A 72,089-nucleotide genomic window follows, 5' to 3' on the forward strand; every position below is an offset into this window, starting at 1 on the left:
CTAGGGTGGGACCGGTGACCTTTCATCACTGGCTCTGACATTAACAAGCATTGCTCTAGATTTCCGGACAAATGAAAACCCACCCAATCCCACTTATAGAGTAAACGCCGGACACAGAGGAAGTGACGGATCGTAGTGAGCTGTTGGAATCGAAATCTGCATGGGTGTGCAGGGTCAGAGCACATATCAGTATCAGTCAGTATCAGTTAGGCCCCAATGCAAAATCTGGAAAGGTCTTCCCACCTACCATGTATAAGGGACACCAGGATCAATGTGTGACAGCTAAAGACTAAAGACGTTATGCTAATTTTTCCTGTTCAGGAGTCTTAAAAACAAAATAACTCCAGTGATTATTATGATCCATACTGGTTCTCAAATACTTTTCCCAGAATAGCCCAGTTACCAGATATTCTGGTTGGGCATACCATATGTACCAGAATAAGATCTCTTGTTCTTACAGTATATGTTCACATGTAGCGTTATTGCTGCTTTTTTTACTAAGCGTATTCGGTGTGTAAAATACACTGTGTTTTACAGTTCAATCAGTAATACTGATCACTTTGGTTGGTGGTTATTAGGGTTTCCCAGGGTCAGCCACCATTGTGCAAGGGGGCCATATCCGCTGACAAGTAGGGTGGCAACCTCCGCTGTATAGGCAGGGTTCAGCGTAGGTACAGTTCACAGGAGTCTGTCTATCTTACATTTTTACTTCATCTTCTATAATCAGGCATGGTGAGTCACCTTTTTTCATTGACCTGATATAGACCTGCACTTCCTTTTTTCTGACTGTCACTATTTATTACTGTCTTTACATGGTATGAAAGTTGATAAACCATCACTTATCACTAGGGCATTACTGGACAGTAGTGTCAGTCATCGTTGAGCGGTGGCGCCATTCTCATATAAGTTGTTTATACGGTGCCAACCTCTGCAGGCAGGCAGGTGTCCGGGTCAGGATGTATCTATAGGGTCAACATAGTGTTCACTTTTTAGTATAGCGTTTGTTCATGTTGTTTGTCCCTTTTAAAAGTGAACAATTCAAAGTTATATTTTATATTGGTCTATTCTTGGGGTTCCTTTATGTCAGCCGCCCAATGTAACAGGGCCCATTTTCTACCGTGAACCATTTATAACATGAATGTCTTTCTATGTAGCAATGTGATTTTTGGCCCTTAAGACACAAGGACATTAACATGTCGGCTAAGCCAAATAAACATGTTATAGCTCAGGAGGATAAAGTGAAGCGTCTGTCAGACATCTATAACTCCAAAGAAAACATTTTGGTCTAATTTGTTGGGATTCACCTGCAAAACCAAAAGTCAATGGCAGTTTGGCTGCTGAAGAAACAGGATTATTAGGAGCATGCCTATATAATTATCAACACCTATTACTCTTAAGTGAGGTCCTTACTTGTTCACTCACTTGTACAGTTTCCTGGTGGCCTGTGCACTCCTGTCTTCTGAGTGACAGCATGTAAAGACCTGACCTCTCCATGTAGTCAAGACTTCACCAGTCTGGCCTGGATTTGCTTGGCCGATTCCTTTCTGTCGACATATCGTATTTGCTTCTTTCATCGGTGTTTGCTTTTGGCCCATAACATCGAGAAGCTTTTGACCTCCTTTCCTCTTGTGCAGATGTCATCACAGTTTTTACATCACCTCACCTAACTGGGAACGCAGCAAAGCTTTTTTTATATTAAGTATTTACATATCTGTACACAGAAATTATACTTAGTAGGTCACAAGTAAAAGAGTACTGGATAGAGTCATGCAAAGCAGAGCCATTTATTCCAACTTGCATATTGTATAGGCTCTGGTCCTTGTAGGATAAGGAAGCTGTGGCTCTTCCACATACTTGCAGTTCTCTTGGAATGTCCCAGAGTCTCAAGGAAAAATGTGAAAGCCTCATAGACTCCCAAAAATGTCAGCTAATCTCCTATACCTCCCAAATGGTTTCTTGTGCCCTGAAAAGGGGCAAGAAGTGGGGAATGGGCATGAAGGCAGTGTGACCTCTAAACAAAGTGTCTGTGACCAGGAATTTCTACACTACAAAGTTTGCAGTAAAGTTACAATCGAGGGTAAATACCCAACTCCTGGTCTGACTGTGGACCACAAACTGACATTATAGGGATTTATGATGCTGTCAGTTCAAGTCTTTAGACCTGGGAATTGCAGCCATAACATGGGTGCAGAAATGTGTATGTATTATGCTGGTGTGAAACTGGCCTTAAAATACACAGTCAAGTCCCCAAATCAAGAAGTACAGAATACAGCAAGGGGCTACAATTTCACGTGTATATCTTTTGTGTCATGACTCTGGATGGGCTGGTTCTGGCTCCTTCCTGGTCTGATCTGGGTTAAGTTAGTCCGCCTCTCTTTGGTTCTGGGGCGACTATTTAATGCTGGTAGTTCTTGGGTTCTGAGTTGGTTATACTTCTGTCTTCTCGGTCTGAGATAGCTGACCCAGGTTATTCTTCTGTAATCGTTGTGCCTCTGTGTGTGTGTGCCTTGCTTTGTATGATCCGGTTTGCCCCGTGACTACTGCCCGTTTTCTGCTTGGTACTTTTCTGTCTGTCCTGGCTTTCTAACCACTTGTCTCTGACTAATCTGCTGTTTTGCCCCTTGGTACCTCGCGTCAGTCTGGCTCCCGACCCTCAGCTTGTCCTTTGACTACGTCTCTGTCTTAGTACTCTGTGTCCTTTTTTGGTAGACCCTCCGTTCTCGTATGGTAGCTCTGCTTCCATTGCCCCTGCAGTGATCATGTGACCTGCCTAGTTCAGGTCCTGTGTGCACTGCATGCCTCATTCCTCCCTCTCCCTGCGCTCCCACTAGCGCCCCCTTGGGCTGCCTCTCTGCTACACCAGGCAGCGTCATTACATTTTGTTTTGTGAAAACCTTGTTTTGTTTTAACCTGTTAATAACCTGTGACCAATCTCGGATTGGCACGCAGGGAAACAGGTTGGCCCCTGTGTAGGAGTTGAACCCTAACATGATCAGTCTTTAGCGCAGTAGACTTATTTACAAAGGCAGCATCTCATGATTCATTTAACAAACTATCCATTTTATTACAAGTAACCATAGTCGAATTTGTTAAACAGGGTTAGATAATAAATGGTGGGCCCATGAGGATTGATGAAGGACATAGCTGCCATGTGATCCCTCTGTGAAACGCAACCGCAAGTTGGGCATTCATTAGAGAAAACAACGTTGTTACTTAATACTGAAAAACTATAGTATTGCTGTATATAATATGAGTGATCACACGATTGCAGATTTAAGTCTCCCAGTGTGACAAATAGAGTAAAAAAAAAAAAATATATATATATATATACTGAAAAAAATATAAAAAAAAATTAAATAACATTTTTTAAATCACCCTCATTTTCCCCATTCAAAAATAAAATTGTAAACGTTAGCAAAACAAGCATATTTGGTATCATTGTATCTGTAAAAGTATGATCTATGAAAATACTAAATTATTAAAACAATACATTAACCACCGAGAAAAAAAAAAAATTAAATGTCTGAATTACCATTTGTCGGCCACCCACTTGCCCTCAAAATGTCATGTGTACTCCAAAATGGTATCAATTACACCAACACACCACACACAAAAAAGCAAGCCTTTATGAAGCTCCAAGGAAAAATAAAAAACGAAAGAAATACAAATATATATACTGTGTATATAGAAGCTTGGGGGGGGAGGTACAATCCTACACTACCATCCAGGTAATACTTTTTTTTTTTCTTTTATTTGTAACCCATTAAAAGAAAACCATTTAAAATCAACACCTGACATGGTTCTGGCACACATGGGGCCCTTAGTCATAGACTAAGGATAAACGAGAACAGAAAAGAATCTTACCTGGATAGTAGTACTGGATATACTCCTCCCCCTCCTCCAAACTTCCATTTCGCTGCGATCACCAGCAGGATCGGCATCCTCCAGAGAACTCCAACTGGGATAAATGATCGCAACGGTGTGGTGAGTTAAATCTACTACCCTTTCTCTCTTGTATACTGTCTGTACTGTATACATACATATTTTTTTTTTTGTTCAAAGTTAAAAAAAAAATTGAACCACGAGCTATTAAAAAAATGTACTCACTACCTTCGGTCTAACATAACAGACAGCCGAAACGAAGAGATCCAGGATGAGATTAAAATAAGGCTTTATTACGGAAAGAAATTATATCCAGTGCCATAGTGCACAAGCACCTTAACAAGAAATGGGAGGCCAAGTAATGTATATCGCTAAAAGCATATGAAGAAATGTAGTAAATGCAAAGTCACACATAAATCCGGTATTAATCCACTTCAGCTGCCTAAGCATGCATATAGTATAACCATTACAAATATGTGCAAAAACAGAAACCAGTGCAATATCTACCTGCGGCTGACCCAGCGTCCCACCTCACCCCAATGCGCGTTTCGCAACAGGCTTCTTCCGGGGGCGTGCTGCACGCAGCCCCAGGCCATCAGTCATACGGGTTTGTTCCTATCCATCTGGGGGACAGAGAGAGACATAACATCTAGAACACCAACATCAGTTGTGAGGACCTTACCGAGAAGCTCAGCAGGAAGGTACTACAACATCCAGGCGCTAGAGGAAGGCTACTGATTTCCACCTGGATGAGGGGACTCTGGATTTGCCTTCGGACCGGCCGGACTCTGCCTGCCCTGTGATCTGGTGCTCTGGACTGTGGATGCTGAAGCCTTCAGTAAAGGTAAAGAGACAGCAACCTTGTGTCCTCGTTCTTCACTGCGCCTTTCACCATCCACCATCTACACACTGGGAAGCCCTGGGGACACACTTCACCTGTGGGAAGGTATACCATCTAGCTGCCATAACATCACCCCAGCGGACCCCTAAGCAGCGCCGGTCACCCTGACCGAATACCACAGGTGGCGTCATGAACATTTCCCCCTTAAAGACCTTTCCCCTTTAATACGGACGTCCCTAAGGCCACGGAGCGGGTCAGCCACCGTGACATCTACCTTGAGAACCGAAGGGCCCGGTACCGAGTACCCCACTGCCCTTAGGGGGGCGATGCATTTTACATCCCTTCTTTTTACCAGAGAATCCAGCTATGCAAAATATAATTCAAATCGTGAACAATCAAGCATGACATAGTAATTCTCCTTAGTTTGACGTCCATCACAACAAAAGGAGCGGTGTAGCTTTTGAGGAAGGTACAAGAGCTGCCCACTAGTAATACATTCAACACTTGTAAATTACCTTCATTCTTAATCCTCCTATGACTAAACTAGGAAGCACAATGTAAGTAGGATTAACATATTCAGTGGGTTATGTATTACTAACATGCACAGGCCTACAGATATAGTAAAAAGACAGAACCAAATCCTTACTAGTGAATGATCGACTTTTTGTGAGGACATATGATGTGCTCATCTGTTTACTGTATCCATGGTATTGCATTTTGTTGTCATCCTGTTCGTGCTAAAAGGTTTATTATAAGGGCGGATCAGCCTTAGTTAAAGAATATATAGTAACACTCCAGTTTCTATCTTTAAGTTAACTTGTCTAAGGATGCAACACCATTTAAGCTTGTACAACTGAAAAAGTGTTGTTTTTGATAGGAAGGTTTCTTCCACACGATGAGTTTTTTCATAATCTGGCGCCACTATTATTGTTTGATTGGAGGCAATCTCTCATGTTCTAACTTCGTCCAGTTTAATAGTAGTTTTCACTTTACTCCATTGACAGACATACAGTAGATAATGGTCTAGCAAGAACCCAGAGAATGACAAATAAAGGGGGTGCCTTATACTATACGTATGAAATGCTCATTGGAAAGATGGAATAAGAATTGTGGGTAGCTAGTATGGGTCTCACACCATGTTAGGGTTTGGTGTAACGCACCAAATATATATTTATAGAGTAATAGGTGCGTTCGCAACCCAGGGTCCACCGTGCAAAAGTAAAACCCGCTGCTAGTAACTGATGGTACTATATGGCGGTATAAGTGAACTCTGTTAAGACAAGAGAACGCTGTGCCCTGTTAAGCTCACAGAGGAACACAGGTACCAAATAGAACGAACAGTGGTCATGCAGTCAGAATAGCACACGCAAAACTCCTCACCGGAGGTGCCGGTATTCTAGGGTCTTATTTCAGCTGGGCCCTGAATCCACTCACAAAAAACTCCTCAACGGAGGTGCCGGTATTCTAGGGGCTTATTTCAGCCGTACCCTGAAACCACATACATATGACCACACTGCCGCAGAACACATAAGTTAGTTGATACTGGCACATGGCCGTGCGGCCATGCAAACATTTTATAGCTGCAGCAACTACAGGACCTTCCTAGAAGACCAATGGGAGCTGCTACAGTACCTGAGCCACTTCAGGACCTTCCTAGAGGACCAATGGGAGCTGCTGTAGTACCTGAGCATGTGACCCCCGACCTCCAATGAGAGGACTTACCCTGGGCATGCTCAGAAGGGGAAAAGCAGGACTTAGTCCCAGAGACGTCTGCTCGCTGCTGACCAGTACTGGCTACAATGGCTGAGCCTGGAAAGGCAGCAGTAACCATCCGCACCGTATCAGGCTGAGCCAGACGCTGGGACCGCCGTCTCTGCTGAGCAGGCTCCTCTGCACTGGAGAAGAATGGGAGACCGCAGCGGAGATGGTTCGAGATTTCCCTTGTGCAGAGGCGGGAACTCGACCCCTAGCACACCATGAAATGGACAAAAAGCAGGGACACAATAATCAAGAATGAAGACAGCATGACTATAGAGCAATTGTGATAAGTAACTGTTAGGTATCACCATTATGAGGACCGCCTCTACAAGCATCATATGTACCTTGTCCCTGTTTCTAATTTAAGCTCCAGTAAAGTAGATTCCATGTTGTATAATGTTGGCACTTCTGCCTTACATAATGACAATCATTCCTACATATTTCACTTATTGTTCTGAGTTAGCCATCTTAGCTTAGGGTCTACTTTGCAGATTGGTGTCTGAAACTAGACCTCCAACACTTAAATTCAAATTACCTATTATTTATTGCACACTTTCCATTTTTAATTGCATCACAATGATGTAATTATGTACTAGTATATTTCTAATATCAAAAGGGACAAACTTGCATGTGTAACACAAGCAATTACACAAGAATTTTGTTGAACTTTTTGTCACCCCAGTTTACAATTTCAATTGCTAAAGTTTCTCTTGCTTCTTTTGATTCTTCAGTTTCCTCCATTTTTTTCAGGAGACTGTGCCTGAGGGAATATTTCAATGATACAGAAGATTCAGATCCCACCTGGACTGAAGGAAAAGGGATCCTAACAACAAAGAAGATGTCAGATTGGACACCTCCACCTGGACGCAACCCTCATTTGGATAAATATATAGACTCCTTCAGACATTTGAAAAAATCCACCATCATAGACACTAGCAGGAGACACGCATCTAACATCAGTGCCCAGGAGAGAAAGGCCATACAGTCTCTGAAAACCAACAAAGAAATCATCATTAAACCTGCTGACAAGGGAGGTGCAATAGTCATGATGAACACATCAGACTATATGAAGGAAGCAAACAGACAACCTATGGACACACGCTATTACAAAAAATTGGAGTCGGATCCTACACAGGACTATTATAAGGAACTAAACAAGTTGGTATCTTGTCTGCCTGACAAATCCACAAGAGCCGATGACCTGAAACCAGAAAGTCCAAGAACAGGGATATTCTACATGCTTCCCAAAATCCACAAATCTGGAAACCCAGGAAGACCAATTATTTCATGTGCGGGCACCCTTACTGAGCAGGTATCTGGATGGGTAGAGGGTATTCTTTAACCCCTGGTAAAGGATACACCCAGTTTTATTCAGGACACAACTGACCTATTGAATAAACTTTCAGCAATAGGTCCTCTACCAGAAGGAACCATCCTGGCCACCATGGATGTGGAATCTTTGTACTCCAATATCCCAAACCAGGATGGTTTAAATGCCTGCAAATTCTTCCTGGAAAACAGAGGGACTGATGCGGATTCTGTGGTGAAACTTATAAAATTCATTGTCACCCACAATTACTTTGAATTTGACAACAAGATCTATCTACAGGAGACTGGCACAGCAATGGGAAGTAAAATGGCTCCACAGTATGGAAATCTTTTCATGGCCAAGCTTGAAAGCAACTTTTTGTCCTCATGTCCCTTCAGGCCCCTGGCCTACTACCACTACATTGATGACATTTTAATCATCTGGACAGAGTCTGAGGCACAGCTAAAGACATTCCATGAACAGTTTAATCAATTTCATCCTACCATCAACTTGACACTCCACTACACTGAAATTAACTTTTTGGACACCATCATTAAGCTGCAGAACAATAAAATAGAGACATCCCTGTATCAGAAGCCAATGGACTGTCCAACATAACTTAAATGGGACAGTTTCCATCCAAAACACATAAAAAACTCTATTTTCTACAACCAAGCCATCAGATATAGTCGCATATGTTCCAACCCCATGGATAGGGATGAACACTTTGGTCGCCTCAGAAAGACCTTTTTGAATCAGGGCTACCATCCAAGAACAATTGAAAACCAGATCACAAGAGCCACCAGAATATCAAGAAATCACCTGCTACATTACAAAGCTAAAGAAGAAAATAACCGGGTACCTCTAGTAGTTACCTACAATCCAAATCTGAAGGTGCTGAGGGGAGCTGCATGGAAATTACAACCTTTACTACAATCGTATCACTCCTATAATACTTCTATCATCATTGGGCAGAAAAGTATTCACATCGAACCTTTACTACAAAAAGATGCCCGCTTGCAATCCATTTTTCCAGACCCCCCACTTCTGTGTTTTAGGCAGCCCCCAAATCTAAGAAGCATCTTTGTCAGAAGCTCCCTGTCCTCTCCAACAGCTGCAGGAACCTTTCCTTGCAACCAGGAAAAATGTAAAACCAGTCCATTTATAATGACCACGGACAAGATAAAGATCCCCAATTCACATGAGGACTACAAGATCCCAGGTACCTTCAGCTGCATCACATCTAAAGTTGTGTACTTAATTATTTGCACTAAATGTCCAATTGGGGGTCTGTATGTGGGGGAGACAGGGCAGAAACTGAGAACAAGGATAAATTCTCACCGCCATACAATAAAAGAAAAAACAATGTATCTACCTGTGGCCAAACATTTTTGTATGCCTGATCATAGCACCATGGACCTGAAATTACTTGTATTGAAAAGTAGCTTCAAATCTCAGAGAGACAGGAGAATCTAGGAGTATAAACTTATGACGACCTTTGACACACTAGTTGCAGGAATGAATGTGTCGCATGGATTTATGTCTTTTTACATCAATTAAAAATATTTAGAATTGAGAGTCCTCAGTGGTTGATACCTTTTAATGGCTAACTGAAAAGATGGTAACAAATTGCAAACTTTCGAGACTACACAGTGACATTTTTTTCCTATCTACCTGTGTAGTCTCGAAAGCTTGCAATTTGTTACCATCTTTTCAGTTAGCCATTAAAAGGTATCAACCACTGAGGACTCTCAATTCTAAATATTTTTCTATCCACTGGCTAACACGGTACCAAGATATATTTCTTTCCTACATCAATTAAGGAATTTGCACTTCAGACCATGTGGGGAGATCACAACACAGAACCAGACCCCAATCAGAGGACACTAAAACATTCCTTATCTAAGAACTGGCCCAATATTTATGGACATAACTGTTTATCACTCATGGTATTTCTGCTTCATGTTTTTTTTTTCTTTTTTTTCTTCTGTGCTATGTTGTGCATAAATATGTGATTTTTCAGAATTTCTTTTAGTCTTTGCCTGAAGAAGAGACCTGTGTAGTCTCGAAAGCTTGCAATTTGTTACCATCTTTTCAGTTAGCCATTAAAAGGTATCAACCACTGAGGACTCTCAATTCTAAATATTTTTCTATCTACTGGCTAACACGGTACCAAGATATTTATCTTTCCTGTATCAGTTTCCTTCTTCAGTCCAAGTACAATACAACTATGATAATCCAGAATGCTCGAGACTATAAAATTGATTGTTGGTATTTCCAAACTACTGTAGCTTTTCCCCATCTTATTGCCATGCCTGCTGGTCCATCCATAGAGCAGGTGATACTTCTACTGTGCAGACTTTGCGTCGACATCCATGTACTGAGGTCTATAAGGCCTAGCAGTTAACCTGGAGACCAGTAGTTCTAAGACATTGCTGGAAGTTAGCTTGAAGCTTTAGGCCGGGTTCAGATTGCATTAATAGCAGCCCGTTCAACACATACGTTAAACGGGCTGCTATTAACGCAAGTGCCGGTATGGCAGCACGCTAGCACAGATTGAGCATCTGCTAGCTCTATCTGTGCTAGCGGTGACGGACCCGGAAACGCTGCAGCCCGCGTCTCGGGGTCCGTCACTCAATGACGGCACATCGCTAGCGCACGGCCATTGTGGGCATGTGCTAGCGATGCATCCGACATTGGATTCAATGGTGCTGTTAGATGGACTGCCTTACACCGCGTTATGCCACGGTGTAACGTAGTCCGTCTAACGGAAGGGTTCAACCCAATGTGAACCCAGCCTTAGTGGACCTATACATTTTCTGAGTTCTGTATGGCAGCAGAGCCATGCCTCAGTCAATACTCTGTTTACCAGAGGAGATAACATGCCAAAAGGCCGCCACTTTCACTCATTAGGTTGTCTCTTATCCAGTTTCTAGTGTTTGAAGTGCTGTTTAGAAATGGTCATTACCATTGTGATTGAGTGTCCTGATAACCTCTTGAATTTGTTGTTATCACTTTTTCCATCCAAAAATATACCAAGACCTATGATGTCACCTCACAAGTATTCTAGATATTTGAGACATCAGCAAGGAATTGCGCTATTGGATTGATCACAATTCCAAGCATGAATGGCCAATTCCTTAAGAAATCTGTCTACACTAGAGGTGAAAGGAATGCAGAGTGACCTTTTATCCCTAGAGTGGCCTCACAGGTAATAGCCAAGCCCTAGCGGTAAACATTAGAGGAAAATGTACATAGTAATTAGTATGTTAATGATAATGTCATTTTGTCCGACTGAATGACTTTTCCAGGAATCTTGGTCATTTCAGAAAATTACTGTTTAGCAAGAAGTTTTGTTAATCCACAAAAAAGATTATGACATTCATGTTAACTTTCCGTGACTTTGAAAAAGATGAGTATTGAGAACATGGGGAACAATTTAACTATCTGTAAATGTATTTACCAATGAATCTTAAAGGGACTATGTCAGCAAGATTTCACATTCCAAACTATTTATATGCTCATGTAGCTCTTACAAGGACAAGTCCAGCAATACCTTTACATGGCCAGTCCATGCCTCCTCCTGCTTAAAGGTACCGTCACATTAAGCGACGCTGCAGCGATCTAGACAACGATCCCGATTGCTGCAGCGTCGCTGTGTGGTCGCTGGAGAGCTGTCACACAGACAGCTCTCCAGCGACCAACGATGCCGGTCTCCTGGTAACCAGGGTAAACATCGGGTTACTAAGCGTAGGGCCGCGCTTAGTAACCCGATGTTTACCCTGGTTACCAGCGTAAACGTAAAAAAAAAAAACACTACATACTTACATTCCGGCGTCTGTCCTCCGGCGCTGTGCTTTCCTGCACTGTCAGCGCCGGCCAGCCGTAAAGCAGAGCGGGGATGTCACCGCTGTGCTTTACGGCTGGCCGGCGCTCACAGCCAGTGCAAGAAAGCACAGCGCCGGAGAGGACAGACGCCGGAATGTAAGTATGTAGTGTTTGTTTTTTTTTACGTTTACACTGGTAACCAGGGTAAACATCGGGTTACTAAGTGCGGCCCTGCGCTTAGTAACCCGATGTTTACCCTGGTTACCAGTGAAGACATCGCTGAATCGGCGTCACACACGCCGATTCAGCGATGTCTGCGGGAGTCCAGTGATGAAATAAAGTTCTGGACTTTCTGCGCCGACCCACGATGGCACAGCAGGATCCTGATCGCTGCTGCCTGTCAAACTGAACGATATCGCTAGCCAGGACGCTGCAACATCACAGATCGCTAGCGGTATCGTTCCGTGTGAAGGTACCCTAAGCTGCCATAATAGAGACAACCATGAGCAAGAGTGATGTTGTTTCTGTAAAAAGAAAATTGAAGCTTTGAATTTAATGGAGCTGAAAATAAGAAGGAAAAATGTGAAATACTATAATAGCACACACAGTTGCCACAGGCACAGACCAAAAACTACATTATATTTATAACTAGAGGTGTTCACAGGACTCCAGTCCAGCATCCTGGTCAGTGGTACCTGGCCGCTAGACAGGAGGTCCGCTAATCTCTTACCTTCCAGCATCTCCGGCGCAACTTTTGATTAGTAGGGGCTGGCATGAGGTCTTCTGTGCATCACATTGTATGTACCACTGATGTGGACGCTGGACCAGAGTCTCACAAATTGATCTCTCATCTCTATTTCTCTATTTGACTTTTTTATTTTGCTTATGTGAGGCCACATCGTGGCATACCGTAGTTTAGCAGGATTAATTGTTTCTTTCTGTAGGTAGAAGTTTATTGTCTCAGTATATGTGTGTTTAGGAAGGAAGAGTTGGGTGATTTGGCTACTATCTCTAGAAATTATGTCCAAATCATAATACTATCTTCGAAACTTTATAAAGGCCAGAAGTTCAGCTTCCTATGGTATTCATTATATCACTTATGCATTATCACTTTGCAGCATAAGTCTTCTCGTATCTTTCAACACCATAATTGGTCCAGGATTCCTGGGCCATATGGTGAAATTAATGGTTGAATATGTTCCTGATCTCTTTGTGAAAAATTCCTTCTTAACACAGCAATGCTAGGAATGTTACTAGGGAGTAGAAGACTGTGATGTTTCCCAAAGTGAAAGAATAGTCCTACATCTCTAAAAACAATGGGTAGAATAGACTAGGACCAATCAGACAACTATAGTGCACATATGTGTTTGCATGCATCCATTATACGTTTCTCCTGCAAACACCACAGTATTTAAACTTGTTACATACAGGCTTGGGAAAGTAGCCTGTAGGGGATGTACAGACTTGCTGCGATGGATGTAGGATAAATAGCTATGGGAATTTACGGAACTGTAAATAGTGGCAGAGAAAATAAACCATTTCAGGACTGGATTATGGGGAGGGCACATGCCTCTGGGCACTGAATCTGTGGGTAGGTATTTATGACTTGGACACCTTTGGCAGCAGCTTATCCCTTCTGAGAACATAAGGATTGGACATTTAATTTCCAATTTACCAAATTTTTCTTTATTAGATTGTCAACTTGTCCAGCTGAAATTAGTGGGTTCAGCCAAATTTCATCTAATGTTTAATGGAATCTTAAGTCAGGAAAGCCTGTAGCAAAATTTATTAGGGACCAAAAATGAAAGCCAGCATTTGCTAATCATAGCCTTAGCTATCGTTATTTTTATGGCTACTTTATACACTGCTTTCCTAAGGAACCCTCAGCTCTCAAGAAAATGGGAGTCCAATCCTATCTAACAAAGAACAGCTCATCAGCCAGAGAGCCAGTTGGGCTCAGGAATCCAGGTAGTATGGCAGCCCTAGTTAAATTCTTGGCCCAGATTTTCAAAGAGATGATAAATGAATTGACCGCAAGTCAGAGAAAAACATGATTTTGCGAATGAGTTTCTTCTGCAGGTAAGAAGATAGAAGAGTCTAAACACAGAGCAGAGCTAGGAGGAGACGACAGGAGGCTCCTTCAGCATTTCATAAAGGCCTCAAACTCTAGGTCATGTGAGAACATAGGAGTACAATAGAGTACAATACTTTTTCTGACCATGAAAGTGGTTTATACTTCTCAAAAAATGATATTCTCCTTGGGAAATTAAGTACCGTACTTATTTGTACAAATATATTTTATTAAAACCATACACGGTCTAATGTGGAATGTAGATGCATCAACTATTATGTCTAGAGCATAAATAAACCCCTTTATTTGGCAGGTGCGCAGGGTGGAATACTGTATACTATTTGTTTTCCTTTAAAGGAAGAGCTCTTTCCCCGGTCAGCCAAATGATGACATCAGCAGCTTTCCCCAGATAGATTTGGATATGGAACTGTTTAAGGCAGCAATGCGATGTAATTGGGTTTGTGAATTCTCCAGTCTATGCACTAAACTGCTGTGGATACAGTGACTGTGGGTGACATCACAGCCAAATAGCAGGAGAGACCAGAGGCACAGAAGGGATGAACATGTGTGTATAAAGCCAGAGCCAAACATGGTAAATCATTGTAATTCAGCCTCCCTGAGCTTCAACATCTGAAGACCAGAACCTCATGAAGTCAACTGGGGAGTTACTGGAAAGATTTAGGTGGGGATTACACAGGCACCAGTTACAAACAAATCATTTCATCTTTTAAGCAAAGCTTTGTTCTCATCCCATTAGGGCTGGTTTCAGACAAAGTGGGGCCCTGGGCAAAAGTTTAAAATGAGTCCCCAAATGCTTACATATTGCACCATCAGACTCAAACATTTTGGTTACATTTACATGCGCTGAGTTCAGACTGTTAACCCCTTAGTGACAGAGCCAATTTGGTACTTAATGACCAGGCCAATTTTTACAATTCTGACCACTGTCACTTTATGAGGTTATAACTCTGGAACGCTTCAACGGATCCCGCTGATTCTGAGATTGTTTTTTCGTGACATATTGCACTTCATGTTAGTGGTAACATTTCTTCGATATTACTTGCGTTTATTTATTAAAAAAACTGAAATATGGCGAAAATTTTGAAAATTTTGCAATTTTCAAACTTTGAATTTTTATGCCCTTACATCAGAGAGATATGTCACACAAAATGGTCAATAAATAACATTTCCCATATGTCTACTTTACATCAGCACAATTTTGGAAAAAAAAAAAAAATTATTAGGGAGTTATAAGGGTTAAAATTTGACCAGCAATTTCTTATTTTTACAGCAAAATTTACAAAACCATTTTTTTTAGGGACCACCTCACATTTGAAGTCAGTTTGAGGGGTCTATGTAGCAGAAAATGCCCAAAATTTACACCATTCTAAAAACTGCACCCCTCAAGGTGCGCAAAACCACATTCAAGAAGTTTATTAACCCTTCAGTTGCTGCACAGGAACTAAAGCAATGTGGAAGGAAAAAATGAACATTTTACTTTTTTTCACAAATATTTTACTTCAGAATCAATTTTTTTTATTTTCACATGTGTAAAAAAAGAAAATGAACCACATAATTTGTTGTGCAATTTGTCCGGAGAATGCCGATACCCCATATGTGGGGAGGGACCACTATTTGGGTGCACAGTAGAGCTCAGGAGGGAAGGAGCGCCATTTGGCTTTTTCAACATAGAATTCCCTGGAATTGAGATCGGACACCATGTCGCGTTTGGAGAGCCCCTGATGTGCCTAAACAGTGGAAACCCCCCACAAGTGACACCATTTTGGAAACTAGACCCCCTAAGGAACTTATCTAGGTGTGTGGTCAACACTTTGAACCCCCAAGTGCTTCACACAAGTTTATAACGTAGAGCCGAAAAAATTAAAAATAATTTTTTTTTCACAAAAATGATCTTTTCACCCCCAATTTTTTATTTTCCCAAGGGTAGCAAGACAAAATAGACCCCAAAAGTTGTTGTGCAATTTGTCCTGAGTATGTCGATACCCCGTATGTGGGGGTAAACCTCTGTTTGGGTGCACAGTAGAGCTCAGAAGGGAAGGAGCGCCATTTGACTTTTTCAACATAGAATTCTCTGGAATTGAGATCGGACACCATGTCGCGTTTGGAGAGCCCCTGATGTGCCTAAACAGTGGAAACCCCCCACAAGTGACACCATTTTGGAAACTAGACCCCCTAAGGAACTTATCTAGGTGTGTGGTCAACACTTTGAACCCCCAAGTGCTTCACACAAGTTTATAACGTAGAGCCGAAAAAATTAAAAATCATTTTTTTTTCACAAAAATGATCTTTTCACCCCCAATTTTTTATTTTCCCAAGGGTAGCAAGACAAAATAGACCCCAAAAGTTGTTGTGCAATTTGTCCTGAGTATGTCGATACCCCGTATGTGGGGGTAAACCTCTGTTTGGGTGCACAGTAGAGCTCAGAAGGGAAGGAGCGCCATTTGACTTTTTCAACATAGAATTCTCTGGAATTGAGATTGGACACCATGTCGCGTTTGGAGAGCCCCTGATGTGCCTAAACAGTGGAAACCCCCCACAAGTGACACCATTTTGGAAACTAGACCCCCTAAGGAACTTATCTAGGTGTGTGGTCAACACTTTGAACCCCCAAGTGCTTCACACAAGTTTATAACGTAGAGCCGAAAAAATTAAAAATCATTTTTTTTTCACAAAAATTATCTTTTCACCCCCAATTTTTTATTTTCCCAAGGGTAGCAAGACAAAATAGACCCCAAAAGTTGTTGTGCAATTTGTCCTGAGTATGTCGATACCCCGTATGTGGGGGTAAACCTCTGTTTGGGTGCACAGTAGAGCTCAGAAGGGAAGGAGCGCCATTTGACTTTTTCAACATAGAATTCTCTGGAATTGAGATCGGACACCATGTCGCGTTTGGAGAGCCCCTGATGTGCCTAAACAGTGGAAACCCCCCACAAGTGACACCATTTTGGAAACTAGACCCCCTAAGGAACTTATCTAGGTGTGTGGTCAACACTTTGAACCCCCAAGTGCTTCACACAAGTTTATAACGTAGAGCCGAAAAAATTAAAAATCATTTTTTTTTCACAATAATGATCTTTTCACCCCCAATTTTTTATTTTCCCAAGGGTAGCAAGACAAAATAGACCCCAAAAGTTGTTGTGCAATTTGTCCTGAGTATGTCGATACCCCGTATGTGGGGGTAAACCTCTGTTTGGGTGCACAGTAGAGCTCAGAAGGGAAGGAGCGCCATTTGACTTTTTCAACATAGAATTCTCTGGAATTGAGATCGGACACCATGTCGCGTTTGGAGAGCCCCTGATGTGCCTAAACAGTGGAAACCCCCCACAAGTGACACTATTTTGGAAACTAGACCCCCTAAGGAACTTATCTAGGTGTGTGGTCAACACTTTGAACCCCCAAGTGCTTCACACAAGTTTATAACGTAGAGCCGAAAAAATTAAAAATCATTTTTTTTTCACAAAAATGATCTTTTCACCCCCAATTTTTTATTTTCCCAAGGGTAGCAAGACAAAATAGACCCCAAAAGTTGTTGTGCAATTTGTCCTGAGTATGTCGATACCCCGTATGTGGGGGTAAACCTCTGTTTGGGTGCACAGTAGAGCTCAGAAGGGAAGGAGCGCCATTTGACTTTTTCAACATAGAATTCTCTGGAATTGAGATCGGACACCATGTCGCGTTTGGAGAGCCCCTGATGTGCCTAAACAGTGGAAACCCCCCACAAGTGACATCATTTTGGAAACTAGACCCCCTAAGGAACTTATCTAGGTGTGTGGTCAACACTTTGAACCCCCAAGTGCTTCACACAAGTTTATAACGTAGAGCCGAAAAAATTAAAAATCATTTTTTTTTCACAAAAATGATCTTTTCACCCCCAATTTTTTATTTTCCCAAGGGTAGCAAGACAAAATAGACCCCAAAAGTTGTTGTGCAATTTGTCCTGAGTATGTCGATACCCTGTATGTGGGGGTAAACCTCTGTTTGGGCGCACTGCGGAGCTTGGAAGGGAAGGCGCGCCGTTTGACTTTTTAATCTCTTAATTGTGAGAGCGGACGTCATTTTGGGTTTGTAGATGTGCCTAACAGCAGAAACCCCCCACAACTGACCCCGTTTTGGAAACTACACCCCTCAAAGATTTTAATCAGGAGTATATTGAGCAATTTGAACCCACATGTATGACACAGAGTTTGATAACATTAGGTTGTCATATTGAAAAAATTCATTTTTTTCCACGAGAATCTTGTTTTAGACCTGAATGTCTCGATTTTTCAGAAATAACATCAAAAAGTGGACCCCACAATTCGTTACCCACTTTATTATGAGTGCAGCAATATCCCATATGTAGTAAAAAAGTTCTGTTTGGACAAATGGCAGGGCTTGGACAGAAAGGGGCACAATGTGACAAATTTGGCTTTATTTGAAATTGAAGATCCAGGACCCATTCAAAGCTTCTAGAGACATTGAGCAAAAAAGAAAATCCTTCCAGGAATTATTACTCACAGAGGGAGGCATGCTCCTAAAACACAATGGCTGACTATAAAATTGGTCTTGCTAACAAAACAGTTGTCCCGCATTTGCGTATATTGTAGCAGGAAGAATAAACTGTACTGGAATGAAGGGCAAAATGTGTAGGAAAATGCAGCCAACTATGTGGCAAAGCGGAGTTTGTTCCAAAGATGAAAGAACACCATCAGGGCTAGAATGGCAGACACTTTCAGAGACTGGTCGTACAACGTCCTTTTAGCTCCATCAATCCCTATATGAGAGACGAATGTGCCAATAGACGTGGTACACCATAGCAAGCTCCCACCCGCCAAGGTCAGAACCGCTATATGCACAAAACAACCAGTTCTCTATAGAAAGTATTGTCTGGTACCAGAGGTTCGGCAAGAACCATAAAGTAAAGCCCATAGTGTATAAGTACGGAACTTCCTCATTTTTTAGAAATCCTACAATAAAATGATCATGCCCGTATCATCAACATAAATATAAGTAATATAAATGGAAGCCAAAGTTTTGTGTAGCAAGACAGTTATAAAAACAGTCAAAGTTAGATAAATGGTCAAAAATGTTTGAGTAATAAAGTCCTAGAATTCATTTTCAGATAATCTCACTTTGCAAGAACATTTGTGGGGTCCACACTCTAGAGCGTACAGACGTGGGTACGTGGATGAGAATTTGTTGGAATAGTAGTTTGGTATGGGATTGATCGAGTCGTAGAATTTTCAGATGACCTGACTTTGCAAGAACATTTGTGGGGTCCACACTCTAGAGCGTACAGACGTGGGTACGTGGATGAGAATTTGTTGGAATAGTAGTTTGGTATGGGATTGATCGAGTCGTAGAATTTTCAGATGACCTGACTTTGCAAGAACATTTGTGGGGTCCACACTCTAGAGCGTACAGACGTGGGTACGTGGATGAGAATTTGTTGGAATAGTAGTTTGGTATGGGATTGATCGAGTCGTAGAATTTTCAGATGACCTGACTTTGCAAGAACATTTGTGGGGTCCACACTCTAGAGCGTACAGACGTGGGTACGTGGATGAGAATTTGTTGGAATAGTAGTTTGGTATGGGATTGATCGAGTCGTAGAATTTTCAGATGACCTGACTTTGCAAGAACATTTGTGGGGTCCACACTCTAGAGCGTACAGACGTGGGTACGTGGATGAGAATTTGTTGGAATAGTAGTTTGGTATGGGATTGATCAAATTCTGGAATTAATTGTGAAATGGGGTAAAATGGGAACTACTAATTAAAATATTTATCAATTGTTCCAAATTGTACTACTGGGGCCACTAAGCAGAAAATAAAAATGATTGAAAAAAAAAACAAACTAATAATTGTAGGTGGTGTGGTAGGTCTCAAAACAGGGGGAGATACAAAGGCCTGGTTGGGATGGGCATGTGGGGCAATAAAATCGGGAATCACTCCGCCTGCCATGCTTTCTGCAAACTCGGCACCTTTTTTGAGGATACCTTTGGGTGGGAGTGACAGGGACAGGGTGAGGAAAATGGCGTTCTGACAGTCTCCGGGAATCCTCAGAGTCGAAGGCTTCCCCCGGTGCCATGGACTCAAATATGAGGCTCTCTACTACTTTTTCCTGAAAGTGCAGGAAAGTTAGTGGTCCTTGAGATTTTTTGTATAGGACAAAACTGTTGTAGGTGGCAGTCTGAATTAGATAGATTCCCACCTTTTTATACCACGCCCTGGTCTTCCTCTTGACCAGGTATGGTTGCAGAACCTGGTCTGACAGGTCTACGCCACCCATATGTCTATTATATTCTGTGACGCAGACAGGTTTTTCTTTGTCCCTGGTGGCACCCCTCTCTCTGACCGTCACAGTGGTGTCCGTATGCAGTGTGGAAAGCATATAGACGTCCTTCCTGTCTTTCCACTTCACTGCAAGTAGTTGGTCGCTTGCAAGTGAAAATGACGCCCCCTCTCCAAACGTCTGGACACCAACTGTGACGGAAACCCCACTCTGTTTTTCCTCACTGTCCCACAGGCCCCTGTACTTGCAGCATGGAGGGATTTGTATAGGGGGATACTCGTGTAATAATTATCTGTGTACACGTGGTACCCTTGATTGAGAAAAGGCGTCATTAGCTCCCAGACAATTTTGCCTGGGATACCAATTGTCTGGGGGCAGTTTGGGGGGTTTATTTGGCGGTCCCTACCTTCGTAAATTAGGAAGGTGGACGTGTACCCTGATGAGCTCTCGCAAGCTTTATATAATTTTACGCCGTATTTGGCTCTCTTGGAGGGAATAAATTGGCGGAATGAAAGACGGCCCTTGTAGCTCATCAAGGACTCGTCGACTGCCATATTTTGCTCTGGGGTATAGGAATTTAGAAAGGAAGTTTTTAGGAGGGAAATTAGGGGTCTTAATTTATTTAGCCGATCGTAGTTGGGGTCAGTTCTTGGGAGAGCTTGGGCATTGTCACTGAAGTGGAGGAATCTCATCAGGGCTTCGTAACGGGCTCGGGACATGATGGCTGCAAATACAGGGGTGCAGTGGACAGCTTTTGTTGCCCAGTAAGAGCGGAGAGTGGTTTTTTTTACTATACCCATATTCAGGGTGAGGCCTAAGAATTTTTTAATTTCGGGGACATTTGTGGGGATCCAGGAACGGGAATGAAAGGCAGTGGGTTTTTGGGAAATATATTGCCGGGCATATAGGTTAGTTTGGTGGACGATTAATTGCAGGACTTCGGGGCTAATGAAAATTTCAAAAAAATCAATGGGGGTAAAATTGGCGACATCTACTTTTATTCCAGGGACTGCAGAAAAAGGGGGAATTTGAGGGGAAAATGAGGTGTCATTATACCACAGCGGTGGGGGGACTGCGGTACTTGGTCCTGCCTCTGAAGCTTCAGCAGTGACGACCGACTCCGCTACCACCGGGCTGGGGGATCCCGTGGAGGAAGAGTCGTCATCACTGTCTGAAAACTGCTCAACTTCAGGGGCAGAATCTGTTTCGCTGCCGGAGCTGCCGGAGCAAAGCAGGCTGTAAGCTTGCTCCGCGCTAAAAGTTCTGCGAGCCATTTTATCTAATTCCTCCCCTAACCCTACCCCTAACCCTAACCCTACCCCTAACCCTAACAAAAAATTTAAAAAAAAAATTATAATTTTTTTTTTTCTTTTTTATAATCCTCTGCTGGTGATGCAGGGATTACGGAGAACGGGGGTGGGTAAATGGGATGCTGGCGGAGGCAGATATTATGTTTTTTGTCACTGACAGAGCAGCACTTGAACTGTAGTCTCTCTCTCTTCTCTCCTAGAACAACTACAAGGAGAGAAGAGAAAGGTACAGCCCAAGTGCTGCCATGTTTATCAAATATTAGGGGTTTTGATCACTGTAATTGGACATATTACAGTAATCAAAACCCAGCAGCCAATGAGAAAATTCTCATAGGTTGCTGGGTCTCTGCTGGCAGATCATGGCAGGCGCACTGCGCATGCGCCCGCCATTTTCTTCCAGCAGAGAAGAAGAAGGGGGGCCAGGAGCAGTGGGCTGGGGACCGGGGACCACTACTGAGGACCGGGGACCACTACTGAGGACCGGGGACAGGAGCAGGCGGTATGGTGGGGGGCTCGGGGGCTCTATTTCTCTCCCCTCTGATGTGCGATCACATCAGAGGGGAGAGAAATGCAAAGCATTTTTTTTTTTTTACAAACTATTTGCAGCGATCGCAATCCCGGGGGTCTGTAAAGACCCCTGGGATTGCGATCGCTCCAGGGGGTCTGCGATCGCTCCAGGGGGTCTGTAAAAACAGACCCCAATACACCGGGGGAAGCTAGGCTTTGGCGGGCGCATCTGCACATGCGCCCGCCATTTTGGAGCCCGGGCAGGAAGGAGGAGGGTCGGGGACCGGGGGGGCACCTTCTCCGGTACATAAGGTACCGTGGGGGGCTCGGGGGACCCTATTTCTCTCCCCTCTAATGTCCGATCACATTAGAGGGGAGAGAAACACAATACTAATCGCGTTTTTTTTTTTTTTTTTGCGATCGCCGGTAAACGGTTAATTACCGGCGATCGCAAAAGCGGGGTCGGTGAAAACCGACCCGAATCATGTTCTCTGGGGTCTCGGCTACCCCCGGCAGCCGAGACCCCGGAGAAAATCGGCCTCTGGGGGGCGCTATGTACTTTTTCCACAGCGCCGTTAATTAACGGCGCTGTGGCTTAAGTACCCTTAGCGGCCGCCGTTAAAAGGCGTATCGGCGGTCGCTAAGGGGTTAAACGAGTGTGATCGAAAATATTGAAGTCGTTTGGCGCTTGTTTACCGGCCTCTTTACACAGGTTGACAAAGAATGATGGGGACAGAATGATCACTAGTAGATCAGTCTGTCCTCATACAGCATCATATTATCAGCATCACATTTGCAGTTTACTCCATGCGATGTGCCACTGAAAACAATGATTTTTGCTCCACCCGATGAAGGAGCAGCATTTTTCTTGTTAATTGGGTGATTACCAACATATTTACACCTCTAAACTCTATTCTGTGAAGCGGGGATTTATAAATGGATGCTACATACACAAAGTATGTGACACACACTGTATGTACATATGCAGCGCCCCAGAGACCTGGTCGTTGCAGTATGACACTGCCACTAAGGGGAGTGGCGGTACGTCTGATGGCACTGAAGGAATTCTACTGACCAGGTATCACCAGCACACATTACACTTCACACTCCGGCCACTAGGGGAAGAAAAAGGCTTTTTTATTGGGCCACTCCACACACTGGTAAAACTAGGGGTTGGATAGGAAGTTAGTGAGAAGCTGACTGGGTTGGATTCAGGCAACATCCCGTGGCAGGGGGTGTTGCAGGGAGAAGGCACAGGGGGGTCCCTGTCAGGCGTGGGAACCTGGCAGGTACCTAGCGAACAGAGCAGAACGTTACGGAACCGCGCCTGCACTACCTTGCGGCGGTATCCTAAGAAAGAGACACGAAGCGAAGGGTATTGTGGAACAGTGAGAAACTAGATCAAGCACAAAGGAGAGCCAGTAGGAGTCGTGCCGTGAGACCAAGGCAACATCCTACTGAGGCGCGTAGCCGGTGGCCGGAACACCGCGGAAGTAACTGACTCTATGCCTTACTTCGAACTCCGCAGGACAGTTAATTATAGGTTGGCTATCTACCTTAAATTTCCTACGAAGACATAGGGGGCAACACGTGGAGAGGGGCGTCTCTAGGGTCCCGGAAGAGCTCCGAGCCTTCCCGTCATACGGGTGCGTCCTAGCCATAACATATCTGGGGGACGAGAAACTAGTAACATCAGGAACAAGAGAGAGAGAGAAAGAATTAGAAAGAACGAACGAACGAGAGCAGAAGTTGTGAGGACTATTCCGAATGCTCAGCAGGGTAGCACTACAACACACAGGCGCTAGTTGTAGGCAACGATTTCCATCTGCAAAGGGAATTCTGGATGTGCCCATCGGACCGGCCGGTCTCAGATAGCCCTGTTAACCGTGCTCTGGATTGAGGATCCTGAAGTCTTCAGTAAAGAGGTAAAGAGACTGCAACCTTGTGTCCTCGTTATTGTCTGCACCTCACACCATCGCCATCTACATCACTGGGAAGCCCTGGGGACATACTTCACCTGTGGGAAGGTATACCATCTAGCTGCCATTCCATCACCCCAGTGGACCCCAAGCATCGTCGGTCACCCTGACTGAACACCACAGGTGGCGTCACAAAACCTTGACAGACTCTTATCACCTTTTATTGGACGCCCCTTAGCAGGGTCACGGACCGGGTCCAGCCACCGTGACAGCCCCAGATCTGAGACAGAAACGACCGGTACCGAGTGACCTGTGGCCCTGTGTCTGGGGGCGATCCACATACACATAGCACACAAGCATGTACATAGCAAACACATACACACATATACATATTTGTATAGAAAGAGCACCTACACACATGTATACACAAAGCACATACAGAACAAATACATATTCATGTATACAGAGCACATACATAGACATACAGTATATGAATACACAGAACACATGTACACATTTATACACCAAGTACATGCATGCACAGAACACATACATACAGACACATACAGTACAGACCAAAAGTTTGGACACACCTTCACATTCAAAGATTTTTCTGTATTTTCATGACTATGAAAATTGTACATTCACACTGAAGGCATCAAAACTATGAACTAACACATGTGGAATTATATACAGTGGGGCAAAAAAGTATTTAGTCAGTCAGCAATAGTGCAAGTTCCACCACTTAAAAAGATGAGAGGCGTCTGTAATTTACATCATAGGTAGACCTCAACTATGGGAGACAAACTGAGAAAAAAAAATCCAGAAAATCACATTGTCTGTTTTTTTAACATTTTATTTGCATATTATGGTGGAAAATAAGTATTTGGTCAGAAACAAAATTTAATCTCAATACTTTGTAATATATCCTTTGTTGGCAATGACAGAGGTCAAACGTTTTCTGTAAGTCTTCACAAGGTTGCCACACACTGTTGTTGGTATGTTGGCCCATTCCTCCATGCAGATCTCCTCTAGAGCAGTGATGTTTTTGGCTTTTCGCTTGGCAACACGGACTTTCAACTCCCTCCAAAGGTTTTCTATAGGGTTGAGATCTGGAGACTGGCTAGGCCACTCCAGGACCTTGAAATGCTTCTTACGAAGCCACTCCTTCGTTGCCCTGGCGGTGTGCTTTGGATCATTGTCATGTTGAAAGACCCAGCCACGTTTCATCTTCAATGCCCTTGCTGATGGAAGGAGGTTTGCACTCAAAATCTCACGATACATGGCCCCATTCATTCTTTTATGTACCCGGATCAGTCGTCCTGGCCCCTTTGCAGAGAAACAGCCCCAAAGCATGATGTTTCCACCACCATGCTTTACAGTAGGTATGGTGTTTGATGGATGCAATTCAGTATTCTTTTTCCTCCAAACACGACAAGTTGTGTTTCTACCAAACAGTTTCAGTTTGGTTTCATCAGACCATAGGACATTCTCCCAAAACTCCTCTGGATCATCCAAATGCTCTCTAGCAAACTTCAGACGGGCCCGGACATGTACTGGCTTAAGCAGTGGGACACGTCTGGCACTGCAGGATCTGAGTCCATGGTGGCGTAGTGTGTTACTTATGGTAGGCCTTGTTACATTGGTCCCAGCTCTCTGCAGTTCATTCACTAGGTCCCCCTGCGTGGTTCTGGGATTTTTGCTCACCGTTCTTGTGATCATTCTGGCCCCACGGGGTGGGATTTTGCGTGGAGCCCCAGATCGAGGGAGATTATCAGTGGTCTTGTATGTCTTCCATTTTCTAATTATTGCTCCCACTGTTGATTTCTTCACTCCAAGCTGGTTGGCTATTGCAGATTCAGTCTTCCCAGCCTGGTGCAGGGCTACAATTTTGTTTCTGATGTCCTTTGACAGCTCTTTGGTCTTCACCATAGTGGAGTTTGGAGTCAGACTGTTTGAGGGTATGCACAGGTGTCTTTTTATACTGATAACAAGTTTAAACAGGTGCCATTACTACAGGTAATGAGTGGAGGAAAGAGGAGACTCTTAAAGAAGAAGTTACAGGTCTGTGAGAGCCAGAAATCTTGATTGTTTGTTTCTGACCAAATACTTATTTTCCACCATAATATGCAAATAAAATGATAAAAAAAACAGACAATGTGATTTTCTGGATTTTTTTTTTCTCAGTTTGTCTCCCATAGTTGAGGTCTACATATAATGTAAATTACAGACGCCTCTCATCTTTTTAAGTGGTGGAACTTGCACTATTGCTGACTGACTAAATACTTTTTTGCCCCACTGTACTTAGCAAAAAAGTGTGAAACAACTGAAGTTATGTCTTATATTCTAGGTTCTTCAAAGTAGCCACCTTTTGCTTTGATGACTGCTTTGCCTTCAGTGTGAATGTACAATTTTCATAGTCATGAAAATACAGAAAAATCTTTAAATGAGAAGGTGTGTCCAAACTTTTGGTCTGTACTGTATATACCTACTCTAAGAGCCCATGCATTCTGATATCTTCACTAATATACCTACCAGGAGCTCATACATTCTAGGCTCAACTACATAGACACACAGACAATAGAGCACTTACCTCCTATCCATCTCCTCTTCAAATTTTCCAACTCCCGCAGACTGCAAGACCTGTGGTGAGATTATGTTCACATGACCGGTCACATGAACATGATGTCATCAAAGGTCCTGAAGTAGTCTCCATATCAGAAACTACACTGATAAAGCTATCAGTATAGCACCAGCTGTAGATGCTGGGGTCTCCCAAGTCGGTGGAGTCCCTGGGCAATTGTCCAGTTTTTCTCCCCTAACACCAACCCTGCATCACATTTAGGTTTTTCGTGACTGAAGAATACCCCATACTATATGACTGCATGCCTATATGGTTGCACATGTCTGCTGCTGACATATATTATATGGACAAAAGTAATTGGGGCACCTACAAGAGATTTTGTGATAATATTATGGAGTAGTTTCCCCTTTTACATCTATTACAGCTTCTACTCTCTTGGAAAAGGGCAGCACAGTGGCTCAGTGGTTAGCACTGCAGCCTTGCAGCGCTGGGGTCCTGGGTTCAAATCCCCACCAAGGACAACATCTGCAAAGAGTTTGTATGTTCTCTCCGTGTTTGCGTGGGTTTCCTCTGGGTTCTCCGGTTTCCTCACATATTCCAAGACATACTGATAGGGAATTTAGATCGTGAGCCCCATCGGGGACAGTGATGATAATGTGTGCAACCTGTAAAGCGCTGCGGAATATGTTGGCACTATATAAAAATAAATATTATTATCTTATCTAAGATTTTAAAGTGCGTCTTTTGGGAATCTTTAACTATTCATCCAAAAAAGCATTTATGAAGGTTTGTCATTGTGGAGAGTGACATACCAGCTCTGGTTTATTAAGGTAAGGAGGCTTATTCGCCGTGCAATGCTCTTCTGGGAAATTTTATATGCAAATTGCCTCTTCAGAGAGAAAGAGGACGAATAAGCCTCCTTAACTTGACAAGCCAGAGCTGGTATGTCACTCTCCACAAGGAGAAATCTTACCCCTTAGGCCTCAGTCCAGAACCTCTCACCTAGCCAAATCAGATCTCATACTCTGCGCTGATGAGGGTCAATAACCTGAAACACCGTGTCTGCAAATTGAGATTCTGATTTGGCTTTTATCCTAAGTCATATTGCAAGACTCGTTAAAGGGTTGATTGTGACTTGTAGGATTGCTACATCCAACTGGTGGCGCTATAGAGTTCAAGTCCTCTTTCTCTCTGAAGAGGCAATTTGCATACTTTGTGAAGTCAGACACTGATGATAGACTAGAGGACCTGGTTTACAGTCTCTGTTCTATTTCATCCCAAACATGTTAGATAAGATTAAGTCTTTGTACCATCCTAATTTGTCAATGACAAGCTCACCCAAATATGCCTTTATGGTCCTTTGTTAGCTGGGGAACAGTGATGATGAAACAGAAAAGAACCTTCCCCGCTCTGTAACTTTGTGGCTGACTGGCTTAGTTGCTGTAATTCCTAAACACTTGCACTTTTCAATAATATCACTAACAGTTGATTTTGGCATATTGAGGAGTAAAGAAATTTCATGAACTGAGAACTGTTCCAATATTTACGGACGCAACTGTTTATCACTCTCACATAATGGTAGTTCTGCTTCACGTCACCTGTCTTATTTATGGCATTATTTCTGTGCTGTGTTGTGCATAACTATGTGATTATTCAGAATTTTTATTAGTCTATGCCTGATGAAGGGAGTAGTCTCAAAAGCTTGCAATTTGTTACCATCTTATCAGTTAGCCATGGTATCAACCACTGAGAACTCTCAATTCTAAATATTTTTCTCTGTCTACTGGCTAAGGCTACGTTCACATTTGCGTTGTTGTGTGTTGCGTCGGCGACGCAACGCACAACGCATGCAAAACACATGCAAAAACGCATGGTTTTGTGATGCATGCGTCCATTTTTGGCTTGCTTTTGGACGCAAAAAAAAATGCAACTTGCTGCGTCCTCTGCGCCCTGACGCTTGCGCCAAAAATGACGCATGCATCACAAAACGCAAGACAACGCATGTCCATGCGCCCCCATTTTAAATATAGGGGCGCATGACGCATGCGTCGCCGCGGCTGCGCCCGACGCAACGCTAATGTGAACGTAGCTTAACACGGTACCAAGTTATATATATCTTTCCTATAAGAGAGAACCATTCTTTCACAAATATTTGTAAAGGCAGACTGCATGTCTAGCTGCTGGATTTTATATACCTATGGTCAGCATCGGACTGGAGCACCTTGGCCCACCAGAGAAAATCATTCTTGGGGCCCACTATGTAGCTACATAGAAATAAATACAAGACCACCAATTGTGCGGTAAAACACGCTAATATCAGGGTATAATATAAGGTAGTACACGTCTTAATGATATAACAGGGTTCGGGGTGCTGGATTATGAAGGTTGTACAGAGTTGTAACACAGGCATGTGTCAGAGTAAACTATTTGTCGCCATAGAATGAAAGAAATGCTGTGGCAGACGATTCAGTGGAGAAAGCGTGTTGGCAGTGTGGGCCAGGATTGCAGTCATCTGTGTCAGTGTGTTCTGTGTGTAGGGGTGCTGATCCATGTAGGGTAGATTTAAGCAAAATCAGGACGGGATAGGTAGGAGATTGATGATGAGGACAAAGACAGCTGTAAAAAAGTTGCTTAATGTTGCTAACATGAAGGTTTGTATGTGTGTGATATATAATATAGGTGTGTCCTGAGAGGAGTGATAAAATTTAACAAAAAGTATAGAAGGTTGTGGGAGCGAGAGAGAAGAGTTAGTAAACTGTGAAAGATCTACAGAATAAGATAGAAGTTTGGTCGCAGATTGGGAAATTAGAATATTAATGATGATGCTAAACTCTTTCATAAGAGCTGGGTATGTGACAACATAGAAAGTGGGGAAGCCAGGTTGCAAAGTGATCCAGAAACTTGGGGTGTTGTTGACCTTCGACAGTGGTGCCCAACTGTCACTTGCCCGGAGAGGAGAGCCTTGAAGAACATAGGTTTTTTGTTTTGTTTTTTTAGATCAAACCACTTGCTAAGTTACCTTCATTTTTTATGTTCTAACTTACAAACATTGGACATAAGTATTAATATTGAAAAGAAATAGCTCAAAAGTGAACTTTGGCTTTAAATGATACTATTGTAGATAAAAACGGTTTCGCAATACTAGCGAAATGAAGCATGTCCAACTTTAAATCATCTTTTAGAGCATTATTCCATTTGACATATAGCTCTTGACACCTATGTAATTATTGGAGACGGGCAGGCTGCTGTGCTAAACAAATTCCACTGTAGTCAAACCTCAGCATCGAAAACAGATATGTCTCCCTTACCACAGATAACACCTGTGTGCTTGTGAATAGTTCACATGATATATGATAATCATATCTGAGTCATGGTTCATCACCAAGGTTTAGGGATGATTAAGAAGTTAGAGATATATTTTGGCTAACTTGTATATTCTCTAACTGACTTTATTTACAATGTGCCAACCTTGTGGAATTCAAGATGTTCCCACTTCAGATTCAGATAATAATAATAATAATATTTATTTATATAGCGCCAACATATTCCGCAGCGCTTTACAGTTTAACAGTTTCAAACACAAAAGTCATAAGTAACAACGTTAACAATACAATAATTAAAGCAAAATAAGACGACCCTGCTCGTGAGAGCTTACAATCTACAATCAGATGAAGTCCTTTGTATGTACTTATAATATGGACATTATAGGACCTACATATGGACTTTAAAAAGGTGTCATCACTTGGCAGACAAGAAATTAATGTGAATGTCCACCATGTAATATTACATTCACAATAGCAAATTCACATGAGGATTCGCTAATTGCCGGGAGCCTTTGGATCACATATGTGTTATCATATCTAGTTCAGCTTTCCTCATAGAGCTGTTAGTCAATGGATCTAATACAGTGTCATGTAAAAGTTTGTGCACCCCTGGTCAAAATTACTGTTATTATGAACAGTTAAACAAGTTGAAGATTAAATGATCCTTAACCCCTTCCCGACCCATGACGCCACGTAGGCATCATGAAAGTCGGTGCCAATCCGACCCATGACGCCTATGTGGCGTCATGGAAAGATCGCGTCCCTGCAGATCGGGTGAAAGGGTTAACTCCCATTTCACCCGATCTGCAGGGACAGGGGGAGTGGTAGTTTAGCCCAGGGGGGGTGGCTTCGCCCCCTCGTGGCTACGATCGCTCTGATTGGCTGTTGAAAGTGAAACTGCCAATCAGAGCGATTTGTAATATTTCACCTATTATAACGGGTGAAATATTACAATCCAGCCATGGCCGATGCTGAAATATCATCGGCCATGGCTGGAAATACTAATGTGCCCCCACCCCACCACACCGATCGCCCCCCCAGCCCCCCGATCTGGCCGGTACACTGCTCCGGCTCCCCTCGTCCAGTGCTCCGCTCCCCCCCGTGCTCTTGTCCGCTCCCCCCGTGCTCCAATCACCCCCCCGTGCTCCAATCACCCCCCCCTGCACTCCGATCCACCCCCCCGTGCTCCGTTCCACCCCCCCGTGCTCCGTTCCAGCCCCCCGTGCTCCGTTCCACGCCCCCATGCTCCGTTCCACGCCTGCCGCGCTCCGATTCTCCCCCCCATGCTCCGATCCCCCCCCCCCCCGTGCTCCCCCCTCACCCCATCATACTTACCGATCCTGCCGGGCTCCGTCCGTCTTCTCCCTGGGCGCCGCCATCTACCCCCCCCCCTTTGTCACCCCCATAGGTAGGGACAATAAAAAAGTAAAGAAATTTTTTTTTTCCACTAATGTTAGAATAGGGTTAGGGTTAGGGGTAGGGTTAGGGGTAGGGTTAGGGTTAGGGGTAGGGTTAGGGTTAGGGGTAGGGTTAGGGTTAGGGGTAGGGTTAGGGTTAGGGTTTCGGTATGTGCACACGTATTTTGGTCCTCTGCGGATTTTTCCGCTGCGGATTTGATAAATCCGCAGTGCTAAACCGCTGCGGATTTATGGCTTTACCGCGTTTTTTTCTGTGCATTTCACTGCGGTTTTACAATTGCGATTTTCTATTGGAGCAGTTGTAAAACCGCTGCGGAATCCGCACAAAGAAGTGACATGCTGCGGAATGTAAACCGCTGCGTTTCCGTGCAGTTTTTCCGCAGCATGTGTACAGCGATTTTTGTTTCCCGTAGGTTTACATTGAACTGTAAACTCATGGGAAACTGCTGCGGATCCGCAGCGTTTTCCGCAGCGTGTGCACATACCTTTAGAATTAGGCTATGTGCACACGGTGCGGATTTGGCTGCGGATTCGCAGCAGTGTTCCATCAGGTTTACAGTACCATGTAAACATATGGAAAACCAAATCCGCTGTGCCCATGGTGCGGAAAATACCGCGCGGAAACGCTGCGTTGTATTTTCCGCAGCATGTCAATTCTTTGTGCGGATTCCGCAGCGTTTTACACCTGTTCCTCAATAGGAATCCGCAGGTGGAATCCGCACAAAAAACACTGGAAATCCGCGGAAAATCCACAGGTAAAACGCAGTGCCTTTTACCCGCGGATTTTTCAAAAATGATGCTGAAAAATCTCACACGAATCCGCAACGTGGGCACATGGCCTTAGGGTTAGGGTTGGAATTAGGGTTGTGGTTAGGGTTGTGATTAGGGTTATGGCTACAGTTGGGATTAGGGTTAGGGGTGTGTTGGGGTTAGGGTTGTGATTAGGGTTGTGATTAGGGTTATGGCTACAGTTGGGATTAGGGTTAGGGGTGTGGGGGGGTTAGTGTTGGAGCTAGAATTGAGGGGTTACCACTGTTTAGGCACATCAGGGGGTCTCCAAACGCAACATGGCGCCACCATTGATTCCAGCCAATCTCGTATTCAAAAAGTCAAATGGTGCTCCCTCAATTCCGAGCCCTGACGTGTGCCCAAACAGTGGTTTACCCCCACATATGGGGTACCAGCATACTCATGAGAAACTGGACAACCCAATATTGGGGTCAAATTTCTCCTGTTACCCTTGGGAAAATTAAAAAATTCTGGGCTAAATAATTATTTTTGAGGAAAGAAAACGTATTTATTATTTTCACGGCTCTGCATTATAAACTTCTGTGAAGCACTTGGGGGTTCAAAGTGCTCACCACACATCTAGATAAGTTCCTTTCGGGGTCTAGTTTCCAAAATGGGGTCACTTGTGGGGGGTTTCTACTGTTAAGCCACATCAGGGGCTCTGCAAACGCAACGTGACGCCCACAGAGCATTCCATCAAAGTCTGCATTTCAAAACGTCACTACTTCACTTCCGAGCCTCGGCATGTGCCCAAACAGTGGTTTACCCCCACACATGGGGTATCAGCGTACTCAGGAGAAACTGGACAACAACTTTTGGGATCCAATTTCTCCTGTAACCCTTGGGAAAATAAAAAATTCTGGGCTAAATAATTATTTTTGAGGAAAGAAAACGTATTTATTATTTTCACGGCTCTGCATTATAAACTTCTATGAAGCACTTGGGGGTTCAAAGTGCTCACCACACATCTAGATAAGTTCCTTTCGGGGTCTAGTTTCCAAAATGGGGTCACTTGTGGGGGGTTTCTACTGTTTAGGCACATCAGGGGCTCTGAAAACGCAACGTGACGCCCACAGAGCATTCCATCAAAGTCTGCATTTCAAAACGTCACTACTTCAATTCCGAGCCCCGGCATGTGCCCAAACAGTAGTTTACCCCCACATATGGGGTATCACCGTACTCAGGAGAAACTGTACAACAAATATTGGGGTCAAATTTCTCCTGTTACGCTTGGGAAAATTAAAAAATTCTGGGCTAAATAATTATTTTTGAGGAAAGAAAACGTATTTATTATTTTCACGGCTCTGCATTATAAACTTCTGTGAAGCACTTGGGGGTTCAAAGTGCTCACCACACATCTAGATAAGTTCCTTTCGGGGTCTAGTTTCCAAAATGGGGTCACTTGTGGGGGGTTTCTACTGTTAAGCCACATCAGGGGCTCTGCAAACGCAACGTGACGCCCACAGAGCATTCCATCAAAGTCTGCATTTCAAAACGTCACTACTTCACTTCCGAGCCTCGGCATGTGCCCAAACAGTGGTTTACCCCCACATATGGGGTATCAGCGTACTCAGGAGAAACTGGACAACAACTTTTGGGATCCAATTTCTCCTGTAACCCTTGGGAAAATAAAAAATTCTGGGCTAAATAATTATTTTTGAGGAAAGAAAACGTATTTATTATTTTCACGGCTCTGCATTATAAACTTCTATGAAGCACTTGGGGGTTCAAAGTGCTCACCACACATCTAGATAAGTTCCTTTCGGGGTCTAGTTTGCAAAATGGGGTCACTTGTGGGGGGTTTCTACTGTTAAGCCACATCAGGGGCTCTGCAAACGCAACGTGACGCTCACAGAGCATTCCATCAAAGTCTGCATTTCAAAACGTCACTACTTCACTTCCGAGCCCCGGCATGTGCCCAAACAGTGGTTTACCCCCACATATGGGGTATCAGCATACTCAGGAGAAACTGGACAACAACTTTTGGGGTCAAATTTCTCCTGTTACCCTTTGGAAAATAAAAAATTGCAGGCTAAAAGATCATTTTTGAGAAAATAATTTATTTTTTTTTCATGGCTCTGCATTATAAACTTCTGTGAAGCACTTGGGGGTTCAAAGTGCTCACCACACATCTAGATTAGTTCCTTTGGGGGTCTAGTTTCCAAAATGGTGTCATTTCTGGGGGATCTCCAATGTTTAGGCACACAGGGGCTCTCCAAACGTGACATGGTGTCCGCTAATGATTGGAGCTAATTTTCCATTTAAAAAGCTAAATGGCGTGCCATCCCTTCCGAGCCCTGCCGTGTGTCCAAACAGTGGTTTACCCCCACATATGGGGTATCAGCGTACTCAGGACAAACTGTACAACAATATTTGGGGTCCAATTTCTCCTATTATCCTTGGCAAAATAGGAAATTCCAGGCTAAAAAATCATTTTTGAGGAAAGAAAAATTATTTTTTATTTTTATGGCTCTGCGTTATAAACTTCTGTGAAGCACCTGGGGGTTTAAAGTGCTCAATATGCATCTAGATAAGTTCCTTGGGGGGGGTCTAGTTTCCAAAATGGCGTCACTTGTGGGGGAGCTCCAATGCATAGGCACACAGGGGCTCTCCAAACGCGACATGGTGTCCGCTAACAATTGGAGCTAATTTTCCATTCAAAAAGTCAAATGGCGCGCCTTCCCTTCCGAGCCTTACCATGTGCCCAAACAGTGGTTTACCTCCATATATGAGGTATCAGCGTACTCAGGAGAAATTGCCCAACACATTTTAGGATCCATTTTATCCTGTTGCCCATGTGAAAATGAAAAAATTGAGGCTAAAAGAATTTTTTTGTGAAAAAAAAGTACTTTTTCATTTTTACGGATCAATTTGTGAAGCACCTGGGGGTTCAAAGTGCTCACTATGCATCTAGATAAGTTCCTTGGGGCGTCTAGTTTCCAAAATGGGGTCACTTGTGGGGGAGCTCCAATTTTTAGGCACACGGGGGCTCTCCAAACGTGACATGGTGTCCGCTAAAAAGTGGAGCCAATTTTTGATTCAAAAAGTCAAATGGCGCTCCTTCCCTTCCAAGCCCTGCCGTGCGCCCAAACAGTGGTTTACCCCCACATATGAGGTATCAGCGTACTCAGGACAAATTGGTCAACAACTTTCGTGGTTCAGTTTCTCCTTTTACCATTGGGAAAATAAAAAAATTGTTGCTAAAAGATAATTTTTGTGACTAAAAAGTTAAACGTTCATTTTTTCCTTCCATGTTGCTTCTGCTGCTGTGAAGCACCTGAAGGGTTAATAAACTTCTTGAATGTGGTTTTGAGTACCTTCAGGGGTGCAGTTTTTAGAATGGTGTCACTTTTGGGTATTTTCAGCCATATAGACCCCTCAAACTGACTTCAAATGTGAGGTGGTCCCTAAAAAAAATGGTTTTGTAAATTTCGTTGTAAAAATGACAAATCGCTGGTCAAATTTTAACCCTTATAACTTCCTAACAAAAAAAAATTTTGTTTCCAAAATTGTGCTGATGTAAAGTAAACATGTGGGAAATGTTATTTATTAACTATTTTGTGTCACATATCTCTCTGGTTTAACAGAATAAAAATTCAAAATGTGAAAATTGCGAAATTTTTAAAATTTTCGCCAAATTTCCGTTTTTATTACAAATAAACGCAGAATTTATTGACCTAAATTTACCACTAACATGAAGCCCAATATGTCACGAAAAAACAATCTCAGAACCGCTAGGATCCGTTGAAGCGTTCCTGAGTTATTACCTCATAAAGGGACACTGGTCAGAATTGCAAAAAACGGCAAGGTCTTTAAGGTCAAAATAGGCTGGGTCATGAAGGGGTTAAAAGGCTTAAAGTTAAAGATGACACATTTCCTTTGTATTTTCAGCATTTACATTTTTAAAATTACAAAAAGCAAAATGGGTCAAAGTTTAGGCGACCTGCATGGTTAGTACCTAGTTGCACCCCCTTTTGAAAGTATCACAGCTTGCAAACGCTTTCTCTAGCCAGACAAGAGTCTTTCAATTTATGGTTGAGTGATTTTTTAAAATTCCTTCTTCCTTGGAAAATTCTTCCAGTTCTATGAGCTTCCTAGGTTGCCTTGCATGCACTGCTATTTTGAGGACTACCCACAGATTTTCAATGATGTCCAGATCAGGGGACCGTGAGGGTCATTGTAAAACCTTCTGTTAGGAGTCGAGTTTCCTCTGCTGCACAGGGGGAATCTCGATCCGTCTCTGCTGCGGTCTCCCATTCTCCTCCAGCCGCAGTGGAGTCTGCTCAGCAGGGACGTCGATCCCAGCGTCTCGCTCAGTCTGACTCTGTGCGAAGAGTTACTGCTGCTTTTCCTGCTTCTGCCATTGAAGCCAGTGCTGGACAGCGGCAAGTGGATGTTTCTGGATCTAAGTCCTTATTTGCACACACTGAGCATGCCCAGGGCAAGATCTCCTGTTGGAGATCGAGGGTCACATGCTCAGGTACTGCAGCACATCCCATTGGTCCTTTTGGCAGGTCCTGAAAGGGCAAAACTTCTGTAGCTGTTTCCTGTGCTGCAGCTATATAAACTGCGCATGACCGCACGGCCATGTGCTAGTATTGTCTTGTAAATATGTGTGTGTGTTGTGAGTGAAAGTCGCTCTTTAAATACCCTCCCTATTGAATGTCTGTTCGCGGAAGGTGTATGTTTGCTATCTAGCGCCCGACTTATCCAACAGCACGTAACACACATTACAGCTACCAGTTGCTGTGTCCGCCTGTACGGCGCCGTGCGCTTGCTCTGCGCTTTCCTGACCCAAGCCTGGGTGGTTAATGGCGTCCGTCTGTGCGGCACCGCACGCACTCTTGTGCCTTTATATTATTATTTAGTTTCCTTACACACCCAGTTGCGGTGTTGTGCCAGCAAGTGTCTAATCGGACTTCAATCCTAGTTGGGGTTGAGTTCGCTGACTACTTGCTCGCGCTCTATGTGCGGTACCGCGGTCCTGTGATGCAACAGGATCGCTTCCTTCACGCAGGGTGTAGTTAACCCATGCGTGTATACTTGTAGCACCGCCATATAGTCCGTCTTACTAGCAGCAGGGTTTTTACCTGCACGGTGGACCTCGGACGGCGAACGCACCTAGTTCCATTTTATCTTGTACTTGGTGCGTTCCGCCAGTCCTAACACCTTCAGCTTGCACTTTTTGAGATAGTCTATTGTGGATTTTGATGTGTGTTTAGGATCATTATCCCGCTCTCGGACCACAACCTTCTTTCCTTCTCTGTCAAGAATTGTCTCCTCACCCGGGACACCCCCACTTACCACACTTATCGGAATACACGTACCATTAATACCCAGCAGCTTGTGGACAATCTCCACACATATCTAGCCCCCATCTCCTCCCTCTCCTGTCCAGAGTTAGCATTGTCACACTTCAATAACACACTGAAGAATGTTCTAGATGAAGCAGCACTTTCTACACGCAGAAAGACCCGACACAGACAACGGCAGCCCTGGCACACTATGCAAACATGCTTTCTTCAGCGTTGCTCAAGGTGTGCAGAGCGGCAGTGGAGAAAATCTCTTTTAGCAGAAGACTTCATCCACTATAAGTTCATGCTCAAAACCTATAACTCTGCCCTTTATCTGGCCAAACAATCCTACTTCACCACCCTCATCACCTCACTATCCAACAACCCAAAACGACTTTTTGAAACCTTAAACTCCCCCCTGAAACCTAAAGTACAGGCCCCCATCACCAACCTCAGCGGTGAGGATCTGGCACTTATTTCTTAGAAAAAATCAACCACATCCATCAGAATATCTCAGCCCAATCTCCTCAGTGTCCGGATCCCCTTCCCTGCCGCACCTCAAGCTCACTAGACATCTTTGAGCCTGTTTCAGAAGAAGAAGATTCCAAGTTCCTCACTTCTGCTCGGCCTACAACCTGCAACAGTGACCCCATTCCTTCACATATACTGCAGTCTCTCTCACCAGTAGTCACCACTCACCTGACTAAAATATTTAACCTCTCTCTTTCTTCAGGTATCTTTCCTCCTCATTTAAACATGCCATCTTAACCCCTTTACTTAAAAAGCCATCCCTGGACCAGAACTGCACTGCTAACTACAGACCTGTCTCTAACCTTTCCTTCATGTCTAAACTCCTGGAACGCTTGGTCCACTCCTGTCCAATCCGCTAACTCTCGGATAACTCTCTTCTTGACCCCTTACAATCTGGTTTCTGCTCTTTACACTCCACTGAAACTGCCCTCACTAAAGTCTCTAATGACCTAATAACAGCTAAATCCAAAGGTCATTGCTCTCTGCTGATTCTCCTGGATCTCTCTGCCGCATTTGACACTGTGGATCACCAGCTCCTCCTCACTGTGCTCCGCTCTATAGGCCTCAATGACACAGCCCTTTCCTGGTTCTCCTCCTACCTCTCTGACTGCTCCTTCACTGTATATTTTGCCGGCTCCTCTTCCTCTCCTCGTCCCCTTACTATCGGGGTTCCGCAAGGCTCAGTTCTAGGCCCCTTCCTCTTCTCTCTTTACACGGCCCCTATTGGACAAACAATCAGCAGATTTGGGTTCCAGTATCATCTCTATGCTGATGACACCCAGTTATACACTTCTTCCCCCGACATCACCCCTTCCCTAATTCAAAATACCAAGGATTGTTTGTCTGCTGTCTCTAACATCATGTCCTCCCTCTACCTGAAACTAAATCTCTCTTTGGAACTTCTTGTGTTTCTCCCTTCTACTAACCTCACTCTACCCAACATCAAAATTACCCTGGAGGGTTTAGCATGCCTGCTGTCTTGGGGTTATATTGACACCGAACTTTCCTTTACTCCCTATATCCGATCACTCACTCGCTCTTGTCAGGGAAGATAGTGCAGACAGAGACCTGGGCACAAATAAGGAAGTTGGGGGTGGCGGTGGCATGGGGGTTGGGGTTAGAACAGTTAATAATTTAAGAAATAGAAGTACAGAGAGGAACATAAAGTGCATGTATACTAATGCCAGAAGCCTCGCCAACAAAATGGACGAATTAGAACTAATGTTGTTGGAGCATAATTATGACATGGTGGGGATATCTGAAACGTGGCTGGATGAGAGCCATGACTGGGCTGTTAACTTGCAGGGCTACAGCCTGTTCAGAAATGACCGTACAGATAAGCGAGGGGGAGGGGTGTGTCTATATGTAAAATCATCCTTAAAACCCATCCTGCGCGATAATATAGGTGAATTTAATGAAAATGTAGAATCCCTGTGGGTGGAGATAAGGGGAGGGGGAAAAAATAATAAATTACTGATAGGGGTTTGTTATAAATCTCCAAAAATAATGGAAGCAATGGAGAATATCCTCGTAAAGCAAATAGATGAAGCTGCGACTCAAGGAGAAGTCATTATTATGGGGGACTTCAACTACCCTGAAATAGATTGGGGAATAGAAACCTGCAGTTCCAGCAAAGGTAATCAGTTTTTGACAATTATGAGAGACAATTACCTTTCACAACTGGTTCAGGACCCAACAAGAAGGGGGGCACTGCTAGACCTAATATTAACCAACAGGCCAGACCGCATAGCAAATATAAGGGTTGGGGGTCACTTGGGAAATAGCAATCACAAAATAATAAGTTTTAAAGTATCCTTTAAAAAGATGTGTAGTAGAGGGGTTACAAGGACACTAAACTTCAGGAGGGCAAATTTCCAACGGATGAGAGAGGATCTTGGTGCAATTAACTGGGATGATATCCTGAGACACAAAAATACACAAAGAAAATGGGAGACGTTTATTAGCATCCTGGATAGGACCTGTGCACAGTATATACCGTATGGGAATAAACATACTAGAAATAGGAGGAAACCAATATGGCTAAATAGAGCTGTAAGGGGCGCAATAAGTGACAAAAAGAAAGCATTTAGAGAATTAAAGGAAGCATTTAGAGAATTAAAGGAAGTAGGTAGTGAGGAGGCATTAAATAAATACAGAAAATTAAATAAATTCTGTAAAAAGCAAATCAAGGCAGCAAAGATTGAGACAGAGAGACTCATTGCCAGAGAGAGTAAAAATAATCCTAAAATATTCTTTAACTACATAAATAGTAAGAAACTAAAAAATGATAGTGTTGGCCCCCTTAAAAATAGTCTGGGTGAGATGGTGGATGAGGATGAGGAAAAAGCCAATATGCTAAATGACTTTTTTTCATCAGTATTTACACAAGAAAATCCCATGGCAGACAAAATGTCTAGTGATAAAAATTCCCAATTAAATGTCACCTGCTTAACCCAGCAGGAAGTGCGGCGGCGTCTAAAAATCACTAAAATTGACAAATCTCCGGGCCCGGATGGGATACACCCTCGAGTACTGCAGAAATTAAGTACAGTCATTGATAGACCATTATTTTTAATCTTTAAAGACTCCATAATAACAGGGTCTGTGCCACAGGACTGGCGTATAGCAAATGTGGTGCCAATATTCAAAAAGGGGACAAAAACTGAACTCGGAAATTATAGGCCAGTAAGCTTAACCTCTACTGTGGGTAAAATACTGGAGGGCATTCTAAGGGATGCTATACTGGAGTATCTGAAGAGGAATAACCTCATGACCCAGTATCAGCACGGGTTTACTAGGGACCGTTCATGTCAGACTAATTTGATCAGCTTCTATGAAGAGGTAAGTTCCAGATTGGACCAAGGGAACCCAGTGGATGTAGTGTATATGGACTTTTCAAAAGCTTTTGATACGGTGCCACACAAAAGGTTGATACATAAAATGAGAATAATGGGGATAGGGGAAAATATGTGTAAGTGGGTTGAGAGCTGGCTCAGGGATAGGAAGCAAAGGGTGGTTATTAATGGAGCACACTCGGACTGGGTAGCGGTTAGCAGTGGGGTACCACAGGGGTCAGTATTGGGCCCTCTTCTTTTTAACATATTTATTAATGACCTTGTAGGGGGCATTCAGAGTAGAATTTCAATATTTGCAGATGACACTAAACTCTGCAGGGTAATCAATACAGAGGAGGACAATTTTATATTACAGGATGATTTATGTAAACTAGAAGCTTGGGCTGATAAATGGCAAATGAGCTTTAATGGGGATAAATGTAAGGTCATGCACTTGGGTAGAAGTAATTAGATGTATAATTATGTGCTTAATTCTAAAACTCTGGGCAAAACCGTCAATGAAAAAGACCTGGGTGTATGTGTGGATGACAAACTTAAATTCAGTGGCCAGTGTCACTCAGCTGCTACAAAGGCAAATAAAATAATGGGATGCATTAAAAGAGGCATAGATGCTCATGAGGAGAACATAATTTTACCTCTATACAAGTCACTAGTTCGACCACACTTAGAATACTGTGCACAGTTCTGGTCTCCGGTGTTTAAGAAAGACATAGCTGAACTGGAGCGGGTGCAGAGAAGAGCGACCAAGGTTATTAGAGGACTGGGGGGTCTGCAATACCAAGATAGGTTATTACACTTGGGGCTATTTAGTTTGGAAAAACGAAGACTAAGGGGTGATCTTATTTTAATGTATAAATATATGAGGGGACAGTACAAAGACCTTTCTGATGATCTTTTTAATCATAGACCTGAAACAGGGACAAGGGGGCATCCTCTGCGGTTGGAGGAAAAAAGGTTTAATCATAATAACAGACGCGGATTCTTTACTGTAAGAGCAGTGAGACTATGGAACTCTCTGCCGTATGATGTTGTAATGAGGGATTCATTACTTAAATTTAAGAGGGGACTGGATACCTTTCTGGAAAAGTATAATGTTACAGGGTATATACACTAGATTCCTTGATAGGGCGTTGATCCAGGGAACTAGTCTGATTGCCGTATGTGGAGTCGGGAAGGAATTTTTTTCCCCATTGTGGAGCTTACTCTTTGCACATGGGGTTTTTTTGCCTTCCTCTGGATCAACATGTTAGGTTAGGCTATGGGTTGAACTAGATGGACATATAGTCTTCCTTCAACCTTAATAACTATGTAACTATGTAACCTGCATCTTAAAAACATCTCCAGAATCCAACCTTTTCTCACCGTTGAAACTGCTAAGACTTTTACTGTTGCTCTCATTCATTCCCGTCTGGACTACTGCAACTCTCTTCTGATCGGTCTCCCTCTTTCCAAACTTTCTCCTCTCCAATCCATCTTGAATGCTGCAGCCAGAGTCATATTTCTGTCCAGCTGCTTCACCGATGCCTCCATCTTGTGCCAGTCATTACACTGGCTACCCATTCGCTACAGGGTCCAGTATAAACTCATCTCTCTCACCCACAAAGCTCTCCACAGTTCTGCACCGCCTTATATCTCCTCTCTCATCTCTGTCTATCGCCCTACACATGCCCTCCGTTCTACAAATGACCTAAGACTAACAACCCCTGTAATCCGAACCTCACACCTCCGTCTCCAAGACTTCTCTTGTGCTGCGCCAGCTCTCTGGAATGCACTTCCCCAGAAGATCAGACTGATACCTAGCCCCGACCTATTCAAGCGCACTATGAAAACCCATCTCTTCAAACAAGCCTACCAAATCAGCTACTCAGTAAACTAACTTTGCCCTGTTCCCTCCTTCCAAATATTATTCTGAATCTGCACCCTACTATTCATCTGTCTCAACACCCTTCATACACATGATAACTGCACTTGATACTTGACTATTGCACTTAAATACATGGGCTGATGACCGGATCATGCATCTTTGTATGAAAATCCCTATTTATTATAATTGCCAGACCAGAAATAACAAGCAATTTTCACCTATTGTGTCCCCCCATTTCCTTGTAGATTGTAAGCTTGCGAGCAGGGACCTCACCCCTAATGTCACTGTTTAAATTGTCTTAACTCGTACCGAATTTATTGTTTGTACATGTCTCCGCTTAATTGTAAAGTGCTGCGGAATATATTGGCGCTATATAAATAAAAATTATTATTATTATTATTTATAGATGCCATGGTCTTTTCAACTTCAGCTTTTTTACAGATGGTGTTATGTTTGCATCAATCATTTGTTGAAATTTAATTGAATCAATTTTTCACTCTACCCGTGAAATGGTCCCTGTGGCATTGGCTGTAACATAACCCCAAAACATTATTGATCCACCCCCATGCTGAATGGTAGGCGAGATGTTCTTTTCCTGAATTTCTGTTCCCTTTTTTATTCCACACATACCTTTGATCATTGTGGCAAAAGAGTTCTATTTTAACCCAATCAGTCCGCAGGACTTGTTTCCAAAATGCATCAGGAGTGTTTAGATGTTCTTTTGCATAATTTGCTCCACTGCTCCCATGCTGTTATGAAAAGCGTACCTCAGAGTATGTTTGGTCTTTACTAGTGTTGAGCATTCCGATACCGCAAGTATCGGGTATCGGCCGATACTTGCGGTATCGGAATTCCGATACCGAGATCCGATATTTTTGTGATATCGGGTATCGGTATCGGAAGTGTAAAATAAAGAATTAAAATAAAAAATATTGTTATATTCACCTCTCCGGCGGCCCCTGGACATCTGCGCGAGGAACCGGCGTCCGGCACGGCTTCTTTCTTCAAAATGCGCGCCTTTAGGACCTGTGGTATGACGTCCCGGCTTCTGATTGGTCGCGTGCCGCCCGTGTGACCGCCACGCGACCAATCAGAAGCCGCGACGTCATTCCTCAGCTAAAGTCCTAGAATGAGCGCCTTTTAGGACCTGAGGAATGACGTCGCGGCTTCTGATTGGTCGCGTGGCGGTCACATGGGCGGCACGCGACCAATCAGAAGCCGGGACGTCATTCCACAGGTCCTAAAGGCGCGCATTTTGAAGAAAGAAGCCGTGCCGGACGCCGGATCCTCCCGCTGATGTCCAGGGGCCGCCGGAGAGGTGAATATAACAATATTTTTTATTTTAATTCTTTATTTTACACTTTAATATGGATCCCAGGGCCTGAAGGAGAGTTTCCTCTCCTTCAGACCCTGGGATCCATGAGGATACCTTCCGATACTTGATGTCCCATTGACTTGTATTGGTATCGGATATCGGTATCGGCGATATCCGATATTTTTCGGGTATCGGCCGATACTATCCGATACCGATACTTTCAAGTATCGGACGGTATCGCTCAACACTAGTCTTTACTAGTTAAGAGCTGTTTGTATATTATCATAGCAACGCTTTACAAAAATGAAAATATTTACAACTCTTCTGTTTGTCATTTACATTTTATTTTGTTAGATATGTAGCATAGGAAACACTGCTTATGTCAATTCTACTTTTAGTCGGACAGGAAATCAATCATAAGTTTATGCCATAAAAAGAAAGCTGTCTTTTACAGAATATGTTGTGAAATATTTTTGTCTCTGCTGCAAGCAAATTTGCAAAAGGTCTTTATCAGATACATCCTATTTTGTCTATATAGTTCCTATTTATATCTATATAAATCCTTAGGAAGGCAAAGATCCAGCTCACTCATGAGTCCCAAGGTACACAAGTAAAGGAATTTTCCAGCAGCAGTATTTCTAAAATCTTGATTTGACTTTATTTAATATCAATGTTTACAATCAGGACAAAGACACAGTAGTTAATGAAGAAATGCATTTTGGATCGCTGGTGATCCTTAGTCATCTAATCTATATAGCCAGCCTATGGATCAATAGCGATCTGAAATGCGTCTGCTCATGTACTACAATGTCTTTGTAAGACTTGTGTATATGGCTATTCAATTACGTTGAATCAAGATTTTACGACTACTGGTGCTGGAAAATTCCTTTGCCTATGTATTTTCGAAGTAACAGATAATCAAAAAGAAAACCCATGTCAAATCAGATCTTGCTGTTTTTATTCCTTTCCATCAAGCGCAAACTTCTTGCTAAGCTTCCAAATGTATGTCATTAAAAATTAAATAACAGATGCAAGAGATTATGATTGCGGTGAGATTACATTTGGTTTGTGTGTATTGTTACCGTATAGATGGGTCTGAACAAGACTGGTCATCAACAAAACGGTAGAGTGTTATTATTCAGGGTAAGATGGTTTCTGCTTTCCTTTGTTAGATGCATTAATGCACTATAAATATAGATCATTCTGGAGGTCACTCTTTAATGCAGCATAAACCTTGTGTTTTTCCCCAGTTATGGTGCTTTGTTGTTACCATTCTGACTTTTCCTTGACAAACAACCTTAACTTCAGTTTCTACTCTACAATGGCTGACAGTGTCTCAGTGGTTTTTAATTACACTTGGTTCCGGCCAACCCATATATGTAGGCTTTACTGAGAGAGGTGTCCACATTCACCCATGCATTCAGACATTAGCCTTTGGTAAGTGTTCACATTTGGACAGGGAGGTCAGGGACCCATCAGATTAATGAGGCCACCTTGATGATGGTTGATGGGCTCACACTATTTGGCCAAATTCTGTGCAAAGCGTCTCATAAATATTTTTTCTAATGTTCAAAAAGCCATTTTGTTATTCATATTTCATGTATTTCATATTCGACATGCTTTGGCACGATAGAGTGCAACCTTTTTTTGTATATTGTATATGGAGGTAGCTGCTCCTGGTATGCACCTATTCACACTAGATTGGATGTGCCAGTCGTTTTTATGTCATCAGTGTGTCATTACAGTCTGCTATAATGTTCCCACTGGTTTTCATGTAGCAAAAGATCCATGTATGTGACTTATTTTTCCATATGTTTTCACAGTATATGTTTGAACATATACTCATATACTATTTTTAATGGATAATCAATGACAACATTATAAACTTTATTTTTACTAAGCTTTTATAATTGTAAATACATGGGCTTGTTATATGAGAATTCACCTTGTATGACTTATTTTTTTATTCTTCTTTCTACAGTTCCAGGGTGCAGAAGCCGGAGCCAGCTTATAATATTAGTAGCTATGTGCACCAGATTTTCATCCATCCAGGGAAACATTCAGTTTCACCTTCAGCTTAATCCCGCTGGGCTGAAGTAATTGAAGGTCATGCTTGGCTCTCGGTCAGTGGTCACTATCAGTGTGATACAAGTAACCTCAAGGCTGAAACAGGCCTATAATATTGTAAGAAGCATTTATCTAAGTGAAATAGATGTGCAGAATGCAGAATAGAGTTAATAGATTTTAGCTGTCTTACAACAGAATGGGAGAGATTCAGTGTACACCAAGTGTATTATGACATATGGCACAGGGGGAGGTCGCACGGGGCTCCGAGCTCTGAGGAGGCCTACCTGGAGTTACGCTACTGTAACAGTATCGGTGTGCACAGCGCACCCATACAGTTACACTCTCCTGCAGAGCGTTGAGAATTGATCTCCCTGCTCTGCCACCCAGCCGCTATGGGGCCCCTGTAGGGGCTCCAGTAGCGAGGGCAGTGCCAGCGACCGATACAGTTGACCGCATTGATGAGAGGGGGAGCGTTACACTCCCTCTCCCATCATCCCCCTCTCAGGGTTTGACGACACTGACAGTGGGTGTGATGATGTCATTACTTGGCGCCCACTGTCCAGAGATGTGAGTATTGTATTTTTCTTTGTTTTGTATGAGGGTGCTTTGTATTATATAGGGCCTGCCTATTGGGGGTACATTATATTATAAAGTAACATAGTAACATAGTAACATAGTTAGTAAGGCCGAAAAAAGACATTTGTCCATCCAGTTCAGCCTATATTCCATCATAATAAATCCCCAGATCTACGTCCTTCTACAGAACCTAATAATTGTATGATACAATATTGTTCTGCTCCAGGAAGACATCCAGGCCTCTCTTGAACCCCTCGACTGAGTTCGCCATCACCACCTCCTCAGGCAAGCAATTCCAGATTCTCACTGCCCTAACAGTAAAGAATCCTCTTCTATGTTGGTGGAAAAACCTTCTCTCCTCCAGACGCAAAGAATGCCCCCTTGTGCCCGTCACCTTCCTTGGTATAAACAGATCCTCAGCGAGATATTTGTATTGTCCCCTTATATACTTATACATGGTTATTAGATCGCCCCTCAGTCGTCTTTTTTCTAGACTAAATAATCCTAATTTCGCTAATCTATCTGGGTATTGTAGTTCTCCCATCCCCTTTATTAATTTTGTTGCCCTCCTTTGTACTCTCTCTAGTTCCATTATATCCTTCCTGAGCACCGGTGCCCAAAACTGGACACAGTACTCCATGTGCGGTCTAACTAGGGATTTGTACAGAGGCAGTATAATGCTCTCATCATGTGTATCCAGACCTCTTTTAATGCACCCCATGATCCTGTTTGCCTTGGCAGCTGCTGCCTGGCACTGGCTGCTCCAGGTAAGTTTATCATTAACTAGGATCCCCAAGTCCTTCTCCCTGTCAGATTTACCCAGTGGTTTCCCATTCAGTGTGTAATGGTGATATTGATTCCTTCTTCCCATGTGTATAACCTTACATTTATCATTGTTAAACAGTCTGTCTATGGGGGGTTTATTTTACAATATAGAGGCTGCCTATGGGGAGTACAGTATACTGTAGGGTTTTTCCCTATGGGGTGCATTATACTATATAGAATCTGCCTATGGGGGTGAATTATACTATAAAGTCTGCCTATGGGGAGTGCATTATACAATAGAGTCTGCCTATGGGGAGTTTGTTATACAATAGAGTCTGCCTATGGGGGTGCATTATACTATATAGAGTCTCCCTATGAGGGTGCATTATACAATAGAGTCTGCCTAAGGGGGGTGCATTATACAATATAGAGACTCCCTATGGGGGATACATTATACCATATAGAGTCTCCCTATGGAGGTGTATTATACAATATAGAGTCTTTCTATGGTGTGCATTACACCATATAGAGTCTGCCTATGGGGGGCATTATACCATATATAGTCTCTCTATGAGGGTGCATTATGCAATATAAAGTCTGCCTATGGGGAGTGCATTATACTATAGAGTCTCCCTATGGGGGTGTATTATACAATAGAGAGTCTGCCTATGGGGGGTGCATTATACCATATAGAGTCATAGTAACATAGTTTTTAAGGTTGAAGGAAGACTGTAATCCATCTAGTTCAACCCATGTCCCAACCTAACAACATGCCCTAACATGTTGATTCAGAGGAAGACAAAAAAAACCATGTGGCAAACAGTAAGCTCCACATTGGGGAAAATTCCTTCCTGACACCCCATACGGCAATCAGACTAGTTCCCTGGGTCAACACCCTATCAAGGAATCTAGTGTACATAACCTATGGGGAGTGCATTATATTATAGAGTCTGCCTATGGGTGTGCATTATACAATATAGAGTCTGCCTATGGAGAGTGCATTATAATATAGAGTCTCCCTATGGGGAGTGCATTATATAATATAGAGTATGCCTATGGAGAGTGCATTATACAATATACAGTCTGCCTATGGGAAGGTGCCTTATAATGTAGAGTCTGCCTATGAGGGGTGCATTATACCACATAGAGTTTCTCTAAGGGGATGCATTTTACCATATAGAGTCTCCCTATAGGGGTGCAATATACTATATAGAGTCTGCCTATGGGACATACATTATACCATACAGAGTTTGGCTATTGGGAGTGCATTATACTATACAGAGTCAGCCCATGGAGAGTGCATTATACAATATAGAGTCTGACTATGGGGAGTGTATTATTCTATAGAGTCTGCCTATGGAAAGTGCATTATACAATATAGAGTCTGCCTATGGGGCGCATTATACTATATAGAGTCTGACTATGGGGTGTATTATACAATATAGAGTCTGACTATGGGGATTGCATTATACAATATTGAGTCTTCCTATGGAGGGTGCATTATACCATATAGAGTCTCCCTATGGGGGGTGCATTATACAATATAGAGTCTGCCTATGGGTGGTGCATTATACAATATAGAGTCTCCCTATCAGTAGTGCATTATGTAATATAGTAATATAGAGTTTGCCTATAGGAGGTACATTATACTGTAGAGTCTGCCTATGGGGGTGCATTATACTATAGAGTCTGCCTATGGGGAGTGCAATATACTATATAGAGTCTGCCTATGGGGACTTAAGCGGTCATTTGGATTCTCTCCTGAAAACCACAGGAATGGTCCTAAGGTAATCAATTTAAGTCAACATATACTTTCGGTGCTGGAAATTGATCTACTTAATAAAGGTCTAATGTTTTGTCCGACGGCACAATTCGATAGATTCAGCGCAGTTAAGGACTTGCACTTATTCGCTAGAAAATTGCTGTTTAAGCGATATTTCCATGACGAATCCCTGTTGAAATTATTCCCTACAGAGACGGAACAGGAGGCGCTAGCAATTTTGGAGGAATTAAGAATTGAACATGATACTCCCCCAGGAGGTAAGATTCCACCATCTATTAAACCTCGTTCAAAAAAATTTCCTCCCCTCTCATACTGTTCCACTTTAGACGTGTTTGTAAAAACAGTTAGTCAAGAATTTGAAAAGATACCTAGGTACCCTAATTCAAACAATTTGTCTAATGAAGAAAATATGGCCCTTAAGAGATTACAAAATCTACAGGATGTGGTGTTTAAAGCAGCAGATAAGGGTGGGAATGTGGTGATTTGGCCTAAGTCTATGTATGAAGCGGAGGCATTTCGCCAGTTGAAAGATGGCACATGCTATAAAAAATTAACTTATAATCCCTTGATTAAATTTCAGGCTGAGTTATTGTCTTTATTACAAGAAGCAAAAGATAATGGAGTTATCAGTGGAGAATTGTTTTCGGCATTGCAAATTAGTGAGCCTTCCATTCCCACCCTTTATCTGCTGCCCAAAATTCACAAAAATCATACGACACCTCCGGGAAGACCAATAATCTCCGGTTGCGGAAATTATTTGGAACATGTAAATAAATTTTTAGATTTTGAATTACAACCTCTTGTGGAAACTCTACCATCCTTCATTAAGGATACAAATGAATTTTTGAAGAAAGTGGATGGTTTATACGTCGACACGGACACTTTGTTAGTGACGTGCGACGTTGAATCATTATACACAAATATACGCCACATAGATGGTGTACATGCAGCAAAGTTCTTTTTACAATCAACTTCCACATTTAATCACATGGGATCGTTTGTGGAGCAGCTACTATTTTTCTCTTTATCCCATAATTTTTTCCTCTTCAAAGGGTCCTTCTACCTACAGCTCCAGGGAACAGCCATGGGCGCTTCTTTTGCGCCTGCGTACGCTGGGCTGTTCCTGGGGCTGTGGGAGAGGGACCTGTTCCTGTCAGATCATGTGCCGTCGATGGGCCGTGTCCTCTTTTGGGCACGGTACATCGACGACATATTCTTGATCTGGCAGGGACCAGCCGATACTTTAAAAGAATTTATTGGTCAGTTAAATCAAAATGTATATAATATACATCTGACATATCAATACAGTAAAGACCATATAGACTTCTTGGATGTCAACATTCATAGAGATGACGATGGCTGTTTGAAGACTAGTTTGTTCCGCAAACCTACATCAGTTAACTCTTTTTTACACTCATCTTCTGCACACCCACCATCAATGATAAGGTCGATTCCTATCGGCCAATTTTTACGGCTCCGTCGAATTTGTTCAGATGATGAAGATTTTAAAAGACAGGCTGAGGATTTAAAATTGAGATTTTTGGACCGTGGCTATAGCCGCCGCTCAGTTAAAAGGGCTTATAATAGAGCAAAAAACACAACTAGACATCAAGCTCTATATTCCTCAAAACCACCAAATCATAATCAAACTGTAAGGTATATTACTCAATTCAATGGTCAGACTGAATTATTAAGATTCTATTTGGAGAAATCTTGGCCTATCTTACAGGCTGACCCAATAATTTCTCAATACATTGATAAAAAACCCAGCATAACATTTAGAAGGTGTGCCAATTTAGGTGATAAATTAGTAAAGAGCCACTATACCAACGAACCCATTTCTTTTTTATCATCTCAGAAACCCGCTAAGGGTTGTCGCCCTTGTGGCAAATGTGTGGCGTGTCCAAATATTACAAGGGCCAGAACATTCTCCAGCTCAGATGGTCAAAATACTTATGAAATTAAACATCTTATAACATGTAATAGTCAAGCTGTTATTTACTATGCTACATGCCCTTGTTCAATGATTTACGTGGGTTTAACGACACGTAAATTAAAAGTACGAATTCGGGAGCATGTACGGGGTATCATCGCAGCAAAGGAAGTGGAAGATATAACTACATTGAAGACCCTTCCCAAGCACTTCAAGAATTTTCATAATTCTGATGCCTCCCTTTTACGTGTCATTGGGATTGATATGATCAATCCCACCATCAGAGCTGGTAAGGTAAGTACTCCCTTGGCCATGATGGAGGCCAAGTGGATTTGGACCCTAAGAACGGTTACACCTCTAGGATTGAATGAAAGTTTAAGCTTTGCACCTTTTTTGTGAACTAGCAGTATTCCTTACTCAGAACCTTTCTTATTCTCATGATTTGTTTTTATATTTATTTATATTTCATATATATACTTACTTCTTATGTTTTATTATGATGTTTATTGGTATGGCATTTTTATGGTATAGGCATTTATTTCCTTCGTATTGCTGTTATGGATTAGATCGTAATCTTTTAAATTTACATTAAATTTATATTGTATTAAGGATATTTAGTAACGATGCACCCCATGACAGCAATTTAAGGATATTTCTATTGTGAGATTTTTTCCTTTCCTTATACCACCCTCTTCCTCCCCCTCCCCCCTTTTCCCTCCCATCCCTCTTTATCCCCCTCCCCTTTCCCCCCCTCCCCCTCCTTCCCCCTCTCCCTTCCCCCTTCCCCTCCCCTTCTCCCCCCTCCCTTCCCCCTCCTCCCCCCTCCCCTTTCCCTTTTCTCCCCCTCCCTTCCCCCTTCCCCCCTCCCCCCTTCCCCCCCCCTCCTTTCTCTTCCCTTCTTTCTCTTTCCTTCTTTCCTTCTTCCTCCTTTCGCCTCTTTTTTCTTGTCTCATTCCTTATTCTAATGTTTTATTCTTCCTATTTTAAGCCTTGGACCTTAATGGTGATTTTAATCATATATTATATATTTTTTCTTAAGTTATTATTACTTGGATTGACACCTCCTTGAATGACCTTGTGATATTATGATACCACCTATCGTGTCAAGATATTTCTCCTTATATTGGATTTTACTGGATGGAGGATGAAGATTTGAAGATTTTTAATTATTATTTTTATTTTCATTTTTTGGTTATTTCTGTTTATATTATACTGTATTATTTTCTGCTGTATTGTTCTAATATAATTCTATGCTTATGCAAATACTGTATATGGGATTTCTGCTTACATTTTTTATGGCTACTTATTTCAGTGGCCTATATAGATTGTATGCATAGTGTATTCTTTGATGTTATATATTCATATTTCATGTATTTTATAATTAATGATCTCATCTCTTTATATGTCTGGCATAAGCATTACATTTATTAGTATATTATATATATATATATACACACTCTCCTGATCAGTGTGGTAAGCTGATCTTTTTCCCCTCCCTCCCTTTTTCTTGTCTCTACCCCATGTTCTGTTTACCGTCCATACCCGGCATTGGTTCCAGATTCTCATACGTCCATAGCGTTGGGCATGACTGTGCGCATGCGCTGTCTGTGTCCCGGCGGGCTCTCATCCAGCGTCTTGGTTTCCTAGCAGCGGCTCTTCCTCTGCCGGGTTACGTGACGCTGGCTCTGAGCGCTTCCGGTGTCCTCCGGACAGCGCATGCGCCGCGATAGTCATCAGCTCACTCTTATCGGCGTCCTCTGGTGAGTATATATACCCTCTCGGTTCTGCTCGCACATCACCCCCTGACGAAGGAATCACCGAAACGCGCGTCGGGGTGCTCTGTGCTTGGGCACGCAGGACCGGCAGGTATATATACGGCTATTTTCTCTTATATCCCCCATTCATCTCACAGCAGACATTGGATGCATGTATGACAGTATAGTGCGGAAGGGGACATATTAGCACATTGTAGACTCAGTCTCTTTTTTTCCCTCTTATTTGCAAATTTTGCACATTATACTCTGGCACCTTTTTGCACCTTTTTATACAATATGTACAACTAGATTTTATTGATAACTTATTATTATTATTTTTATGTATTTTTAGCACTTTTTTCACTAGTTTATATACCTGGATGCACATAATAATATATTTATTTCATACATGCGCTTATAATTGTGAGATTGTTTGTATATATATATATTTTTTTTTTTTCGTATTATTCTATACCTGTATACCTGCGTGTAATTATTCCCAAGCACATGCACTTTTGTGCTGATGTTTGCCATGCTATTATAATAAAGGCCTTTTTATTTGACTTACCTCTCTGTGGCTCCATTATAATATATAAGTATATTTTTTCCTTTTTATTTATATATATATATATACAGGTCCTTCTCAAAAAATTAGCATATAGTGTTAAATTTCATTATTTACCATAATGTAATGATTACAATTAAACTTTCAAATATTATAGATTCATTATCCACCAACTGAAATTTGTCAGGTCTTTTATTGTTTTAATACTGATGATTTTGGCATACAACTCCTGATAACCCAAAAAACCTGTCTCAATAAATTAGCATATCAAGAAAAGGTTCTCTAAACGACCTATTACCCTAATCTTCTGAATCAACTAATTAACTCTAAACACATGCAAAAGATACCTGAGGCTTTTATAAACTCCCTGCCTGGTTCATTACTCAAAACCCCCATCATGGGTAAGACTAGCGACCTGACAGATGTCAAGAAGGCCATCATTGACACCCTCAAGCAAGAGGATAAGACCCAGAAAGAAATTTCTCAACAAATAGGCTGTTCCCAGAGTGCTGTATCAAGGCACCTCAATGGTAAGTCTGTTGAAAGGAAACAATGTGGCAGAAAACGCTGTACAAGGAGAAGAGGAGACCGGACCCTGAGGAAGATTGTGGAGAAGTGGAAACATCCAGAGCCACCGTGCACAGGCGTGTGCAGGAAATGGGCTACAGGTGCCGCATTCCCCAGGTAAAGCCACTTTTGAACCATAAACAGCGGCAGAGGCGCCTGACCTGGGCTACAGAGAAGCAGCACTGGACTGTTGCTAAGTGGTCCCAAGTACTTTTTTCTGATGAAAGCAAATTTTGCATGTCATTCGGAAATCAAGGTGCCAGAGTCTGGAGGAAGACTGGGGAGAAGGAAATGCCAAAATGCCTGAAGTCCAGTGTCAAGTACCCACAGTCAGTGATGGTGTGGGGTGCCATGTCAGCTGCTGGTGTTGGTCCACTGTGTTTCATCAAGGGCAGGGTCAATGCAGCTAGCTATCAGGAGATTTTGGAGCACTTCATGCTTCCATCGGCTGAAATGCTTTATGGAGATGAAGATTTCATTTTTCAGCACGACCTGGCACCTGCTCACAGTGCCAAAACCACTGGTAAATGGTTTACTGACCATGGTATTACTGTGCTCAATTGGCCTGCCAACTCTCCTGACCTGAACCCCATAGAGAATCTGTGGGATATTGTGAAGAGAAAGTTGAGAGACGCAAGACCCAACACTCTGGATGAGCTTAAGGCCGCTATTGAAGCATCCTGGGCCTCCATAACATCTCAGCAGTGTCACAGGCTGATTGCCTCCATGCCACGCCGCATTGAAGCAGTCATTTCTGCCAAAGGATTCCCGACCAAGTATTGAGTGCCTAACTGAACATTATTATTTGATGGTTTTTTGTTTGTTATTAAAAAACACTTTTATTTGATTGGATGGGTGAAATATGCTAATTTATTGAGACAGGTTTTTTGGGTTATCAGGAGTTGTATGCCAAAATCATCAGTATTAAAACAATAAAAGACCTGACAAATTTCAGTTGGTGGATAATGAATCTATAATATATGAAAGTTATATTGTAATCATTACATTATGGTAAATAATGAAATTTAACACTATATGCTAATTTTTTGAGAAGGACCTGTATATGTGGTTTGCTGCTAATATCAGGAGTCCTTTGACAGCCCTTTGACCTTTTTTTTGCCAAACCCGGGTGGTCTGCCACTTCTTTTCCTTACTTTATAGCAACAAGTGATTTGTGTATACATTTATATATATTTTTTTAATATAGTTTTATTTGTTATTTTAAATATACTAAATACCTATTGTTGTTATTACGTTCTTTTAATTTTTACTGTGTTGTGCACAGGTTTTCTTCAAGGGCTCAAAAATGGACTTCAAATCTAGGGAAATTTCCTGGAAAGGCCAGTTAAATGAAGTGTTTGGCAACATTGACACTAGCGCACCTGTAATAAATAGTTCACAATTTGATACTTTTTTCAAAACAATTAAAGATTTAACATATAAAAGAACTCGGGCATGGTGGAGCCAAGCATTCCTGGATAACTATGTGCAAAAACACCTTATTCCCAGAGGTTTAAGGGTGCAAGTTACTCCTGCATTCCCGATTAACGATGAGGTTTTTATAAAGGATTGGGAAAATACCTGTAATGATACTTCTAAGAAATTGATGGAGCTTTCAATTGGGTTCCATTCAAACTCGACAGTGGAATTGGATAAATTGTTGGATGTGGCCTACACTGAGGCTAAAGCAGGTCTCAATGCTGAACAACTGAAATCCATTGATACTCAATTGGATAAATTAATTAATCAATGGGTAAAAGACATACAAACTAACCAGTCAAAAAAACTTATTAGAGACCAAAAAGATTATAATCAGGGGAGAGTATACAGATGGCGTAAACAACGTAATGAAGTAAATATACAGACTATGACGAGGAATTCCTCGGCCTCCTCCCTTGTATCAGCAAGTGATGTATCTGGCGCCTCCTCTTCCGTCTCTGGGCAAAATCACACAGATTCGACTCCGAAACGCAAATGGGATTTACGATATCCACCCCTTAAACGGTCATTTGGATTCTCTCCTGAAAACCACAGGAATGGTCCTAAGGTAATCAATTTAAGTCAACATATACTTTCGGTGCTGGAAATTGATCTACTTAATAAAGGTCTAATGTTTTGTCCGACGGCGCAATTCGATAGATTCAGCGCAGTTAAGGACTTGCACTTATTCGCTAGAAAATTGCTGTTTAAGCGATATTTCCATGACGAATCCCTGTTGAAATTATTCCCTACAGAAACGGAACAGGAGGCGCTAGCAATTTTGGAGGAATTAAGAATTGAACATGATACTCCCCCAGGAGGTAAGATTCCACCATCTATTAAACCTCGTTCAAAAAAATTTCCTCCCCTCTCATCCTGTTCCACTTTAGACGTGTTTGTAAAAACAGTTAGTCAAGAATTTGAAAAGATACCTAGGTACCCTAATTCAAACAATTTGTCTAATGAAGAAAATATGGCCCTTAAGAGATTACAAAATCTACAGGATGTGGTGTTTAAAGCAGCAGATAAGGGTGGGAATGTGGTGATTTGGCCTAAGTCTATGTATGAAGCGGAGGCATTTCGCCAGTTGAAAGATGGCACATGCTATAAAAAATTAACTTATAATCCCTTGATTAAATTTCAGGCTGAGTTATTGTCTTTATTACAAGAAGCAAAAGATAATGGAGTTATCAGTGGAGAATTGTTTTCGGCATTGCAAATTAGTGAGCCTTCCATTCCCACCCTTTATCTGCTGCCCAAAATTCACAAAAATCATACGACACCTCCGGGAAGACCAATAATCTCCGGTTGCGGAAATTATTTGGAACATGTAAATAAATTTTTAGATTTTGAATTACAACCTCTTGTGGAAACTCTACCATCCTTCATTAAGGATACAAATGAATTTTTGAAGAAAGTGGATGGTTTATACGTCGACACGGACACTTTGTTAGTGACGTGCGACGTTGAATCATTATACACAAATATACGCCACATAGATGGTGTACATGCAGCAAAGTTCTTTTTACAATCAACTTCCACATTTAATCACATGGGATCGTTTGTGGAGCAGCTACTATTTTTCTCTTTATCCCATAATTTTTTCCTCTTCAAAGGGTCCTTCTACCTACAGCTCCAGGGAACAGCCATGGGCGCTTCTTTTGCGCCTGCGTACGCTGGGCTGTTCCTGGGGCTGTGGGAGAGGGACCTGTTCCTGTCAGATCATGTGCCGTCGATGGGCCGTGTCCTCTTTTGGGCACGGTACATCGACGACATATTCTTGATCTGGCAGGGACCAGCCGATACTTTAAAAGAATTTATTGGTCAGTTAAATCAAAATGTATATAATATACATCTGACATATCAATACAGTAAAGACCATATAGACTTCTTGGATGTCAACATTCATAGAGATGACGATGGCTGTTTGAAGACTAGTTTGTACCGCAAACCTACATCAGTTAACTCTTTTTTACACTCATCTTCTGCACACCCACCATCAATGATAAGGTCGATTCCTATCGGCCAATTTTTACGGCTCCGTCGAATTTGTTCAGATGATGAAGATTTTAAAAGACAGGCTGAGGATTTAAAATTGAGATTTTTGGACCGTGGCTATAGCCGCCGCTCAGTTAAAAGGGCTTATAATAGAGCAAAAAACACAACTAGACATCAAGCTCTATATTCCTCAAAACCACCAAATCATAATCAAACTGTAAGGTATATTACTCAATTCAATGGTCAGACTGAATTATTAAGATTCTATTTGGAGAAATCTTGGCCTATCTTACAGGCTGACCCAATAATTTCTCAATACATTGATAAAAAACCCAGCATAACATTTAGAAGGTGTGCCAATTTAGGTGATAAATTAGTAAAGAGCCACTATACCAACGAACCCATTTCTCTTTTTTATCATCTCAGAAACCCGCTAAGGGTTGTCGCCCTTGTGGCAAATGTGTGGCGTGTCCAAATATTACAAGGGCCAGAACATTCTCCAGCTCAGATGGTCAAAATACTTATGAAATTAAACATCTTATAACATGTAATAGTCAAGCTGTTATTTACTATGCTACATGCCCTTGTTCAATGATTTACGTGGGTTTAACGACACGTAAATTAAAAGTACGAATTCGGGAGCATGTACGGGGTATCATCGCAGCAAAGGAAGTGGAAGATATAACTACATTGAAGACCCTTCCCAAGCACTTCAAGAATTTTCATAATTCTGATGCCTCCCTTTTACGTGTCATTGGGATTGATATGATCAATCCCACCATCAGAGCTGGTAAGGTAAGTACTCCCTTGGCCATGATGGAGGCCAAGTGGATTTGGACCCTAAGAACGGTTACACCTCTAGGATTGAATGAAAGTTTAAGCTTTGCACCTTTTTTGTGAACTAGCAGTATTCCTTACTCAGAACCTTTCTTATTCTCATGATTTGTTTTTATATTTATTTATATTTCATATATATACTTACTTCTTATGTTTTATTATGATGTTTATTGGTATGGCATTTTTATGGTATAGGCATTTATTTCCTTCGTATTGCTGTTATGGATTAGATCGTAATCTTTTAAATTTACATTAAATTTATATTGTATTAAGGATATTTAGTAACGATGCACCCCATGACAGCAATTTAAGGATATTTCTATTGTGAGATTTTTTCCTTTCCTTATACCACCCTCTTCCTCCCCCTCCCCCCTTTTCCCTCCCATCCCTCTTTATCCCCCTCCCCTTTCCCCCCCTCCCCCTCCTTCCCCCTCTCCCTTCCCCCTTCCCCTCCCCTTCTCCCCCCTCCCTTCCCCCTCCTCCCCCCTCCCCTTTCCCTTTTCTCCCCCTCCCTTCCCCCTTCCCCCCTCCCCCCTTCCCCCCCCCTCCTTTCTCTTCCCTTCTTTCTCTTTCCTTCTTTCCTTCTTCCTCCTTTCGCCTCTTTTTTCTTGTCTCATTCCTTATTCTAATGTTTTATTCTTCCTATTTTAAGCCTTGGACCTTAATGGTGATTTTAATCATATATTATATATTTTTTCTTAAGTTATTATTACTTGGATTGACACCTCCTTGAATGACCTTGTGATATTATGATACCACCTATCGTGTCAAGATATTTCTCCTTATATTGGATTTTACTGGATGGAGGATGAAGATTTGAAGATTTTTAATTATTATTTTTATTTTCATTTTTTGGTTATTTCTGTTTATATTATACTGTATTATTTTCTGCTGTATTGTTCTAATATAATTCTATGCTTATGCAAATACTGTATATGGGATTTCTGCTTACATTTTTTATGGCTACTTATTTCAGTGGCCTATATAGATTGTATGCATAGTGTATTCTTTGATGTTATATATTCATATTTCATGTATTTTATAATTAATGATCTCATCTCTTTATATGTCTGGCATAAGCATTACATTTATTAGTATATTATATATATATATATACACACTCTCCTGATCAGTGTGGTAAGCTGATCTTTTTCCCCTCCCTCCCTTTTTCTTGTCTCTACCCCATGTTCTGTTTACCGTCCATACCCGGCATTGGTTCCAGATTCTCATACGTCCATAGCGTTGGGCATGACTGTGCGCATGCGCTGTCTGTGTCCCGGCGGGCTCTCATCCAGCGTCTTGGTTTCCTAGCAGCGGCTCTTCCTCTGCCGGGTTACGTGACGCTGGCTCTGAGCGCTTCCGGTGTCCTCCGGACAGCGCATGCGCCGCGATAGTCATCAGCTCACTCTTATCGGCGTCCTCTGGTGAGTATATATACCCTCTCGGTTCTGCTCGCACATCACCCCCTGACGAAGGAATCACCGAAACGCGCGTCGGGGTGCTCTGTGCTTGGGCACGCAGGACCGGCAGGTATATATACGGCTATTTTCTCTTATATCCCCCATTCATCTCACAGCAGACATTGGATGCATGTATGACAGTATAGTGCGGAAGGGGACATATTAGCACATTGTAGACTCAGTCTCTTTTTTTCCCTCTTATTTGCAAATTTTGCACATTATACTCTGGCACCTTTTTGCACCTTTTTATACAATATGTACAACTAGATTTTATTGATAACTTATTATTATTATTTTTATGTATTTTTAGCACTTTTTTCACTAGTTTATATACCTGGATGCACATAATAATATATTTATTTCATACATGCGCTTATAATTGTGAGATTGTTTGTATATATATATATTTTTTTTTTTTCGTATTATTCTATACCTGTATACCTGCGTGTAATTATTCCCAAGCACATGCACTTTTGTGCTGATGTTTGCCATGCTATTATAATAAAGGCCTTTTTATTTGACTTACCTCTCTGTGGCTCCATTATAATATATAAGTATATTTTTTCCTTTTTATTTATATATATATATATACAGGTCCTTCTCAAAAAATTAGCATATAGTGTTAAATTTCATTATTTACCATAATGTAATGATTACAATTAAACTTTCAAATATTATAGATTCATTATCCACCAACTGAAATTTGTCAGGTCTTTTATTGTTTTAATACTGATGATTTTGGCATACAACTCCTGATAACCCAAAAAACCTGTCTCAATAAATTAGCATATCAAGAAAAGGTTCTCTAAACGACCTATTACCCTAATCTTCTGAATCAACTAATTAACTCTAAACACATGCAAAAGATACCTGAGGCTTTTATAAACTCCCTGCCTGGTTCATTACTCAAAACCCCCATCATGGGTAAGACTAGCGACCTGACAGATGTCAAGAAGGCCATCATTGACACCCTCAAGCAAGAGGATAAGACCCAGAAAGAAATTTCTCAACAAATAGGCTGTTCCCAGAGTGCTGTATCAAGGCACCTCAATGGTAAGTCTGTTGAAAGGAAACAATGTGGCAGAAAACGCTGTACAAGGAGAAGAGGAGACCGGACCCTGAGGAAGATTGTGGAGAAGTGGAAACATCCAGAGCCACCGTGCACAGGCGTGTGCAGGAAATGGGCTACAGGTGCCGCATTCCCCAGGTAAAGCCACTTTTGAACCATAAACAGCGGCAGAGGCGCCTGACCTGGGCTACAGAGAAGCAGCACTGGACTGTTGCTAAGTGGTCCCAAGTACTTTTTTCTGATGAAAGCAAATTTTGCATGTCATTCGGAAATCAAGGTGCCAGAGTCTGGAGGAAGACTGGGGAGAAGGAAATGCCAAAATGCCTGAAGTCCAGTGTCAAGTACCCACAGTCAGTGATGGTGTGGGGTGCCATGTCAGCTGCTGGTGTTGGTCCACTGTGTTTCATCAAGGGCAGGGTCAATGCAGCTAGCTATCAGGAGATTTTGGAGCACTTCATGCTTCCATCGGCTGAAATGCTTTATGGAGATGAAGATTTCATTTTTCAGCACGACCTGGCACCTGCTCACAGTGCCAAAACCACTGGTAAATGGTTTACTGACCATGGTATTACTGTGCTCAATTGGCCTGCCAACTCTCCTGACCTGAACCCCATAGAGAATCTGTGGGATATTGTGAAGAGAAAGTTGAGAGACGCAAGACCCAACACTCTGGATGAGCTTAAGGCCGCTATTGAAGCATCCTGGGCCTCCATAACATCTCAGCAGTGTCACAGGCTGATTGCCTCCATGCCACGCCGCATTGAAGCAGTCATTTCTGCCAAAGGATTCCCGACCAAGTATTGAGTGCCTAACTGAACATTATTATTTGATGGTTTTTTGTTTGTTATTAAAAAACACTTTTATTTGATTGGATGGGTGAAATATGCTAATTTATTGAGACAGGTTTTTTGGGTTATCAGGAGTTGTATGCCAAAATCATCAGTATTAAAACAATAAAAGACCTGACAAATTTCAGTTGGTGGATAATGAATCTATAATATATGAAAGTTATATTGTAATCATTACATTATGGTAAATAATGAAATTTAACACTATATGCTAATTTTTTGAGAAGGACCTGTATATGTGGTTTGCTGCTAATATCAGGAGTCCTTTGACAGCCCTTTGACCTTTTTTTTGCCAAACCCGGGTGGTCTGCCACTTCTTTTCCTTACTTTATAGCAACAAGTGATTTGTGTATACATTTATATATATTTTTTTAATATAGTTTTATTTGTTATTTTAAATATACTAAATACCTATTGTTGTTATTACGTTCTTTTAATTTTTACTGTGTTGTGCACAGGTTTTCTTCAAGGGCTCAAAAATGGACTTCAAATCTAGGGAAATTTCCTGGAAAGGCCAGTTAAATGAAGTGTTTGGCAACATTGACACTAGCGCACCTGTAATAAATAGTTCACAATTTGATACTTTTTTCAAAACAATTAAAGATTTAACATATAAAAGAACTCGGGCATGGTGGAGCCAAGCATTCCTGGATAACTATGTGCAAAAACACCTTATTCCCAGAGGTTTAAGGGTGCAAGTTACTCCTGCATTCCCGATTAACGATGAGGTTTTTATAAAGGATTGGGAAAATACCTGTAATGATACTTCTAAGAAATTGATGGAGCTTTCAATTGGGTTCCATTCAAACTCGACAGTGGAATTGGATAAATTGTTGGATGTGGCCTACACTGAGGCTAAAGCAGGTCTCAATGCTGAACAACTGAAATCCATTGATACTCAATTGGATAAATTAATTAATCAATGGGTAAAAGACATACAAACTAACCAGTCAAAAAAACTTATTAGAGACCAAAAAGATTATAATCAGGGGAGAGTATACAGATGGCGTAAACAACGTAATGAAGTAAATATACAGACTATGACGAGGAATTCCTCGGCCTCCTCCCTTGTATCAGCAAGTGATGTATCTGGCGCCTCCTCTTCCGTCTCTGGGCAAAATCACACAGATTCGACTCCGAAACGCAAATGGGATTTACGATATCCACCCCTTAAACGGTCATTTGGATTCTCTCCTGAAAACCACAGGAATGGTCCTAAGGTAATCAATTTAAGTCAACATATACTTTCGGTGCTGGAAATTGATCTACTTAATAAAGGTCTAATGTTTTGTCCGACGGCGCAATTCGATAGATTCAGCGCAGTTAAGGACTTGCACTTATTCGCTAGAAAATTGCTGTTTAAGCGATATTTCCATGACGAATCCCTGTTGAAATTATTCCCTACAGAAACGGAACAGGAGGCGCTAGCAATTTTGGAGGAATTAAGAATTGAACATGATACTCCCCCAGGAGGTAAGATTCCACCATCTATTAAACCTCGTTCAAAAAAATTTCCTCCCCTCTCATCCTGTTCCACTTTAGACGTGTTTGTAAAAACAGTTAGTCAAGAATTTGAAAAGATACCTAGGTACCCTAATTCAAACAATTTGTCTAATGAAGAAAATATGGCCCTTAAGAGATTACAAAATCTACAGGATGTGGTGTTTAAAGCAGCAGATAAGGGTGGGAATGTGGTGATTTGGCCTAAGTCTATGTATGAAGCGGAGGCATTTCGCCAGTTGAAAGATGGCACATGCTATAAAAAATTAACTTATAATCCCTTGATTAAATTTCAGGCTGAGTTATTGTCTTTATTACAAGAAGCAAAAGATAATGGAGTTATCAGTGGAGAATTGTTTTCGGCATTGCAAATTAGTGAGCCTTCCATTCCCACCCTTTATCTGCTGCCCAAAATTCACAAAAATCATACGACACCTCCGGGAAGACCAATAATCTCCGGTTGCGGAAATTATTTGGAACATGTAAATAAATTTTTAGATTTTGAATTACAACCTCTTGTGGAAACTCTACCATCCTTCATTAAGGATACAAATGAATTTTTGAAGAAAGTGGATGGTTTATACGTCGACACGGACACTTTGTTAGTGACGTGCGACGTTGAATCATTATACACAAATATACGCCACATAGATGGTGTACATGCAGCAAAGTTCTTTTTACAATCAACTTCCACATTTAATCACATGGGATCGTTTGTGGAGCAGCTACTATTTTTCTCTTTATCCCATAATTTTTTCCTCTTCAAAGGGTCCTTCTACCTACAGCTCCAGGGAACAGCCATGGGCGCTTCTTTTGCGCCTGCGTACGCTGGGCTGTTCCTGGGGCTGTGGGAGAGGGACCTGTTCCTGTCAGATCATGTGCCGTCGATGGGCCGTGTCCTCTTTTGGGCACGGTACATCGACGACATATTCTTGATCTGGCAGGGACCAGCCGATACTTTAAAAGAATTTATTGGTCAGTTAAATCAAAATGTATATAATATACATCTGACATATCAATACAGTAAAGACCATATAGACTTCTTGGATGTCAACATTCATAGAGATGACGATGGCTGTTTGAAGACTAGTTTGTACCGCAAACCTACATCAGTTAACTCTTTTTTACACTCATCTTCTGCACACCCACCATCAATGATAAGGTCGATTCCTATCGGCCAATTTTTACGGCTCCGTCGAATTTGTTCAGATGATGAAGATTTTAAAAGACAGGCTGAGGATTTAAAATTGAGATTTTTGGACCGTGGCTATAGCCGCCGCTCAGTTAAAAGGGCTTATAATAGAGCAAAAAACACAACTAGACATCAAGCTCTATATTCCTCAAAACCACCAAATCATAATCAAACTGTAAGGTATATTACTCAATTCAATGGTCAGACTGAATTATTAAGATTCTATTTGGAGAAATCTTGGCCTATCTTACAGGCTGACCCAATAATTTCTCAATACATTGATAAAAAACCCAGCATAACATTTAGAAGGTGTGCCAATTTAGGTGATAAATTAGTAAAGAGCCACTATACCAACGAACCCATTTCTCTTTTTTATCATCTCAGAAACCCGCTAAGGGTTGTCGCCCTTGTGGCAAATGTGTGGCGTGTCCAAATATTACAAGGGCCAGAACATTCTCCAGCTCAGATGGTCAAAATACTTATGAAATTAAACATCTTATAACATGTAATAGTCAAGCTGTTATTTACTATGCTACATGCCCTTGTTCAATGATTTACGTGGGTTTAACGACACGTAAATTAAAAGTACGAATTCGGGAGCATGTACGGGGTATCATCGCAGCAAAGGAAGTGGAAGATATAACTACATTGAAGACCCTTCCCAAGCACTTCAAGAATTTTCATAATTCTGATGCCTCCCTTTTACGTGTCATTGGGATTGATATGATCAATCCCACCATCAGAGCTGGTAAGGTAAGTACTCCCTTGGCCATGATGGAGGCCAAGTGGATTTGGACCCTAAGAACGGTTACACCTCTAGGATTGAATGAAAGTTTAAGCTTTGCACCTTTTTTGTGAACTAGCAGTATTCCTTACTCAGAACCTTTCTTATTCTCATGATTTGTTTTTATATTTATTTATATTTCATATATATACTTACTTCTTATGTTTTATTATGATGTTTATTGGTATGGCATTTTTATGGTATAGGCATTTATTTCCTTCGTATTGCTGTTATGGATTAGATCGTAATCTTTTAAATTTACATTAAATTTATATTGTATTAAGGATATTTAGTAACGATGCACCCCATGACAGCAATTTAAGGATATTTCTATTGTGAGATTTTTTCCTTTCCTTATACCACCCTCTTCCTCCCCCTCCCCCCTTTTCCCTCCCATCCCTCTTTATCCCCCTCCCCCTCCTTCCCCCTCTCCCTTCCCCCTTCCCCTCCCCTTCTCCCCCCTCCCTTCCCCCTCCTCCCCCTCCCCTTTCCCTTTTCTCCCCCTCCCTTCCCCCTTCCCCCATCCCCCCTTCCCCCCCCCCTCCTTTCTCTTCCCTTCTTTCTCTTTCCTTCTTTCCTTCTTCCTCCTTTCGCCTCTTTTTTCTTGTCTCATTCCTTATTCTAATGTTTTATTCTTCCTATTTTAAGCCTTGGACCTTAATGGTGATTTTAATCATATATTATATATTTTTTCTTAAGTTATTATTACTTGGATTGACACCTCCTTGAATGACCTTGTGATATTATGATACCACCTATCGTGTCAAGATATTTCTCCTTATATTGGATTTTACTGGATGGAGGATGAAGATTTGAAGATTTTTAATTATTATTTTTATTTTCATTTTTTGGTTATTTCTGTTTATATTATACTGTATTATTTTCTGCTGTATTGTTCTAATATAATTCTATGCTTATGCAAATACTGTATATGGGATTTCTGCTTACATTTTTTATGGCTACTTATTTCAGTGGCCTATATAGATTGTATGCATAGTGTATTCTTTGATGTTATATATTCATATTTCATGTATTTTATAATTAATGATCTCATCTCTTTATATGTCTGGCATAAGCATTACATTTATTAGTATATTATATATATATATATACACACTCTCCTGATCAGTGTGGTAAGCTGATCTTTTTCCCCTCCCTCCCTTTTTCTTGTCTCTACCCCCTGTTCTGTTTACCGTCCATACCCGGCATTGGTTCCAGATTCTCATACGTCCATAGCGTTGGGCATGACTGTGCGCATGCGCTGTCTGTGTCCCGGCGGGCTCTCATCCAGCGTCTTGGTTTCCTAGCAGCGGCTCTTCCTCTGCCGGGTTACGTGACGCTGGCTCTGAGCGCTTCCGGTGTCCTCCGGACAGCGCATGCGCCGCGATAGTCATCAGCTCACTCTTATCGGCGTCCTCTGGTGAGTATATATACCCTCTCGGTTCTGCTCGCACATCACCCCCTGACGAAGGAATCACCGAAACGCGCGTCGGGGTGCTCTGTGCTTGGGCACGCAGGACCGGCAGGTATATATACGGCTATTTTCTCTTATATCCCCCATTCATCTCACAGCAGACATTGGATGCATGTATGACAGTATAGTGCGGAAGGGGACATATTAGCACATTGTAGACTCAGTCTCTTTTTTTCCCTCTTATTTGCAAATTTTGCACATTATACTCTGGCACCTTTTTGCACCTTTTTATACAATATGTACAACTAGATTTTATTGATAACTTATTATTATTATTTTTATGTATTTTTAGCACTTTTTTCACTAGTTTATATACCTGGATGCACATAATAATATATTTATTTCATACATGCGCTTATAATTGTGAGATTGTTTGTATATATATATATATATTTTTTTTTTTTTTCGTATTATTCTATACCTGTATACCTGCGTGTAATTATTCCCAAGCACATGCACTTTTGTGCTGATGTTTGCCATGCTATTATAATAAAGGCCTTTTTATTTGACTTACCTCTCTGTGGCTCCATTATAATATATAAGTATATTTTTTCCTTTTTATTTATATATATATATATATATATATATATATATATATGTGGTTTGCTGCTAATATCAGGAGTCCTTTGACAGCCCTTTGACCTTTTTTTTCTATGGGGAGTGCATTATACAATATAGAGTTTGCCTACAGGGGGTGCATTATACTATATATATTCTGCCTATGAGATTACATTATGCTATATAGAGTTTACCTATGGGGGTGCATTATACAATATAGAGTCTGCCTATGTGGAGTGCATTTTACTGTAGAGTCTGCCTATGAGGAATGCATTATATAATTTAGAGTCTGCTTATGGGGAGTGCTTTATACTATATACAGTCTGCCTATGGGGAGTATATTATATAATATAGAGTGTGCCTATGGGGGGTGCATTATACCATAGAGTGTGCCTATGGGGGTGCATTATATTATAGAATCTACCTATGGGGGTGCATTATACTATAAAGTCTGCCTATGGAGGTGCATTATACTATATAGAGTCTGACTATAGGGAGCATATTATACAATATAGAGTGTGCCTATGGGGGTGCATTATAATGTAGAGTCTCCTTGGGGGGTTAATCATACTATATAGAGTCTGCCTATGGGGGCTGCTTTATACAATATATAGTCTGCCTATGGGGGTGCATTATTCTATACATATATTCTGCCTATGGGGGTGCATTATACTATATAGAGTCTGACTATAGGGAGTGCATTTTACTATATTGAGCCTCCCTATGGGATGTGCATTATATCATATAGAGTCTCCCTATGGGGGGGTGCATTATATACCTCCATAGGAGAATCTATATGGTATAATGCCTTCTGGACATCTGTCAAGACAGCAGTCTTCCCCATGATTGTGGATCCTACTGAAACAGACTAAGGGACCTTTTAAATGCTTAGGAAGCCTTTGCAGGTGTTTTTTGCTAATTATACTAATTTACTGAGATAATGACTTTTGAGTTTTCATTGACTGTAAGCCATAATAATCAACATTAACAGAAATAAACACTTGAAATAGATCACTCTGTTTGTAATGACTCTAAATAATATATGAGTTTCACTTTTTAATATTGAAGAACTGAGATAAATTAACTTTTTGATGATATTCTAATTTTGTGAGACTCACCTGTAATAGCAGAATGGTGTTTGCTTCACCTATTGACCACAATTGTAGATGGCATGAGCCGTTGAGCTCAGTGATTAGCTGCAGTGCTGAAAGCATGATATCGTCACTGTTGCCTGTACGCAATCACCAGAGCCTTTACACTATCACCAGAGCAGTTGCAGAGACACACAATGGACCTCGGGAGGGCAAATAACAGATGATTTTATTATTTTTAGCACTACCATAAAGAATAATAAGTTCAAAAACTTTAACGTCGAAAACCTCTTTAATCAAACAAATCATCTATTTCTTTCAAAAACATGGCTGGTTTTACGAATTATGAGGTAAATGTACGGAAAGGGTGAGTAACGGCATATTACCCAAGGGAGGAATCTCCTGCTATGGATAAGCCCTCTGTTCTGTTACAAATGCTCAGTCACGCTGCAGTAAAATGGCTGACTTTTTACTGAGTCGGATTTAGTTGTCTGGATGGCTGGATTTCCTAGACGGCACCAAGCACGGAGTCACTCTCTTTAGCCCTTTTTAAGACAATTTTGATAAACTGCTTTGTTCACCCTCATCTTGGTAACGCTGAAATGTAGACTCTTATAAAATCAATGATATATTTGCCACAAATTCCAAACTTCTTAAAGTAAGCGGTATTTTTCTTAACTACTATGTATGAGCAATTTATGCTTTGGAATATAAACCTGATAGGCAATTAGTGTAACCTGTCTCAGAAGAGTATAGGGAACATTTCAGATGACAATTCCACTCCAACACTATTGATATAGAGTTAAGGCCACTGTACACATTAGACTCATGTCAGCTGAGTAACCTGGATATTTTACTTATTTATTTGCTTACTGTAATGTTTCTATACATTGCTTTAATTCTATTTTGTATTTGCCTGTTAATGGCACAGTGTAATTACATACCTACACATTACTCTTATATTAAAGCCGGAGTCACATGGGGTCATGGGAGAGAATCTGAGCCGATAATGCAAATACTCTCGGATCAAACTCTGTCAGAGTCTGATCTGAGTGTCAGTGCTCTGTGCTCCGATCCTATCGCATGAGAGAATCAGAGCACAGCTGCGGAGGAGATGGAGAAAGTAATTTCTCCATCTCCATTGGCTGTCTCTGTGTATGGGATGACACCCCAGTGCAGTCTGATGTTTCCCACAAATTGATTGAGTGAGGTCTTGTAGCCACACGCAGCATGCTGCCGATTCGGCATGAGAAAAATCGCAGATCTGCACTTCTCCATAGAATAACATTGAGCTGAGTGTGAGCGAGCCCTAACAGGTGTGCTGGCCCCTTTTTGGTTTTACTATTTATATAGCGATAAGGCCGTTGTATACATTTGACTAAAGTTATCCAAACTCGCAGATATTGTTAGGATCGGCCACCAGTCTAACATTTATTGGGACCTCCCAACTCTCACCCGGCAGATGGTTTCGAGGAAAAGAAGAATCTGGCACATCAATTTTTAATGGCTGATCTATTTTATCCTATGGAAGACAAGTCTCTCTGAAAGCAGCTCTCACATCTATAATATAAGGCTGGGAGCGTCACTCTGTCCGAAGCCTTTATAGACTGCGCAAGCGCAAGTGCTGGCGCAGTCTGGACCCCACAGATTGACGCTCCCAGGAGATCGCGGTATGCGTAAGTACTGAACGCACACCGCGATCTCCAACGGAGAAGCAGGGATGTGCCAGGAGGGTGAGTATAACTATATATATTCACCTGTCCCGTTGCAGCGCTGCGCGCCGCTCCATCTTTCGGGTCCTCTGCCTGTGACATTCACAATTCAGAGGGCGCGATGACGCGCTTAATGCGCGCCACCCTTTGACTGAACAGTCACAGCCACAGGACCCGGAACACGGAGCCGCACACAGCGCTGGATCAGGGCCAGGTGACTATAGCAAGTGTCGAGGGCCTGAGCTAGCGGCGACTCCGGCACCTGACCCCCACAGCGCGCGGGTGTCCCCGCCTGCTCAGGCCCTCCAGCACTCGGCGCCCAGAGAAGATAGTTGAGTATGTTATATTTTTTTATATATCGCAGCAGCATGCGGGGCATATACTATGGAACATCTTATGGGGGCCATAAACCTTTATGGAGCAGTGTACGGGGCATATACCATGGAGCATTTTATGGGAGCCATAAACCTTTATGGAGCAGTGTACGGGGCATATACTATGGAGCATCTTATGGGGGCCATAAACCTTTATGGAGCAGTGTACGGGGCATATACTATGGAGCATCTTATGGGGGCCATAAACCTTTATGGAGCAGTGTACGGTGCATATACCGTGGATCATCTTATGGGGGCCATAAACCTTTATGGAGCAGTGTACAGGGCATATACTAAGGAGCATCTTATGGGGGCCATAAACCTTTATGGAGCAGTGTACGGGGCATATACTATGGAGCATCTTATGGGGGCCATAAACCTTTATGGAGCAGTGTACGGGGCATTGTTATGGACCTGGTGGTTAGGAGCACCCGGAACAACCTGATGGTTAAACTCACACAGGACAAGCTCTGGAAAGTGGGAGCTCTGCTGACCGCAACCCCTAATCCTATCACACAACTAGAAATAGCCGTGGAGCGTACCTAACACGACCTAGACGCCTCTTCACAGCCTAAGAGCTAACTAGCCCTAAAGATAGAAAATAAAGCCTACCTTGCCTCAGAGAAATTCCCCAAAGGAAAAAGGCAGCCCCCCACATATATTGACTGTGAGTTAAGATGGAAGTCACAAACACAGAAATGAAACAGGTTTCAGCAAAGGGAGGCCAGACTTACTAAACAGACTGAGGATAGGAAAGGTATCTTTGCGGTCAGCACAAAACACCACAAAAAGACCACGCAGAGTGTGCAAAAAGACCTCCGCACCGACTCACGGTGTGGAGGTGCCACTCTGCATCCCAGAGCTTCCAGCTAGCAAGGCTAGATCATGATAGCCAGCTGGACAAGGAAACAATGAACAAATAATTAACTAGCAGGGACTTAGCTTCTGCTGGAGTAGACAGGTCACCAGAAAGATCCAAGAGCGAACTGAACCAGTACAAGAACATTGACAGCTGGCATGGAGTAACGATCTGAGAGCATCTAGAGCAGCCAGCCAAAGAATAAACCACGTCACCTGTGGAAGGAACCTCAGAAGCAGCAGCTCCACTCACAGCCACCAGAGGGAGTCCATGGACAGAACTCGCCGAAGTACCATTCATGACCACAGGAGGGAGTTCGATAACAGAATTCACAACAGGGCATATACTATGAAGCATCTTATGGGAGCCATAAACCTTTATGGAGCAGTGTACAGGGCATATACTATGGAGCATCTTATGGGGGCCATAAACCTTTATAGAGCAGTGTACAGGGCATATACTATGGAGCATCTTATGGGGGCCATAAACCTTTATGGAGCAGTGTACGGGGCATATACTATGGAGCATCTTATCAGGCCATCAACCATAATGCAGCATACGGGGCATATACTATGGAGCATCTTATGGGGGCCATCAACCATAATGGAGCAGCATATGAGGCATATACTATGGAGCATCTTATGGGGGCCATCAACCATAATGCAGCAGCATACGGGGCATATACTATGGAGCATCTTATGGGGCCATCAACCATAATGGAGCAGCATATGAGGCATATACTATGGAGCATCTTATGGGGGCCATCAACCATAATTGAGCAGCATACGGGGCATATACTATGGATCATCTTATGGGGGCCATCAACCATAATGGAGCAGCATACGGGGCATATACTATGGAGCATCTTATGGGGGCCATCAACCATAATGCAGCAGCATATGAGGCATATACTATGGAGCATCTTATGGGGCCATCAACCATAATGCAGCAGCATATGAGGCATATACTATGAAGCATCTTATGAGGGCCATCAACCATAATGCAGCAGCATATGAGGGATATACTATGGAGCATCTTATGGGGCCATCAACCTTTATGGAGCAGTGTATGGGGCATATGGATGTGGGAGTAGCAAATTACAGAATGGTGGCGCAGGATGGGAGCAGCACATGACAGAACAGGGGCGCAGGA

This window comes from Ranitomeya imitator, chromosome 2 (assembly GCF_032444005.1).
Source record: "Ranitomeya imitator isolate aRanImi1 chromosome 2, aRanImi1.pri, whole genome shotgun sequence".
Taxonomy (NCBI): Eukaryota; Metazoa; Chordata; class Amphibia; order Anura; family Dendrobatidae; genus Ranitomeya; species Ranitomeya imitator.